Source organism: Meles meles, chromosome 17, assembly GCF_922984935.1.
Source record: "Meles meles chromosome 17, mMelMel3.1 paternal haplotype, whole genome shotgun sequence".
In the NCBI taxonomy this organism is placed as follows: Eukaryota; Metazoa; Chordata; class Mammalia; order Carnivora; family Mustelidae; genus Meles; species Meles meles.
In genome coordinates, this window is record NC_060082.1 from 17,651,190 (window position 1) to 17,723,278 (window position 72,089).

Sequence of the window (72,089 nt, forward strand, 5' to 3'; positions counted from 1 at the left end):
CTTTGGACCCTCCATCTTAGAGTCATTTTTCTACTTTCGTTTTTGTTTTGTTTTTGTTTACTATATATTGATGCAATTAAAAATACAGCAAAATGTTTAGGTTTAAATGTACAGTCTGTTCCCCCCTCCCCACCATGAATCCTGTGGAACTACTACCTAGATCAAAATACAGAACATCTCTTGTCCTCCCAAAGGCTCCCATGTACCATGTCCCAGTCCATAAATTACACCTAGTCAAAGTTAAACACAGGTTCCCCGTGGTAAGTGCCTTTCTGCTTAAACCATATTTTTTCCTCTTTTTAGATTAATTGTCTATTAATAGAGCATATGCTTCCATAACCTCCTCAGAATGGATTATGGCAAGTAAAACAAAATCTTGAGTACACTAATGCCATTTATTTGTAATATATTTGGTTTATAATTTGTTTGTGTATAGAAATTAAAACTGTAATACTTTTTTTCCCTTTGGAAAACTGATAGGTTTACTACGGTTCCTAGGTGGCTCACTCAGTTGGGCATCTGATTCTTGATTTTGGCTCAGGTCTTGATCTCAGATCAAGCCTGCCAAACCAGCCACCAGCTCTGCACTCAGCAGGGAATCTGCTCCAGTTTCTCTCTCTCCCTTTCCCTCTGACCCTCCCTCCCACTCACACTCCCCCCCCCATATTTATTTATTTTAAATATTTATAATATTTATTTATTTTAAATAAAATAAATTTTATTTAAATATTTTTAAATAAAATCTTTATAAAGGAAAGAAATAAAGAAAGAAGCAAAGAATGAGAGAAAGAATGAAAGAAAGAGAAAAAAATAAAGTTGATATCACTACTTTACTGACTTATAGGTTTGTTTCTTTTAAGAGTCAAATGGTATTTGGATTTCTGAACCTTTGTTTATGAGACCGTTTCTTCCTTTCCAGATGCTGTCGTAACATATCTCTGTCCCAGTGTTCTGAATTTTAATGTAATATGCCCTGGTGAGAATTTCTTTTCATTCATTGTTTTAAGCATCAGGTATATCTCTCAATTTTATGTTTCAAAGTTATTAGTCCCATGAAATATTCTGGGTGAGATATTTGATAATACACTTCTCCATTTCATCTTTTCTCTATGCCTGAATAAATGTCCAGATATTGAAATTTCCTGAAATTATTTCTTTTTTTTTCATATCTAATCTCTTCTTTACTCAGTCTTCTTGCTTATTATAGCATCTGGAAATTATCTCTACTTTATTTTTACCATCATCACAATGGAGTTTTCATCTCTGAGATTTTTATGCATCTTTAACTATATCAGTGTCTATAGCTATATTTCCAAAGTACCTTTACTTGTCGTTCCTTATCACAGATTCTTTTTCTTTTTCTGTGGACGAAAGATCCTTTCTGAGGCTATTACTCACAGATATGTGGGTGCATTGTATTTACTCCTTCCTACCTTCCCATGTTTCTTCTGGTTTCCATGAATTTTTTCTCCTCAAATATCAGATCTATCTTAGCTATTCAATCATACTTAGCTGTGAGGAACAAAACTTTGAATGAACATTCCTTGGTTCTATTCAAAACATATCCACTAATGAGCTTCTAGAGCAATGTGTCTGATCTATGCTCTTGAGGGACCATTACCTAAGAAGATCTGTCAGTTTTTCATTTCCGGTACTCAGTTGTCCCGGGGAAGAGTTATCCAGTGTCCCACTTTGAGAGGTTCAAGTCTAGTTGTCATTTTTCTCAGACCCACTGGAGATGGGAAGAGTTGTTCTCAGTTCAGGATAGAATGTTTCATTTAACTTACATTCCTTTTTCAGTGTGATCTCCCTGCTGTGCTATTGTCAGAGTTCCCTGTCTCCCCGGTGCAAATGGAGACTTAGTGCCTTTCATTTGTGCTGTAAGGGAAGAAATATGAAAATCTAAGAGCACTGAAACATACTTTCAAATATGATTTTGGTCTGTAGACCTCTCTCCAGCTTCTACGTCCAGAGGTAGTTTGTGCCTTCAGAACCGAGCTGTGCAGGAAAGAACTCTGCACAGCCAGACCTGCTACCAGAGAAAACTGCATTCCTCAATGACACCTTGCCCATTTTCTTTCTGTCTTTCAGATTTTGTTGCTGCCCTTACTCTTCCATTTCCATTGTCTTTATGCATGTATTCGTTATATATTCCTTTATAACCTTAGTGGGGCTTGGTGAGGTGCAGACTGCACAAATATTTGTTTAATCTTCTGTGTTTACTAGAAGTACACGAACTCCTTTTAAGAAATTGGTAGGAAAGCAAAGCAAAAGAGACCAGGTTGCTGGAAATGCACTCAAGACACCAGTAAACAACCTTTTGATGTTTTCATGTTTGTTTTTTCTTTTATTCCCTGGAATTATATATTTTCTTGAAGAAATGTTGTATTTAAGATATCAGATGTATTCCAAGTTCTTGAGTTGTCTAATTTGCATTTGGTATGTGTGTTCACTAAAAATAAGGCCATTGATATCTGTGAGAGATACGAACCTTTAGAATAAACATGAACTAATTCAGCATAACCTCTTGATAAGAAAAATTAGTTATTTTATCTTTGTACAGTTGGTGGTATGAGCCAAGTTTAATATTTTATTTAATCACACTATAATGCATTACAACGTATTACAAATCAGAAAATATAAATGTATTGCAAATGTATTTAATGTATTACAAATCAGGAAATATAAAATTATTAATCAAATGTGAGAATTTTAGCGAGTTATTGCTGTCTCTTTCTGCACCTGTGAAGTTGAAGCTGTCATTTTCAAAGGGAATTCTGAAGATGATGGTGTTGTGAGGTCAAAAGGAGACCAATTTAAAATTGAGAAATAGGTATTGTGTAAATACAACTGTTTTATTCATAAAGCACCCCCATTTTGTTAATTATTTATTTTATTTTTTAAAAGATTTTATTTATTTATTTGACAGACAGCGATCACAAGAAGGCAGAGAAGCTGGCAGAGAGAGAAGGAAGCATGCTCCCCGTGGAGCCAAGAGCCTGATGCGGGGCTCAATCCCAGGACCCTGGGATCATGACCTGAGCCGAAGGCAGAGGCTTTAACCCACTGAGCCACCCAGGTGCCCCCAATTATTTATTTTTAAATGTAAATGCTTCCTCTATGCATGTATCGTGATTTCATTTTATTGTTAAAAGAAAAATCATGTATCTTAGACAACTCTTTATGTAATTTTTTCTATTTATGTGCTATTGGTTAAAAGATCTTTGATAATTCTTTTAGAAATTAAATTCAGTTAAATCTGTAAGTAGGACAAGAGATATATGATGTGGTTAGGACACACAAGCTAACGCTGTAATTTTTGTACGACTTGGAAATGATAATAGTACCTACAGAGCAAAAATGAAAAAGTGAAGTAATATTGTTATTACTACTCGACAATGATAAAAAAATTAAACACCCTCTGTGTATCTGAAAGGGTCAATATGATTCATCCATTACAAGTTCACTATGACAGTGATTTTTAGATGAGCATTTAAAATTTGATTTTTCTGGCTTTTTTTTTTCATTCAGAAAGGAAAGTATATTGTTTACTTTTAGGCTTTAGCTAAAAATATGTACATATGTGGACAAATTTTCCAATTATGTTATTAGATTCCTCTTTGTTTGGTCGACTTGATTTTTCCGGAGTGAGATTGGTATCATAATATCTGTTATTACTCTTGGGTTTCTACCAGCATTTTCCTGAATTCCTCTCCCCAAAACCAAATTTGCTTTAAGTATTTCTAAGTAAAATTAGAATATATATGTTCATAAGAGTTTTTTTAATTATACCTTTCATCAACTAAAATGATTTTTAAACATTTATTCTATTGCATATTTTCCCTTTTTTAATTTTATTTTTTCAGTGTTTGAAGATTTATTGTTTATGCACCACACCCAGTGCTCTGTGTGTACTGCCCTCCTTAACACCTACCACCAGGCTCGCCCACCCCCCCCCCCCAATACCCTCAGTTTGTTTTTCTCTCTTCCTAGAGGGTCTAAAAAGTGTATTTACCAATAATGCAGAACTAAATGAAATTGTTTTGTTCAAACTTAGAGGACATAAAGCTGTTACGATACAAACACAAAACACACTGTTTATTTCTTATTGAGCTAACCTAGGTTCAGAAGCTGGAAAAGGCATTTTCCAGTTAATTAACTTGTGTGGTTTTTTTTTTTTTAAGATTTTATTCATTTATTTGACAGACAGAGATTACAAGTAGACAGAGAGGCAGGCAGAGAGAGAGGAGGAAGCAGGCTCCCTGCTGAGCAGAGAGCCCAATGGGGGGCTCAATCCCAGGAGCCTGGGATCATGACCTGAGCTGAAGGCAGAGGCTTTAACCTACTGAACCACCCAGGTGCCCTGAACATAATGTATTTTAAGAGTGTGTCTCTCAAATTATGGTGTATTTCAAGCTACTCCAGTAATGATTATTTAAATATTTTCAGAAATTGAGGTACCTGAGTGCCTTATTTTAAGTATCTGACTTTGGCTTAGGTCATATCCTAGGGTCCTAGGATCAAGCTCCCTGCCCTTGCCTGGTTCCTTGCTCAGGGCAGAGTCTGCTTCTCCATCTTGGTCTGTCCTTCTGCCTGCTAGTTCTCTCTCTCTCTCTCTCTCTGAAATAAATACATAAATTCTTTAAAAAAGTAATAATTTCACAGATCCTCATCATGCATGAACAACCAGAAGACAGTGTTTTAGTTTATAGGTGATTCAAAGAAAATTGAATATTTTGCCTGAAAGTATTACAGAGAGACCATAGAACTCATGTGTTAATTTCCAACACAAGACCCAGCTCCCGCAATTAATTACACTTGTCTGAGAAGCAGTTTATTCTTTCACCTTCCGAGTCCAAATCAAAAGTGTAGCCAACATCCAATTAATTAAGAAACTTTAATACACTTGCTAAACTTAACAAATAATTGTTTCATTAAACTGACAGCAGGAATATGCCATTGTGCTTACTTGTTAAAAATATTTTATCCCAGGAGCGAAGTAAATGGATTTATAAAATTTTCAAAGGGAATAATTGTAAAGGGAAAGTTTATTTTAATACTGAAGAAGAGTATTATTAAAAGGCATAAAAAGTGGGGTGCCTAGGTGGCTCAGTGGGTTAAGCCTCTGCCTTCGGCTCAGGTCATGATCTCGGAGTCCTGGGATCAAGCCCCATATCGGGCTCTTTGCTCAGCAGGGAGTCTGCTTTCCCCCCTCTCTCTGCATACTTGTGATCTCTCTCTCTCTCTATCAAATAAATAAAATAAAATCTTTTAAAAAAAGGCATAGAAAGTGAAATTTAAGAAAAATACCATTTCAAAATAACTGTTAAAAATCTATTTTAAGGCTGGCTAGTTTAAATTAAGAGTTGATTTTCTTGCAGCTACCTTATCTTAAATTATAGATAGTTGTCCACTCTTGGGTCAGAGATGGAAAGGGTTAAAGTTAGTGTTAGTCATTTTTTGGCCCTTATGTTTACCCTATAAGATATTTCGTTTAATTACCGCAACACTTCTATCAAAACTCCCTTTTCACACAAGGGAAATTGAGTCACAAAATATTTATTTAATCACTTCATGTTTTACAACCAATATTTGGTCCTAAATACATAAATTTCTAAAGCCTGGCTTCTTTATATTTTCCCAGGGTACATAGTACATGTTAGTATGTTAAAATAGCAAATAACACAATGCCCAAAATGCACTGAGTTCTTGGTATCAATGAACAAATTTTAAAAAAGAATATCATTTTCTTTTTCAGTTACTCAACAGAGTTGTTAAGATTTTCTGTGTGTGAGCCCAGCACCTTTGTAGGTGCTGTTGTTACAATAGCATAAGATGGGAGCAGTGGCTGTGGGTTTGGTTTGAGTAATCAGAAAAATTGAGTTGAGACCTGAATAAAACAAATATATAATATAGCCCCATCTTTATCTAGCTAACGTGAAAATCTGATAATGAAATATGTTAGGCAGAAAGCATTACAATATAAGGATCTTAACGTGAAAACAAGCATGGATCATGTGAGAGGAAACTTCAGAAAGTCCTTAAGTCTGGGCTGTACCATCATATCCTTCATTCCTTCATATCTTTCTATTTTACAACTTACTTTCTTACCATTATACGTCATTTCAATTCCAATTTTCACAGAAAATTTCATTGCCTAAATGACCTGAATAAAGCTATTTGAATAAACCAAGTCAGATTAATATGTAACTAAATGATAACTACTTAATCTTTACAGGAATATTTTTATAGCACTTGAAGATTCTTATAAATTCAAATACAGCTGTTTTATGAAAAAATTCAGAGTTTACAATTTTTAAATAATATGAGCTGAGATGTTTTGAGAAAAGTATCCCTCTAAAATGTAGCTTTTTCTTCTTTTTATAGCTCTTCTATTCTGACACATTGAGATAAACAGAGAACTTGTAGTTAGGCTCAATGACATTTTTATTATACCTTACTAAATGTTGTATTACACAGATAATTTAAACTTTTAAACTTTAGTTGGTTAAATAATTAAAAATGTATTATAACACTTTCAAATCTACTCTCTATTCAGTAAATTTTTTATTATTCAAACTGAGCATGTGGGGTTTGTCTTCAATTTCTTCCTCACCTACCATATCCTTCAACGTCAATCCCCAATGCCAGTAACTGTCTAAACTTTCCATACAGACGGTTACTATCTTAATTATATGATTTCTATCTCTGTTTTGGCTTTGAAATATTACAATAGTTTGATACCAATGCCCTTCCTGTCACTCTTTCTTCGCTTTCTAATTCAACATCAATCTTATAACCATTTATTTTAAAGGACAAATACTTTGGGTAATATTTTATCACTACCTTACTAAAAGTACTTTAATATCTCCACTCTATACTTCGACTAAATTCTAAACTTATTGGCATAACATAAAAAGTTATTTTGTGGTATTACATGCATTTATATTTACTTTTACAATCTCAGTTTATTTCATCCTTTTCCTATCACTCATGCTGTTTCCTAAAACCATGGAATGCTTAAAATATCCAAAACCTAAGACATCAAAAGCCATTTTGGTTCTTAGATTTATTTATTTATTTATTTGAGGGAGAGAGAGGGAGAGAAAGTTCAGCGTTAGGGGCAGAGGGAAAGGGAGAGAATCCTCAGGCAGACTCCCACCTGAGCTTGGAGTCCAATGCGGGGCTTGATCCCAGGATCCTGAGATCATGACTTGAGCTAAAATCAAGAGTCAGACACTAAACATCCTGAGTCACCCAGACACCCCATAGAGTATTTTATTTTTCTAATTTTTTTGAATTATTTATTTTTTAAAAGATTTTATTTATTTATTTATTTGCTAGAGAGAGAGAGAGAGAGGGAGGGAGAGAACACAATCAGGGGAGTGGCAGGCAGAGGAAGAAGCAGGCTTCCTGTTGAACAAGGAGCCTGATGCCAGCCTCGATCCCAGGACCGTGGGAGCAAAAGGCAGTCACCAAACTGTCTGAGCCAACCAGGCATCCTTATGTTTTTGTTTTAAGTAGGATCTGTACCCAGCATAGAGCCCAAAGCAAGCTTTGAACTCACTACCCTGAGATTAAGACCTGAGCTGAAATCAAGAATCAGAGGCTTAACTGACTAAGCCACCAGGCACCCCACTTTGGTTTTTATTTTACTATTATTATTTTTAAAGATTTTATTTATTTATTTATTTATTTATTTATTTATTTATTTGACAGACAGAGATCACAAGCAGGCAGAGAGGCAGGCAGAGAGAGAGGGAGAAGCAGGCTCCCTGCTGAACAGAGAGCCTGGTGTGGGGCTCAATCCCAGAACTCTGGGATCATGACCTGAGCTGAAGGCAGAGGTTTTAACCCATTGAGCCACCCAGGCGCCCCCTCCCCCACTTTGGTTTTTAGATGCATTCTAGTGATATTTATCTCTCTTGTTCTAGCTACTCTTTCTCTCTCTTATTCCTGACCTAATATGTGCTTCAACAAAACAAATGCACACACACACACACACCCCAACACACACACACCCTGGAAGATACATTAAGTTTGGTAGCCATGGATGCACTTGGATAAGTAACCTTGCCAAGGTGCATTTTATATTTTCCTGCTTTATCCAACTCAATGGATTGGCAGTTTGTCCACTTATTCCCATTTGCGTTGCTAATTGAGGATGCTGAGTGAGTCAAATAGCCCTTCTTATTTTGTGGTATTGAATGAAAGGGAAATAGCATTCTTCTCACCAAGGTGAAAATCTATTTCAATAGAGTCTCATCAAGAAGTAGTTCATATCATTTACAAATTGACTTAAAGTAGCTTTGGTTGACTGCATCCTTATTTGGACTGTGTCTTAATGACCTGTCCCTGCCATTCCTATAATCTTTATTGACAAGGCTGTTGGTGTAATTTGGTAGATACAAGAACCTTTGGCTCTAACTTACTTTCATTTTTTCCAGAAGTGACAAAAGCAGCTAGGATACCACATTCTTGACTCGTTTTTGCTGTTTGAATTTCTTTAGTAATCTGCCTACTCTCAGGTAGGTGCTATTTACTAACCTGAGTTACAGGGGAGGAAACTGAGGCATAAAGAGTTTATAAACACATAAGTTTATAGTTATTGAGCCATACAACGGAGATACAAACTGATTCTACAGTCTGCACACTTAATCAGAGGACAACAGACACTTTCCTCCAGAGGTCAGGGCTCATGGCCCAGGGAACTGTGAGCAAAGTGAAGATACAGTTTCCCAGAGTTAGTATTCCAGTGCCTTTTTTTTTCTTTTAATAACTAAAGAGAGTACACCCTACTGTTTAGAAACTCAGTAATCAATAGCTTAATGAGTGGTATGTTGCCAGTTGTGTACTTCTGAATTCTCTTTTGAATTTTAAAAAATATATAGAGATACAGATGTTTACACATTGAAAAATACATTAGGTCGATATGATTAATGCTTATGATAAGACTGACTAATTTAAAGACTTTTATCTGGGGCACCTGTGTGACTCAGTGGGTTAAGCCTCTGCCTTTGGCTCAGGTCATGATCTCAGGGTCCTGGGATCGAGCCTGCATCGGGCTCTCTGCTCAGCGGGGAGCCTGCTTCTTCCTCTTTCTCTGCCTGCCTCTCTGTCAAATAAATAGATAAAATCTTAAAAAAAAAAAAAAAGACTTTTATCCTACCCTTCCAATATAACACAGAAGTGGAACAAAGTTGCAAATTATTCATTATTTTCATTTTAGAAAAACAAGTTTTGAAATCTATGAATATTGTGAAAAGTAAGATCACGTTTACTTTGAAGTACTTTTCTATTAAATAACGTATTTGTACCTTATTATATGGACTCAGTGGAATTTAACATGGTTGTCAGATCCTTATAATGTGTTGTTTTCAAATGTATTTAGTATGGTTTTTCAGAGGCCTTAATTTGTCTTATTTCCCAACTTGAAATTTTTGAGATCTTCGGGTAGTCAAAGTTTAGAGATGCACGCTGTCCTCCGTCTTTGCAGGCACAATATCTTTGTATTTTCAGTGCTTTTAATATAGTCAAAAGTCATGTCACTTAAAGTATCTAGGGATTACTCTTCCATTATTTATGGCCTCTTCGAATTATTTTCTAATCACTACAAAGAACCTCATTATGGAGACTGTTGCATTTGCAAATAATTAATATAAATGTGTAAGTAGTTGTAAATAAAATAGTGTTAAAGGGAATTACATGTCTTCAGAAAGATATGTCAAACTAATTACAATATTAGCACATCCATAACATATGGTTACTGACAGCCAATGTGAATACATATTAATCTCAGAACAAGCATATTGCTCCTACAAAATATATGATGGAATGATAAATTGCATTATGTTATATAAGCTTACAAGGAAACAGTCCCTGACTTTTATATTTACCTGGAGGGATTATCACAGGAGAAACAAATTATGAAGTGGATCACCTTCTCTTATTTATCTTAACTGCATATTATTTTTAAATTCTGCCAAAAAATTTATTTTAACATTTATGGAATCCTAATTTAATCACTATTAGCAAAAACAGTTAATCTAGAAAATCCAATCTGAAGATAATGTTTACTTGCAAGGTAGAACATTTTAAAAAGAGAACCCAATAATAGTGCCTTAAATAAAAAGTTGCCTAATAAATGCATTGATTAATTAAGTCTTTTTCCGTTAAAAGTGATAGAACATCTAAGTCAAACTCTGAGGGGGAAAAAGTATATTGAGTCTGCTAAGAATAAAATTCTAAGGATCTGGGGTTCAAATGGTTTTATCAAGATCTTGTTACTTTCTCTCCCTTTCTTGTCTCATTGCTATGTTGAGTTCACTTTCCACCACCATGTGGTAAAATGATACTGCTGCTTCAGAAATCTTATCCCCTCAAACTTAAATCCAGTGGTTAAGTTTGAATCTCTTCCCTAAAACTCTATTAAAAATCTTGTATCTTCAGATTCACTGTCTAGTTTAGGTCTAAGTAGTCTGTTTTTCTCCTGGAGTGAAAGTAACTATTCTATTAAACTTTATCGAAATCCTAGGTGAATAGAAATTTCCTCAAAAGAAAGTCATTATAGGATTACCAGAAGGAGGTGACTAGGGAGTAGTAGCAGAAATATTTTATGTTCATTCTAGTTTATCTTTATTGGAAGATAGCACATATATGCACAAACACAGATTCCTGATACATTAGTACATGTAAAACCTGCATACTCATAGAAGGGAACAGCTTACAACAGGCAAATTTCACCAGTGAGAACAACTAAGAAAGCATATATTACAAAATTCCAATTATAAATGTAGGAGTGCTATAGAATCAAGAAACACTAGAGGGACTAGAAATAGTGAAGTGATATAAGTATTTGCAGCTGCCTTTCTCTCCTTCAGGTATTTATAAATTATACTTTTAGGCTTAATAAATTGTATGCTAAGAAGCTGAGATTCAGAACTCCGTCTAGAAAAAGGCACAATGCTTCCAAAGGAAGAAAATTATAATGAATGGTTAACTTAGGAACCGAAATGATGGCAAAGAGAAATCAATGTAATGATACCTTTCTTGAATTTTTATTTAAATTCCAATTAGCATACTGTGTAATATTAGTTTCAGGTGTACAATATAGTGATTCAACACTTCCATACACCATCCAGTTCTTACCACAAGCCCCCCATCACCCATTTAACACATCCCATTCACCTTGGAATGACACCTTTAAAATGATGAAATAAAATCCTCACTAGTTGAAATCATATGCTCAACAAAGTATACTCTCTCTACAAAAGTAGAGTGAAGACATATTTTATTCATTTATTTATTAATTTTAAGTGGAGATATAATTGAAATAGATTTTAGGCCAAAATGAGTGGGTTTGTTGTCTGTAAAAGAAACATTTAAGCAGCTCTTCAGAAACAATAAAAGATACATTTAAGTAAAAGAAACATTTAAGTAGCTCTTCAGAAACAATTAAAGGATACCAGAAAGAAATGTGGAAATACCTGTAGGAGAAAGAGACATCAGAAGATTGACACATAATAACTTGAAATAGCTATTGTTTTTAAAAATGTTATGCTTGCAAGATTAAGTTACATGTAGAATTAAAATAGATGCGTACTAAATTATTTAAAATAACACTCTTTATCATATTCCCAGAGAGGGAACAAACCAAATATGAATCCGTATTCACACAATAGAACATTTCTTAGTAATGGAAATGAATAACGCAGAAATACATGTAAATGAAAAAATATGATATTAAGGAAAAGAAGCAAACCATCTGCAGCCCTGTTTATAGAAAGTATAAGAAGAAGCTGAACGAGGCTGTAAGAAGTTGAGATCGTGGGATGTATTGGAGGTTAGTGTTTAAGAAGGAGCAAAAGAGAATTTCTGGCATTTTGTGATTTGAATTTTGATTGTATGGGTATATCTAACTTGTGGAAATTCATAAGCTATTAATCTATTACATGAACGTTTTTCTGTATGTACATTTTACTTTAGTGAGAACTTAATGAGAAAGAGAGAGAAACAGTGCTGTTTACTTAAATGTGAGATGATAATGTGGGATTGAATAACTTTTAAGACTTATTCTACTACCAATTTCAAAAGTTCCATTATTTATCATAGTAATTAAAAGATTAAGCATTAGCAAAATCTACCTGAAAAACTAAATGAAGCATAATGATAATGTATTGTATTAGAAACTAATCATTAAACTATTCATAGAAAATTGCTAAAGGATTTTCTTCACTTAATGGTAAATGAATAATATATTTAAAGATGATCATAGCAAAGGATAAATGTTTTCAAAGATTTGTATGCATTGCACTTATTGCAATGAGTTGAGAATATTCTCATGGTAAAATGCAAGTATGAAATGATTTAATGGTATGTCAGATAACCAGAATGCCAGAGTTAAATCTAACCATCTTTTCATTTATTGAAAATGTACTTATTAGGACAAGATGACTGAAATCAGTGAAAGTTGTACAAAGCCAATAAGCCAAAATAAATATTAAAAAATCTAACTGTGCCATGTGTCATGAATTTCTTCAAATTAAAATATTGCAAACAGGTTATAGTTTCAAAGCTTTTTGGAAAGGAAACATTAAATATAATGAACTTATGAGAAATACTCATAATTACATAATATAATGACAATATTTATTACACTCCTACTACGTGCTGCAATTGTTATGCCCTAGTGACGCCTTCCCTATAAATGACGCTACATAGGTCCAACTATATTATTCCATTTTGTAGAAAAGGAAATTGAGAAATATATTCAGAGACTCACTATTCTTCTGGCCCTAATATCTATGCCTTCAAATGAATGATTCTCAAAATGAATTGTACCTGAATTTCATATGGAACTTTAAAAGTCACTCAGGTCATTATCAAGACTCACTGAAATTAACATTTAAACAGTGAGTTCTAGGCACCTGTATTTTCATAAAATCCCACAAATTCTGAATTTTACATGTGCTCACTGACATTCCTTGGCACAAATCCATGCAGGAGTTTCCTGAAATATTTTTTTCCCCTCTTATTTGATGATGTTGTTTTGCTTTTGTTTATTTTCATAATTTTTGCAGAACTCTGTTGAAAACCCAGATTGCTGATTCTCAACTTGTGTCCCTGTGATTCTTTCCTTATTTTTGGTTTACCTATTTGTCTTATTTACCTGTTCTCTTACTTTGTACTTGAAGGTCGTGATGCCATCCTTTGGTTACCTCTAGCTTTCTGTTGCTGTTCTGAGTGATAGCCAAGATGGACCTACTTACCAAATGACTGAATTGATTTACTGTTTCTGCAGTGGCTAACTATAATCAATTTTAATTTAAACTGTGATTTTGACTTGGTTGTCCCCCGGACCCACTGGCTATTATCACATCGATACTCGTGAATTGTTATCCCATCCTTAAAGAATATCACCCTGTTGTTACATGGCCATCTCACTGAGTTAGAAAGAGATTAAAAATTGAGGCATCTTGGGGTGGCTGACAAAAGTTTATATCTTTATTAGGGTGTGGATTGCAAGAGTGTTCAACTTTGCAAGAGTGTTCAACTTTACAATAATTTTCTAAGATATTTGGGCCAAAGTGTTTATTCTTTTTTAATTATTAAATTAAAAGTTTTAACAATGAAAATGAAAATAATAGGGGAAGGTGGGACGGTGATACAACCAAGGAGAGCTTTGGGAAGGCTGTAGTAAAAGTTCTTGTGAAAGAAATCAGTGTGGAAGATGGTAACAAGGGTAAAGGTAATTAGAATGACCTGAATCCTGGATTCATGGGTAGTGCAAGCAGGAAGGAGCAATCTGTGTCACATGGGTTGTTAGAAAGTTGTCACTGGTATGACTTCAGGATTTGGGGCCTGCACAATTATTTTTTTCGGTCATTGGAGGAAAAAAAAAAAGCAGGAGATAAAAGTGTTTTGTTATCATTTTGCTTTAGGGGAGAAAGATCAGGTGGTCAATTTGAGCTATTTGATTTTTGAGATGCTTAGGAAGCCATGAGACCAAATGTAATTACTGAAGGAGTGCAAGGACAAACAGAAATAGAAGAGATAAAGAATTAAAGGATAGAGCAATCCTGTATGTAGAGGTCAGAAAGAGAAATACCATCTCAGAAGACTGAGTGAGATTAGAAATTACGGTGAGCGACAAGAGCAGAGTAGTATGGCTGAAAGCAGGTGAATCGTTTCAAGAGAAACATAGCTCAATGGTGCCCAATGCCGCTGAAAAGTTGAGTGAGGTGAGGATTAAGAAATTAATATTATATTTACCAGGACCATGATCAATAACAACAGTTTTGGTGGACTTTCAAGTGATAATACCATGTTTTTAAGCTGATAAAATCCAGGAAAATGAACAAGTAATGATACAGAAGAGAGGGAAATTGCCAAAACCATTCTAGTAGGATAAAGGGACTGATCTGTTATCCTGAAGAGAAAAGAGACCATTTCAATATTCCCTGACTGTTTTCCATAGTGGTAATGAGAAGGAAAATATGTGAACACAGATCCAGGTAGCATAATCAATCCATGCGATGGGTAGATTTCTTTCCTCAGTAAAATAGGAAACAAGGTCATTAGTTTAGGGGAAGGTCAGGGAATACATGTGAGGTACTGGGGATTTGAGAAGAAACAGAATGAAGTCCTTACCTTGGAGCGAATGTTGGTGAATGGATTAGAGAAATACTGTAAGATTTCTATTTACCTCAAGGGTTTTTCAAGCTAATGATCATATTTGTCTATTTTTTTTTCCAGTCATTTTCCACTGTGGTAGGCAGTTAGAGTGCAGTTAGAGCACTGGGCTCTGCTAAGGTTGCCATTTAGCTAAGGGAATAGAGAGAAAAGAGAAATAAGCAGTATGGGTGCTTATAGGCAACAGCATGATTATAATGGCTGCGCATGGAATTTAATCAGAGAAAGGAGGACACTTAGAAAGGAGATCAAGAAAATAGTAAGGAATAGTGAAAAATAGTAGAATCCACATGTTTATGCATATTGTTTCTGAGCTTTATTTTAGATTTTGGCATTTATTGACTTAATTGTGATGTAAATAATAGACTTGATAAAATCTTTCTGAATAAATAATATGGCTATATATGGAATACTGTAATACTTTACATTTAATTTCACATAACACTTATTTAGGATGATTAATTATGAACTCATAAAAAGTAACATAAAATACTAATAAACTCATAAAACAGAATATTTAAGAACTTCCAAAGAATCATATTCCAAGGCTAAATTTAGGGATCGCGACATCTTTGCAGAAATCTATAAATAGCAGTATCAGACATATTGTGGGGTAGACAGACAGCTTTGATTCTTTTGACAAATTGTTGTGGTTGGAACTCTTCCCAGACCATTCAGCTTTGTGCATGCGGATTCAATTTAAATTAGTGGAGGTCTGACCTTTAGTTACATAATTGCAACTGGGTATGAATTAATGCTCTCTGTTTCAGGGAAAGACTTAAAACTATGTAGATTAAAGGGTAGCGTATTGCTAATGATCATTATTTATTCAACACTATTCATTACATTCTGGAAGAAATGAATAATATTACTGAAATGCATAGATTATTTTAGGTCTGTTCATAACCATATTGTCAGAAGTTTTAGGACTTTATTCTGAAAATCACGAGTTAAAAGAACTGTCTGATAATTTTTTTTTTGGCTGGTGGGAGGGATAAGGGATAATTATTGTCTTACAGTGAAGACCCACAGAGGATTCCTTTATGCTTCATCCTTTACTTTGTCTTTTTCCATCTTCTCTACGCACATTCCAAATATTTAAAGGGTAAATGAAAGCATCCTAATTCTTAAGGAGAAAAAAATGTTAATAAAAAATAAAATTGTAATATAACCCCATCTTAAACCATTAGATAAAAAAGTATTAAGAATAAAGGAAGTTTCATTAAAGGGCAAAGCTACCTACCAATTCATTCTCAATTTCTAGAAGAAGAAAGATGTTTTGACACAAAATATGTAAAAAGAAACCCTATTCAAACATTTTGATTTAGTTCAGTTACCAGTGTTGGTTTCCCAACGTCAATGCCTATTTATTATAAGCACTTATTAATAATATATTTACTATGTACAATTAATATAATATCACATTTAGATATATTACAATATATTCCAGATCAATTTTCTAACTTCGAATGCATACTCATTGAAACTATATAAGTTAACTGACTTAAAAATGACCAAACCTGAGAATGTAGATAGAAAAGTGTGTTGAGTCATTTATGCCTAATGTGAATATTAATTTTCTTCTACTATAGTACTATACTATACTGTAAAGAAAAAGAATGAGGTCAGTTCAGTTTCTGGTTTTGAAATATCTTACATACTTTCTGCTCTAAAATTCTGTTTGTTAAATTTAGGACCTGTGCCTTTTTTTCCTTTTAATATATGTTGATGTAATATTTTGATATTTTACAGTGCAATGATAGAAGTTTCTGGATACATGGTTTGTAGACTTGTAAAACATATACAAGTTTGAGTTCTCTAAATTTTATAGACCTAGCAAAAAACACATTACTGAGCATGTATGAATTTCAATATGAAAAGAATAAAATTAACTAAAATCTCAATTGAAATATGTATGATTACTATATTATCAATTGACTTAATCATTAATATGGCAAATTTTAGACTGGGAGTGATAAACTTTTTTTGAAATTTAGCATGTTATTCAAAGCTACATACATTTAAGGGCCTCTGGGTGGCTCAGTTGGTTAAATATTGACCTCTTGAGTTCAACTTAAGTCATGATCTCAGGGTTGTCAGATGGAGCCCAGCATTGGGACTTCATGCTTGATATAGAGCCTACTTTAAACTCTCTCTCTTCCTCTGCCCCTTCCCCAGCTCTCTCCTGGTCTCTCCCCCCCCACCACTTCTCTCTCAAAAATAAAAATAAAAAAGCTACATACATGCTATAAAATACAACTACTGGAAAATATATCAAATAAATCTTTTTCCAGATTAAAATGAGTGCTTTATTTGATTTTGAATTTTGAATAGGACTATAATTATTGTATTAATTATCTTAAACACTTTCATAGTGAATACTGGAAAGATAAAAATATCTTAGAAATGATCATTTCCAGACAAATAATTGTTCCAGATAATTTTAAACAAAAATTATTTCAACAAATTAAAATTATAATATGTAATTGTATATAATGAGCAATATGTAATTGTCATTTTCAACATGGTTAGTGACAGAAATAAAGTGAATAGAGCCAAAGCCTCTACCCAGCCCAGATTTATGTTGTTTTCTTGAAGCTTCTGTTAGAACATAGACCGTCATTCAATTACCTTATACCATGATTGTTGTATTTTTTCCATCATCACATAATATGAACATAAATTACTATATTGCCCAAACTCTTTTTTTAAACCTGTAAACTTTTCTATCTACTTATAGTTTCTTGCAATTTTCTATATTTTGTTTCTGTTTTCTTTTTCTTCTTTTGTTAGAAATATGAAGGAACTTGATCTACTCTGTTAGGTACAGATTCTTCCAACCTAACTAGTCTGATTGAACTTGACCAGTAGGAATATATTAATATGTGATTTGGTTTTATTATTTTGAGAGAACTTGAGAATATATTAGCACGTCATCCACATATACATTTTTTTCTTTTTTTTATTTGTTTATTTTCAGCGTAACAGTATTCATTGTTTTTGCACCACACCCAGTGCTCCATGCAATACGTGCCCTCCCTATTGCCCACCACCTGGTTCCCCCAATCTCCCACCCCCGCCCCTTCAAAACCCTCAGGTTGTTTTTCAGAGTCCATAGTCTCTCATGGTTCATCTCCCCTTCCAGTTTCCCTCAACTCCCTCTCCTCTCCATCTCCCCATGTCCTCCATGTTTTTTGATATGCTCCACAAATAAGTGAGACCATATGATACTTGACTCTCTCTGCTTGACTTATTTCACTCAGCATAATCTCTTCCACTCCCGTCCATGTTGCTACAAAAGTTGGGTATTCATCCTTTCTGATGGAGGCACATATACATTTTAATTAATGGTCATATGATTGATAACCTTAAAGGTGTGATATATAAATGTATAATGAACCACATCACATATATTCAAAATATGGAAGCTTAATCAGTAATTCAAAATTAAACTCAAAACTCTTTAAAAATATTAGCACAAAAAATCATCAAAAATGTTGGTATTAAAGATTCTACAAAGTCATATAATGCCTCCTTATAATATAATTTTAAGAAAAAGTAAACATGGAAAAAACATTAATTGTGTACTTTATAAATACACACAAGCACACCTGAAGTGTTACTTATTAATACACTTGGTCATCTGGTTCACAACTGCTTGGTATTAGTAGTATTAAACCCAACTGAAATACGGCCAATTTCATTTATTCGTGTGCCCAAACAAGTGAATAAAATAAAACCAACTTTGTTGAGGTATCTCAGTCATTTATCAGAAAGGCACTATCATTTTAAACAGAGCGAAATTACTAGAGTAATCTTACCTAAAAATCAAAAGTAAGCAAGCAACCTAGATGAGCATGAGGTAAATAGGAAAGTCAATAATGGAAGATTATGAAATGTCATTCTTGGTGCGGAGGGCATTTTTCTTTTATTTATTCAAACAGTGTTTCTTGAGTGACTACTGGGCAGCACACTGAAGTTTCAGCGGTGAACTGTATGAGGTATATAAATAAATGAACAATGTAACGAGATAATTAATGAAAAACAAAGTGTGCCATGCAGACATAGAGGAAGCGCAGTTAGAATCAGTAGCTTTTATTTAAAAAGCACAGAGGAGGGTGGGGATCCGGGAATGCACTTGACATGAGGAGTCCCGGGGAAGGTGCAAAATCCTTGAATCACGACAGAATACACCTGAAGTCACATAACACTGTGTGTGAACTCTCCTGGCATTCAAATTAAAACTTAATCAAAAAAATAAAGTGGAAAAAAAAAAGGCACCGAGGAGACCATTTGTAACAAGTGCAGTAGGAACTCCTCTTGTATCACTTGAAGATGACCACGAACCTACCGGCTGTCTGACTTGCAAGAGCATCTGAATTATTTTTGGCTCTGCCTTTGCCTATCATTTTAAAGGAACCTTGTAATTCCATTGACCCCATGGATAATCCAGGACAATTTCCTTATCACAATGTTTGCTAATTACTGAGCTTATTTCCGTCTTCAACCTAAATTTTCCTTTTCTATGTAAGGTGAAATATTCATAGTTTCCAGGGATGAGGACACGAATTTTTGTGAGGAGGACAGTAGCACTATTCTGCCTGTAACACTAAGTGAACTCCGAAGTCACTTACATCGGAAGTTTGTCTGAAAATACAGCTTAATGTGTGGTTATTTACATGCTAGTGCTCTGAAGATATTCATTATCATTCTTTTTTTTTTAAGATTTTATTTTATTTGACAGACAGAGATCACAAGTAGTCAGAGAGGCAGGCAGAGAGAAAGGAGGAAGCAGACTCCCCATGGAGCCGAGAGCCCAATGAGGGGCTCCATCCCAGGACCTGGGGATCATGACTCTAGCTGAAGGCAGAAGCTTTAACCCACTGAGCCACCCAGGGACCCCTTCATTATCATTCGTAATTTGACAGGGAAATCTCAGATTGAAAAACCTTTGACTTTAGATGAAGGCTTCTGCTCAGTTTTAAGTGAGTGTAAACATTAAATTACAGTGTAAATATAATAAATACTCTCAAAATTATAAAAGTCAGGATTTGAAATTTGTATAAATCATAAAACAGATCTCTGTCCTTTTGATGTAATTATCTATCAATCTCAGTAACGGCTTTTACTTGATTTACGAATTTTCCCCTTCCAACTTCCCTGAACACATCACTGGACAAATTCTGGAGTGAGGGTCAGTGCCAAACAGGCTCTGTTCCTCTATGCAAATGCAGGTGCATTTTTAGTTTAACCTTATTGTTATGTATTTGGGTAAGAGCATCTCCATATTATAATTTCATCTTTATCTTTAAAAAGGCAAATTATATAAGACTTTATTCAACTTGTGCATAATACTTCTTGGAGATTTATATTTTCCTCAATACAAATGAAATGTGATTAATAAAAATTCTGTGAATGTACTGTAGAATAGACCTTGGACAGTTTTTTCTTTCCTTTCCCTAATTTATAATGTAACAGTTATAAAAAGCTTACCCCTACCTTGGGGAGAAATCGGTGGAAATTTCATAACCTCAGTTCTTATGAAGCTCTTTGCCACAGGAACAACTTCTAAGGCTTCAGGCAAGAGAAATGTGCATCACAAAGTAAAACATCTCCTGAGTCAGCCTGTTCAGGGAGATTTGCTGCCACTTTTATTGAATTCCTGAGGATTTTATTCCTCGAGCTATTACTCTCAAATGTATGAGCAAGAAAAGGCCAAAGACCTGTAACACTTTCATACGTCTCTCCATGTAAATGTTTACTAAAACTAAGAACAAAGCTGTAAGTCAAAGTACCACTGTCTAGCGGTTTTTTATCTTTTCTTTCCCCTCAGTATTGCCTGGGGACTAAGGAAGACATGAATTCAAATTCTGTTTTTGAACCTCCCCCCCCTTATTTTTTTTGCTTCATGTAAGTAAGTTTTTTTTTTTTTTTAATATTTTATTTATTTGACAGAGAGAAATCACAACTAGGCAGAGAGGCAGGCAGAGAGAGGAAGAAGCAGGCTCCCCGCGGAGCAGAGAGCCCGATGCGGGGCTCGATCCCAGGACTCTGGGATCATGACCTGAGCCGAAGGCAGAGGCTTTAACCCACTGAGCCACCCAGGCGCCCCTCATGTAAGTAAGTTAATCTTCCCAAACACATTTCCTGTTGTGACGGGGGTGATGGCGCCGCTATGACAGTGTGACACTGGGTTCCATGGGACGACTTATCCAAATAACTTCTTAGAGTGCCTGACTCCATGTTACAAGTTTTCAATTAGTTACAAATTGATCAACATCCTTCCAAATGGTTCCTTTCTGCTCCATTTTTTTTTTTTTTCTATTAGATCTTTCTGTTTTGACTACAGACTTCTCTGAACTTTATTAAGGTCACTCAGAAACAGGACACTTTATAAAAAGGTATTTATCATGTTTGCCAGCCTGATTTTAAAATTAAACAAATATTATTTGGGGAAGTACTTAGGCAGAGAAAATCATCCCATTTACACATGGGTTTTTCTCCTTTTATGGTCTATTAGATAAAAAAGCTTTGTCTTAGCACTTTGGAAATTCTTTGCATTGAAGTACTACATATAATTAATATAACTCTAGCCTATCTAAGTAGGTGAGCAAACTTGATTTAGGTGAATTGCATAATACTACTGGTATACCAAATAATTTATTAAAAAAGCAAGCAAATAGGTAGACTAAGTCAAATCTACCTCATTTCCTGAGTAATGCAAACTTTTCCTGAAAACCATTCTTCAGCTAAAAAAGCCAGAGATCTTTAAATAAATATCTGCATCATATACCATTCATACCCACAGAGAGGCGGGAGGGATATTCCAGGGAGCAGATTTTCAAGTATCAAATCAACTTCAGGCCCGGACCAAAAGAGCAACACTCTCATGTGGCATATTGTAACTTGAGGTCTCTAATAATGAGGCGGTCAGGACCTTGTTTTTATATCCAATGAAATAGCTCACAGAGTAACATGCTACTCCCATAATTATGATAAACAATAATTACAGGATCAGGTTATTAAAGCATGCATAGTAAGAAAAAAAAAAGTTGAACAGAGCTAGAAGGGAATAGGTGAGGAGGTCTCTGAGAAGAGCTTCATTTTATTTTCAATTTCATTATACATTTGCCACCAGTGGAAAGTCGAAGGTTTTTTCTTTTGTTTTGTTTTGTTTCTTAGCTCACAATACACCATACAGGTGAACCAAAGAGATGATACAGGCACACTTGTGTATCTCACCATCGGTCCTAACGCTATGACCCTGAAACAGGTGCGTGAGAATGTGGGAGGTTCATTTTTATTAAAATTGTCCTATATTATTGTTTCTAACATAGTGATGACCGAAAAAGCCATGTGATATAATTCAGCATTATTCCAAAACTTGTACGACTGTCTCAAAAAAAGAGAAGGGCTACAAGTAGAACTTATTAATAGCATATGAAAAACAATCATTTCTTTCCTTTTATTAAAATGTGTTTGTTGTCACCGTATATTAATAAAACTTAAAGATTTGGGGAAAAAACCAATAGTACGTTTTTAATTCAACAAAAATTTTTTGAGAAATTACTTTGTTCCCGTTGTACTCAGGGACTAAGTTGACAAACTGACAGCTGTTCTCCAATCCAAACTACCATAAAATCAAATATTAAAGGCTAGTTAAGCCAACCTACGTTTTCATTTTCCTGCGTGTTGAATATTCAATTACTATACACATTCTAAGTAATATGATAAGGGAAATGGAGTGCCATGTTTGAAAACACTATTTTTCTTCTGTCCTTTCATTATCGTCAACTCTTTTCTTACTTTTTTTTTTTTTAAAGATTTTATTTATTTGTCAGAGAGAGAGAGGAGCGAGTGTGAGCACAAGCAGACAGAGTGGCAGGCAGAGGCACAGGGAGAAGCAGGCTCCTCGCCGAGCAAGGAGCCCGATGTGGGACTCAATCCCAGGACGCTGGGATCATGACCTGAGCCGAAGGCGGCTGCTTAACCAACTGAGTCACCCAGGTGTCCCTCTTTTCTTACTTTTTGCCACAGCATTGGTTTGGCACATGAGATGCTCAAAATGGCCAATTCATTGGGCCCCTGGTTAAAATGTTGTACCCCTGGCATGCCAAATCCACTGAGGCCAAAAGCACACAGACAATAATCAAAACTCTTCAAGTAGATATTGGGTATATTGATGAGATGGACCACAAGAACGACATTACTTGATTCTTGGACATGCACACACACTATTATTTTAAGACATGCTAGATAGCTGCAGCCATCAGATACCCCAGCTCTCAGAATGTTGTCTCCAGTGTAGGGAAGTAAGTCAGTCTTCATCAGGCCATTCAACTTTTCTGTTAGGCCAGTCTCTTCTGGGCGATGGTGTTCCTTATAAAAACAGATTCCACTCGTATGAGTCTCTTGTCACATGTCTGCATAATAAAATACAACACTGTATGCATTATGACCATTGCAACAGATAAGGCACTAAGTTCGCAGAGAGGTTGCTGGTAGGCCTATGAGCAAGGAAGACAAGTTCATGACCCAGAACGTGACTTTCTAAATGAGCACAAAGTACTACTCTTTCTATGACAGAAGGAATCCAACCCATATAATGAATCTGCCCATGAGTAACTTGCTGTGACAGATTGTGTATGTTGGTAAATCAGCTTTCTTAGATGCTGAAAGATCTGAGATTTGTAGGTTTGGTTGATTTCCACTGTGTACATATTCTCACCATTGATGATTTTGTGTTACCAACATGATGTGTGGAAAAATAAAACTAAGAAAAAATGTTTACAATTAACTTTTGAGATCTAGTAGGAGCTCCAGAAAACCACTACTATTTCCAGTTTGTCTTCTCAAATTGTGATAGTAGCCATATCAGCCATATTTAGGACAAGAATTTTTTCTTTTAATTTTCCTTTTTGAGCCCATCCCTCTGCTCCTCATATATATAAGCACCAATCCCAGAACCCACTTGGAGGCTCACTTTCCTGGAAGCAGTATGGAATATCCGGAAATGTAAATAAAAATTGAGCAGGAAAATAGGAGGTTTCAGGTACATATAAATACATATAGAAACCCTGATTAGGTACATCTATTAGTGGGTGATTGATTTAGGATCAGAATCTAAATGATATGACTCTAAAACCCTTCATCTAAACCATGCTTCATTTATTTTATCAAGACTCTTTAAAAAATTAGTAAATTCATAATTCTTGGGGTATAGATGGAAATATATGTGTGTATGTGTATGTAGACGTATATGTATAAGTTATATAACATATTTGGAGGAGTGTAAAATTGCACATTTTAATATATTCCACTCCACAGACACATTTGTGTTTCCATATTCTCCAAATATTTGTTTGCTGTGTTGGGTACCCAGAATGCTAAATGGATAGGGACAAATTTGTGACATTAGTGATTGTTCTGATGTTGCTTATTTGGAAACAGGAAAAACACTTGTAGTATGGGTTGGCAGAAAGGTTGAAGTTGGATGAGATAAATTGGGAAATTGACATAGTATTGATATTTCTGGACCCACAAGAAAAATGATATACCTAGCAGTTTGACCTGGTAAGCCTGGAACTCTAAACTGCTTAAAAATACTTACAACTGGTAAAAATGACTTACTATAACTTATTATCATATCTCTACTAGTAAAGTTTTAGTCTTGACTGATAAATTTACCTAAATAAATATAACACCCTTAGTTTACTTTAAGCTGTACACAAAATTATGGAATGCCTTTCATTCGCCCAAACTATATTATTATTCATCATTCCCTATGGTTAAAAAGAAAAATTAGGACACTCAAAGCCCAGAATGATTTAATAGGTTAAGAGACTTTTATTCCGTATTAAAAGCAAATCTCAAAAAACAGGTAAAAAATATAATCATTTTCCATTCTGCTCTATCTCTGCATTGAGGAATTTTTTAATTGTGTGATCTGTCTAAATTGTAGGCTATGAATTGTTTGTTAACTTTAGGGAAAACTGACAGAGCAGGGGTGCCTTCAGCCAAAAGTTGAAACTCTGTAGGGAACTGAAAAGATGGAGTGACTCGAGCTGCTAATTACTTTCCTGAGGGCAGAGGGCAAAGCCTGTGGTTGGTAACAAAAGCTTTTCCTAGACTTTCCAGATCTTAATGCCATCAGATGAGATCTTGCCAAGGCAAATATTATTGGACCTAAAATGAAAGTACAGACATTTCATGCAATATTAGAGGTACAGTTATGCACTAGGAAAAGATGAAAAAATTAAACAACAGTATTTACATGTATTATTAATTTTTCCTCAGTTTAAGCATGATGAATTTGGAAGTAATCTTGAAGTTCCTCATTTAATGTAAGTAACCTAATTAACATTTATTGTCATCTGAGTGTCAAAGAAAAAACTGGCAACAGTTTGGGAAACTACTTGTGTAGGTAGACTTCTTTTTTTTTTTTTAATATTTTATTTATTTGACAGAGAGAAATCACAACTAGGAGAGAGGCAGGTAGAGAGAGAGGGGGAAGCAGGCTCTCTGCAGAGCAGAGAGCCCGATGCGGGGCTGGATCCCAGGACCCTGGGATCATGACCTGAGCCGAAGGCAGAGGCTTTAACCCACTGAGCCACCCAGGCGCCCCTGTAGGTAGACTTCTTACTTATAAGTTTAGACTTTTACTTGACATATGGTGAAAACATTATCATTTTAAAATAAGAAATTGCAATTATTTCAAGTTAAAAGGGAAGGATAAAAAACACCCTGAAAAATATTATAGATTGCTTTTTTACAATGTGATTTCTTGATTAGTCTGTATGTAATATTATGTCATTGTATGACATGTGGTAATTTCAAATGTGAGTCAGTTTTACAGCAGGAATAACATTAACTTGACTAACATTAATTTCACTGGAAAAATGAGATATAGGAGCAAGCATTCTGATGATTGAAATGTCATTTCAAAAACATTAGAAATTTTTTTTTAAAGAAGACCACAAGTTTATACTTAAATTTAAAAAAGCAGTGAAGATTAATTGTATATTTCACATATATAATGGGAAGAGTGAGAAAGACTTCTTACAATGCTCATGTTTTGCTTTGCAGTTGAAGCCTGGGGTATAAGTGGCATGATCATATGAGCCATGAAATGGCTAGAAATGACTAGCTATCTGTGCATGTGTGTTTATGCCTATATGTTTACTTTTGTTATTATTTCAATATAAATGCAGAGCAAAAATATTTGCCTAAGGCAGAGTACACATATTCCAATTTGATTTTCAACAGTAAATAATTTGTTTAAAAATAGATGATATTGTTTCTAAAAGTATAAGGTGTTTAGGAAATGAGAATTAAATGAAACAAACAAACCATTATAAGAATGAGTTTTCATGATAGCTGTGCCAATAAATTATTCTCTTTTATTTGTATTATGTGTTCCAATTTCTTTTTATTTCCATGCCCTCTTCATTCATCGACATTCTTCTGCATTAAGGAAGAAATTGAACTAAAATGCTCAACAAATATTTATTGCACTTGCTTCCAGTCATCTACCTAACGTCTTTCCTCTTTTCTCATATAATTGCTATGCCCCCAAATTTGCTGTAAACATTCTAAGTATTCCAATAGGTTAATATTTTCTTCCTGATATTATAACTCTGTATTTGTATCACATTTATCTAGTCACTGCAGTTACTAGGCTGAATGTTGAGCAATTTCAATGAGTATCACACTTTACCTAGAGATAGAATAAACCAGTCCTCTGGTCCAGTTACGTCAATGTCCTCACTGTTCCCAAGTGAGTACATTATATTATGTATTTGTTTTTTAAAATTTTTGTTAACAAATGCTTTGACAGTTTTCTTACCCCCTTATGACTACATAGTTCTCCAGTCCTTTGTCACTCTGAGGTTTGCATGAACTTAGGCTCAAGCTCTTTCCTCCTGTTAGCATCATGAATATACCTCATGGAATTTGACATTTATTCATATACTTTCATATAGTTCTTTATCTCCTGTGCATGTTTTGTTTATAGTTTAATGCATCAACCAGTCCCCGTTTCTTACGGAATAACTTCAATGTATATTTATGACTTACACCATAAGTGTAAGAATCTCATAGCTAACTAAACATTTAGATTAGTTATAATGTCTGAGCTCAAGAAATTTATAATTTAATAAAGGATCACTTAAAACATTTCTCCATATTACCAGAAATGAGGTAAATGAGCACATAGAAGGAATGAAATAAATCAGCGATGATGTTTTAATAATTTAGGAAAAGAGTATCAAATTCTAATATAAAAGAACATTATAAAAACGGAACGACATATGGGCACAATATTTTAGTTCTTGCATTAGAGATGGACTTAGTCCTAAAAATTACATATATGTATTTCTCTTTATTTCTGAAATAAATGTATAGACATTAACCTTTCTGAAACCTTTGGATGGAAATTTGACTTGGTTTATAATGTCATCTGTGTAAGAGTGTGTTACGAAGGATTTAAGGTAGGATTTGGATTTGGGTTGGGTGATTTTGGAGACTGTCCAAGAAAGCGTGGGTTTACATCAGATAGGGGGCTGGTAAGATACAGACACAATTCTAACTGAGTATCTCAACGAATCTTACCTCTGGGAGGGCGCACTTAAGTGAACTTAAACTATAATTTGTAAAGATGCATCATTTAATCACTCCTACTATTCCTGAGAGGGGAGGTTTGATATTTTGTGTCTTGGAAAATATTTATTATTTATTTTTATTCACATAAGATTATAGAATGCTGTAGTTTGTCTCTTGGTCTATCGTGGTCACAGAATGATCTTTTCTGATGTTGGTGTTTTGTGAATTATTTTCAACAGGAGAATAATAAAGCCTAGCTAAAGTAGCAGGCCAGCTCCTGGATGTCAGCTACTGCTTTTCTCCTCAAAAATATCCTTTAAAGAAGTAAATTTATGTTTATTTTTATTGCAAGAAATAGTGTGATTAATGCTACAGATGAAACACTAGCATGCTCAGAAATAAATCAAGCTTTATCTGAGAGACATAGATAGAAGGGGATTTGGGATATATCAAAGAGAGGCAGTTATTTTGAAAAAAACTACAATTCACAAATAATTGTTATTTTAATCCTGTTACTGTAACTTTCTTTTGCTTTTGTTTAGTACTGAATAAATATCAAAGATTAATTATGATTCTCAAGTTCTTATAACATAATTCTATATTCATGAAACATTTCCTTTATAGCCTCTTAGATGATCTCTTTGAAGATGAAGAAACAACCAGTAATTGATCTAACAGCTTGAATTGAACACTTTTGCTTTAGTGGTATCTTACAGACTTAGTCATAGAAAAAAGTTCCTTCCTGAAGACATGTTGTTGTTATGGTGCTTGAAATTAAATCTGGTATTGTATTTGTGTAGTATGGGTTATTATTCCAATATTTGGAATGAAAAGTTAAGGCAGAAAACTGTTAGATATTTTGCCTTAAGACCCAATGATTCAACAACATCCTATTATTGGTTTGTTTCATACATGCAGGGCTGTTTAAGAGTTTAAAAGGAAAATATTTTAAAAACATTGTTAGTTTTTTTAATTAATTAATTTATTTTTTCAGCGTAACAGTATTCATTGTTTTTGCACAACGCCCAGTGCTCCATGCAACACGTGCCCTCCCTATTACCCACCACCTGTTCCCCCAACCTCCCACCCCCCCCCTTCAAAACCCCCAGGTTGTTTCTCAGAGTCATTGTTAATTTTTTAATGACTAATTAAATTAGTGCAACAGACATTCTGTGAACCAGAAATAAATATTTTCCTGTCCTTAATTTTTATATATGTACAGAAGCAGCAAAATGAGTAGGCATATTTAAATTTTAATTATCAAAATTCCTTTGAAAGGATATGTATAATTTTGCAACATGATTTTGTTCACTACTCATTAAGTTTCTTGTATTTGAAAATTTGGAACCAATGATCATGTTTTCCCAGACACCATGATTTGAGGATGAGTATTTTCACACAGTTTTCAGCATATTCACACATGTATTTTGCCGGTGACCCTAATGAAATATGCTATACACTGTTTCTTCAGAGGGTTGATTTTTTAATAAACACCACATTGGTGGGGCGCCTGGGTGGCTCAGTGGGTTAAAGCCTCTGCCTTCAGCTCGGGTCATGATCTCAGGGTCCTGGGATCGAGCCCCGCATCTGGGTCTCTGCTCAACAGGGAGCCTGCTTCCCTTCCTCTCTCTCTGCCTGCCTCTCTGTCTACTTGTGATCTCTGTCTGTCAAATAAATAAATAAAATCTTTAAACAAACAAACAAACAAACAAAAAACCACCACATTGTTTTAAAATTAATAAATCTTAGGTGAAAAATAAAATCATTTTAGCTTAAAAATTCCAGAATTATAATCATATGTATATTTTCTAATTTCCAAACGTTATCAATAAAAAATTCATGCTTTAAAACTTGCCAATAATTTTTAACATTTCAGAGTTGTGGTCTGGCCCACAAAATTCTAATATAACACAGTTTTAATTTCTTTAAGTACTACTCTACATTTTGTTTACTTGTTTTTTTACTGTTGTGTTCTGAAGTTATAATATGCCATTGCTCTGTATTAATGTTTTGGTATTCCTTTTTTGTGATGAGTTTTCAGTTTCTGAGCCCTCAACATTTTTGCTAAAGGTATTGGAGAAGAGGCAAAAGTGTATCTCCGGTTTTGGCTTTATCTATATAAATTTGGAATTGGCTCTTGCAAACATTCTATACTCAACGTAGGCTTGAGCTCATGACACCAAGATTAAGAGTCAAATGCTCTACCAAATGAGCCAGCCAGTCACAACTCCAGCAAATATCCTTTCACTGGGTCCAGGAGAAGCTGTGGGCTATTTGAGAGAAATATTATCTTTAAATTTCCAACATTTACTGTAAGGAATGTCTTAAAGCTGTTGTTCTCTTCCTAATTTACTTAAAATCCCTGAATGAAGCAAATAATTGATAATTTTCAGAATTGCTTCTGTTAATAATGATTTAATCACTATATGTGATATACATATAATTTAAAGATTTTTTTAAAAACTTATTTATTTGACAGACAGAGCTCACGAGTAGGCAGAGAGGCAGGCAGAGAGAGAGGAGGAAACAGGCCCTCCGCTGAGCAGAGAGCCCTATCTGGGGTTCCATCCCAGGACCCTGAGATCATGACCTGAACCGAAGGCAGAGACTTTAACCCACTCAGCCACTGAGGCACCCCTACATATAATTTAATCATGTAATTAGATTTCAAGATAATGGAGAATTTTATATTTGATTTAAAAACAATCATATTGGCAGAAGGTAAAGGAATAGAGAGATGGACAAAATGGGTAAAGGGCAGTGGGAGAAAAGGTTTCCTGTTGTGGAATGAATATGTCATGGGAATAAAAGATAAAGCACAGAATATATAGTCAATGGTATTTAATAGCTCTGTGTAGTGACATATGGTAGCTACACTTGTGGTGAGCATAACATAGCATATAAACTTGTCAAATCACTGTGTTTTACATCTGAAACTAATGTAATATGGTGTGAACTATACTTCAATAAAAAATAAATTTAAAAACCTCTCAATGGATTTAGTTACACTTAATTAACATGAATTTACATTTGAGAAAATGATGCAATATTTAGTATAAATTAATGTCACCCATGCTAATTAAATCTCCAATAAAAATTAAGATATAAGAATATCGAGCACTTGTAAGCAAGGAGTATATACAGATAGATGTATCACCTGCATGAAAATGAATTATTTTGTTTATTCTCTTACTCCATTCCCAATCTAATCTTCTTTAATTCAGTAAATACCACCATTATCCATGTAGCTGTTGATCAGTAATCCAAGAAACATTTCTGATTAATTTTTTTCCCTACCCACATCTGAATAAATTAAGCCCTAGCATTATACATCTGAACTGTATTTCACATGCATCTCCTCTACACACCACAGTCATTTAGTCCAAGCCCCTATTGACATCCACTTGGTCTATTGCAATTTTATCCTAACTTTCCCACTATCTTCTTATTCACCTGTTCTCTCTCAGAAACATGAATGGTCTATTAATGCGTGATTAGGTGATACAAATTTTCATCTTAAACTCCTACAATATACTTTCATTGAACTTAAAGTAAAATTTAAATCCCTTATCACAATCAACAGAAGCCATCATGTTAGGCCCTTTGCCAATTTCTTTTTATTTATTTATTTATTTATTTATTTATTTGACAGAGAGAGGCCACAAGTAGGCAGAGAGAGAGAAGGAAGCCGGCTCCCTGCCAAGCAGAGAACCCGATGCAGGACTCGATCCCAGGACCCTGAGATCATGACCTGAGCTGAAGGCAGCAGCTTTACCCACGGAGCCACCCAGGTGCCCCCCTTTGCCAATTTCTAAAGCCTCATTTTAGGGGTGCCTGGGTAGCTCAGCTGGTGGTGTCCCACTCTTGATCTCCGCTCAAGTCTTGATCTCAGGTTAAGTTCAAGCCTCTGTTGGGTTCCATACTGAATGGAACTTACTTAAAAAGATAAAAAATAAAATAAAAAGTTTAAAAAAGTAAATAAGGAAGACCTCATTTCACTTAAGTTATAAATTTTACTACTATCTAGGCACTTATTGTTCCATTCGTTTCTTGAATAAACCAATTTTAAACTGAAGTTTTTATTGACTGGAAAGTAGGTTCAAATTCAGTCTAACGAATAATTCTTGGAGACCCATGGACTCTTTACAAAGACTACCAATATACCAATGATAACATCCTGCAAAATTATAGTATAATGTTACAAGGACAACACTGACGTTGATAAAATCTACCATTATGTGTTGAATTTAGTTCTATCATATATATATTATCATATGTGTACGTAAGTCTGTGAAAATTTATAACTTTATGAAACCGTCGCAGAAAAGATACAGAATAGTTTCATCCCCACAAGCATATCATACGTTACCCCTTTATAATCAAGCCCACAGCCCTCCCACTTCACCATCTGCCTCATATTTAACCACTGGATTTGTTCTCCATTTCCGAAATGTTTTCCTTTCCAAAATACATGTAAATAGAACCATATAGTAAGTAACATTTTGGGATTACCTTAAAAAAGAAAAGATTTATTTATTTGACAGAGAGAGAGACAGTGAAAGAGAGAACACAAGCAGGGGGAGTGGGAGAGGGAGAAGCAGGCTTCCCACTGAGCAGGGAGCCCGATACAAAGCTCCATCCAGGACCCTGGGATCATGACCTGAGTGAAGGCAGACGCTTATCAACTGAGCCACCGAGGTACCCCTACCTTTTTTCATTAAATATTCTTAATGGAGATTCATCAAGTTGCTGAGTGGATCAAAAGTTTGCTCCTTTTTTATTGCTGAATTCAGGTTGGATTAAAGAAAAATGCTATGAACATTAGTGTACAGGTTTTAGTATGAATATCAGTTTTCATTTCACTTAGATAAATATCCAAGAGGACACCATTGGACCCTGGGATCATGACCTGAGCCAAAGGCAGAGGCTTTACCCCACTGAGCCACCCAGACACCCCATCTACAGCATTTTTAGAATGCTGGGAAAAGATCTTTTTTCAAAACTTTCACTGCAACATTCATTTTGGAAATGGCTTAGGTGGACTAATTGTGAATTTAGTGTTTTTTTTTTTTTATTTTTAAAACTTTTGTTTATTTATTTGACAGAAAGAGACACAGTGAGAGGGGGGAACACCAGCAAGGGAGTGGGAGAAGGAGAAGCAGGCTTCCTGCAGAGCAGGGAGCCCATTGCAGGGATTGTGAGCTGAGCCAAAGGCAGCCACTTAACGACTGAGCCACTCAGGTGCCTCTGAGCTTTTTAAGTTTTGATGCGTGCAGCCAACATCTGGAATGCCCAAAATCTCAATGTGCTGGACACCTGGTGCCAGCACAGTATCACCCACATGGGGACCGATATATCACATGGATGACACTTGAAGCATTCTTTATTTCTTCTGAAGAGTTGAATGTTTGATTCTCATTCCTTAAATACTGAAGCGAAGAAACTGAAGTCATTTTTACCTACCAATGAGACTGAACACTGTCTGCTGCATGTGTTGGTCTTTGTCTTTTAGAAGTGTGTTGTGTCCTCTTGGGAGTTTAAGCCTTGAGAAAGAGTTACCCACCTCTCTCCTACAATAGTCAGTCTGTTTGTGGTCTCTCCTCTCCATATCTCTTCTTTAGCTACACTTTCATGTAGTCTCATACAAATCTCATGCTTTATAATCCTATCTACCAATATACCAACTATTAGGACATTTACATTTCAAATCCTGAATTCACTCCTAAAGTACATTCTTATATTACTTGCTATCATTTCTATTTGTATTTGTATAAAGCAATCCAAACTTTACACACCAAAAATGTAAATCTCTAAACTTTTTCTTCCTCAGAATGACTTATATCAGTAAATGATGCCATTTTCCTCAGTTGGTCAAGTCTCAGACCTATGATTAATCTTTGACTCACTCATTCTTTTATTCAACGAATAAATATTATTGGGTATTTAATTTGTGCTGCATTTTTTTCTCCATTTGTTTCCAGGTACCATATCCAATTCAGTCTTCAAAATATATTCCAAATATATACACAAAATATATTCCAAATCTATATCCAAATATATTCCATTGTCCTTACCACCACAGTGGACCAGGCTGCAGTAACTTCTCATCAGGACTGATGTAATAGCATTCTGACCAGCATTCTTACTCTTTTAGAGTCTATATATCTCAATATATCTTATATATATATATATCTCAATATATCATATATATATATATATATATATATATAGCATGAGCTTCTACATACATATATTAGCTTCAATTATTTTCTTGTCTCTGACCAGGTAATTTTAGCAAGAAAATGTTCTTATTTTATTGGTGTTTAGAATTTACCAATTAAATAGAGTAGAATTAACATGTTATTCTTTTACTCTAAGCTACAAAGATCCATATAATCTGTCCCTGTGTCTTTTTTGTTTGTTTGTTTTTTGATTGTACCCAATGTTTTCGTTTTTCAAACTCCTTAATTTTTTTATGTTCAGTTAGCCAACATACAGTAGTACATCATAAGTTTTTGTTGCAGTGTTCCACGATTCATTCGTTGTGTAGACCAGGTGTAGGTATTAAGGAAACCACGTTTTGGGATGAGCACTAGCTATTATATGCAACTAATGTCCCTGGGTCTTCTCTCTCAACTTTGTCTTGGATTTCTATCTCAGTTGTTCACTGTGCTTCCACCACATCAAGCTTGAACTTTCACAAACAATCCCATATTGCTTCAGGCCTGAGACTAAAATGCTTCTTCCAGGTTTTACAAAGCCATATACTTCTGGTTATTCAGGTCATGGCCTCCCTGGAGAAGCATGAATCAAAAAAAAAAAAAAATAGATATCTGACCTGTGTATACTAAGTTAAAGTGAGACTCACTTTTGATTTATTTCTTAAATCACCATAGAATCAGATACACTGAGTTGAAAGCTGCCTAATATTCTTTTAATGTGTATCTATAATTAAGTTAATGGAATTAGTGTAGGACTTTATAATAGCAGTATTTTTAAAAAGCTAACAATTACTCAATACTTACCTATGTACTGGTACTGTACTAATTATTTTACAGTGATTATGTCAGTCAATTTCTATGAGGTAGAAACTGAGTTAAGAAGGATTTTGTTTGTTTTAACCTATTTTACAAAGGAAAACTGATGTTCAGATTGATTAATTAGCTTGAATAAAGTTCTTCAGGAAATAAAATGTGAAGCTGCATTTGGCCACAAACAGCCATTGTTCATAATCATTAATCTTTCTTGAATATGGCTGGATGAATTTGCAAGATTCAACCAAAATTCAGTATGATTTTCTTGAAGCCATTGATTTTATGATACTCTTACTTCTTAGATATTAATGCCAACTGTATATCATACATTATATTTCCAAAATGGAACATTAGGAGGACTTACAATAAGAATATTCTTTTCTTTTCTTTCTTTCTTGTAAATGCAGATAAGCTCTAAGAATAAATCACAGGTCTTTATTCTTCAGTTGTCCTCACAACTTTAATCTTGACACTAAATAATTTCAAACTTCTCTATCCATTTCTTTCCAACTGAACTTTTTGTAACTAATGCAAATTCAACAAGGCCAAAAAAAAGTTACCACTTTTATCCCAAACTACAGTTTCTAATATTCCTTTTGTTAGGTAATAGTACCTATTATCCGTTTAGTTATGTCAATAGAGACTTAAGTCTTCAAATAGATTTGTCAATATCATGTGCGTATATTATTTAAACTTTGAACTTATATTTTAATTATTTTATTTTATTTCTTTTCAGTGTTCCAAAATTCATTGTTTATGCACCACACCCAGTGCTCCACGCAATACGTGCTCTCCTTACCACCCACCACCAGGTTCACCCAACCCCTACCCCTCTCCCCTCCAAAACCCTCAGTTTATTTTTCAGAATTTCTTTCTATCATTTCTTTTTAGATAATTGATCATTCTTTTAAAATACAATTCTATATCTGAAATGCATCTTAAGTTTATCTTTCTTTCCTGTCCCTGAATTGTTTGTTGCCTAAATTTCAACCATTCAAACTTTCATAGTTTGTATATCAGCATTCTTCCTGTATAATCGTGTATTCATCAAAGTTTTATTAAAATATTTAGAATGCAAATGTTTTGTTATTATAATTAATGGAAATCTGTTTCAATTGCCATAAAAGAGATGGTGAAATCTTTACTACTTTTAAGAGTGAGTCTTTCCCATTTATATCTCTCATTTCTCCCCAACCTCTCCCTATCTTTCTTCTCTCCAGGGGTGGTGGCTTTATGGGTCTAGATGGAGGAACACAGTCGAAGAAGTTTGGTCCCTTTCTCCCTCTCTTCTGAACAGAGAAAACATATTGTCACTTTGCTGTCTCAATGTCATAAGATTTATGGGGGCATAACCTTATCTGGAGGAAGATGCTATAGTTTTGAGTGATAATTTCAAGTAAAATTGATATTAAAATCTGGTTCATGGGCCAGAAATCTTTTTGAGAAAGAGATTAAAAGTGAATAAACCAAAATAAGAATTCCAAGGTTAAAAAGTTTGAAACAGATGATAAATTTAGTAATGGTCATGTTGAATTTAGGTTACCTGTAAAAGATTCAGGTGCGCTTATTCAGGATTATGTTTGACATCGAGATAAATGTTGAATCTTTTGAATCAGGTAAGTACACAATTAGAAGAGTCAGAATATCACAGAAAAAAATGTCGGTAGATACTATCCCAGGCCTTACTACAGGGTGAATAAATGGTTTTAGATAGACAAGGAACTGATTCATATAAACAAGGCTACATGCACTGGATATTAGTCACATGTGAATTATGCAAGGATTTCATAAAACTCTGGCCACATGGACCTGGCATGTGACCCAAAGGGTCTTTAAAATGTAAATTGATGTACTTCGACTTTAAACTTCAGAGGCACAGTGTAATATGTATGTAAGTACTTATTTTTTATGTGTATATATTTTTTTCTGAGCCAGGTCTGTGTGCAGATTCTTTAGAGTGCAGCTGTGATACAGAATACTAATGTATGATGTTCTCACTCTCAGCAGTTAGTGACAGTTGACAGGCACCAGAAGAGCTGTCTCCAAGTCTGTTCTTGTTTTATGTAATTTGGAGCTGCATTCAGAGCCAAGTAAGGGAATCTCATGATTCAAGTGTTTATATACTGGCTCTTTAAGTGTTTCTCCACCTCATGTATCTCAGGATGGCTCTGGCCAGGACTTTAGACTCCTAGGATGCAAATGAGAGCTTCTTCAATGGGAAAGTAGAAATTTAAAAAAAAATCAAAATTATTAGAAATTCTTATCTTAAAAAGAATTCATAATATAAAAGCAGGTATATTGGCCAGAAAGTGTAAGAAATTACAGTGACTTTTTACACTTGATTTTAAAATATGTTATCTTCAAGTACGTTGGGGAAAAAAATTGATAGACAGAAGTCAACTTTCCTGAAAGAATTTTCTGGACATCATAGAAAAACTATACACCAAGATACATGTTGTTACCAAAAAAAAAAAAAAAAAGTAGAAGGACTCAAATACAGTTGATGTATCAAATACAGTCTGCTACTGCTGGCTTCCACAAGCTGAAAAAAATGAGTTAATAAAAGTACATGGCAAAAGAAGTAGTCCCCACTAGACTCTAAGAACACAAAGTTTAATTCCATCATTACCCTCAATTTAGAAATCAGCTGAAATGTTTTTCCATCTTAAAGTTGAAGTTTGCTTGGAATCAAATTTCACAGGTCTGATGAATTTTATAGCCATATGTATGTCTCTACATACCCAGTGTTCAATATTGCTCTGAGTGCAGCAGAAAGAACCAACAGTGTAGATGGTCACTGACAGTTTTTGAATATTTGGGATACAAAAGAATAACTCCTTAAATAAGGAATCATTTGGAGCTACCACTATTTTAGATTTCTTTCCTTTGGAAGAATTTGGAATGCCTTAGCTACATTTAGCTGTAGGACTCATAGCATCAGTTCTTCAAAGGCAGAAACAGACTGACAAGACTGGCGCTCTATGCTTATGCAATCTCATAGGCATATCTCATAAATCCTATTATACTTGCATAGTTCCATTGATGAAAGGAAAGTCACAGGTCCTGTGAGAGGCGATTGCACAGCAGTTCAGCTGCAGACTATGGAGACACATGTGCCACATAAACATCTGTCCACTCCACCCTCTACACTTTCCTATACCGCAATTGCCTCATTTCTCTATCTTATTTGGATATCATTATTTGACCTGGCATCAAAAACCTGCCAAATTCTGTACCCCATCTTCATATAGAAATTTATAACACTAGTTTTATGCAAAAAGTATTAATTGCTTACATAGAAACCATGTAGAGCTTCAAAGGGGGTAGTATTTAATTTTGTGACCATGACAAAAAATGGGAAATATCCCACTTTAATGGCAAATCTTGAAAGATGCCAATAATTATCAATGTTTCTCGAAAATTATGCCTTCTGCTCCCCCTCTTTGTGTGTTCTCTTTGTCTCAAATAAACAAATAAAACCTTTTAAAAAGAGGGGACACCCGGTTGGCTCATTTGGTTAAGCCTCTGCCTTCACCTCAGGTCATGATCCCAGAGTCCTGGGTTAGGGTTAGGGTAGCCTGTTTATCCTTCTCCCTCTGCTTGCCACTCCCCCTGCTTGTGCTCTCATTCTCTCTCTGTCAAAGAAATAAATAAAATTTAAAAAAAATTCTTGAATGTTATTCATTTTTAAGTATCAAATTTTTAAAAGACCTAAGTAACACAATTCTCATTAAAATACTGAATGAAATATCTTTAAAGTGATTTTAAGGATTTTTTAACACCCTCTTTTTAATTAGCACTTTGAATAGAGTTGGTGGAATTGTTAAGATAAACAACATTTTGTCTTTCTCAGATTACTAAGAAAGTGGAACCATACTTGCACACTTTAATTTATAGATAATTCAGCCCACATTTATAGAGTATATTGGGCTATATTTTATAACATTTATATGATCAGTACTATTAGAACTTCAGGAAATTTTATGAAAGAAATGTTGGATAAGAGGTAAACATAAGAAATTACATTATACCTAATTATATAAAGAAGAAATTAAGTGTCCAAAATGTGTTCCTTATATGTATGCTTAATTTTCAAATTAAATACAGCTGTAAAAAGGCTGAAACATTTATTGCTTCATGAGTAAGGATATTCTTTGTATTAAAAACAAATAATTGCTAAATTTATATGTTTAATTAAAGCTCAATTAACATTATAAGAAAAATATAAAACCATTTGTAATAGTATAGAATATAATTCTTATGATAAAGAAAAGAAAATCTCTCCTACAATAGTGTACCTATTTATAATAGTGACCCTTATTTTCTATCCTTAGTTTCTATTTAAAATTCCAAATACTGCATAGATAATAAATTATATAGAATTCTAGCACACCACCATTCTACCATAGTCACTGTAATGTGGGTGGTTGCTACTGAGATACTAGTATGTCATCTGGGTTAAGTACCCTTGACTTTAATAATATAAAGAGAACAAATGAGAATAGCCTTATAATCACAATCATTAATGAATGATATATTTTTTAACCACTAGTAAAATTAGTGATGAAACATCTTAAGTATAAAAATATAAGCAGAAAATCAGTGTGACTGAAGAGAATGAAAAGAGAAACTGCAGATTGAGAGAAATTACTTGCAAAAAATATATCCGAGGGGCGCCTGGGTGGCTCAGTGGGTTAAGCCTCTACCTTTGGCTCAGGTCATGACGTCAGGGTCCTGGGATGGAGCCCTACATCGGGCTCTCTGCTCAGCAGGGAACCTGCTTCCCCCTCTCTCTCTCTGCCTGCTTGTGATATCTCCCTCTCTCTGTCAAATAAATAAATAAAATCTTTTATATATATATATATATATATATATATATATATATATATGATAAAGGACTGGTTTCCCAAACTTGCAAATAAATTTTAATACTCGATAAACTTTTTTTTTTAAGTTTAAAATAGGCAAAAGATCTGAAAATACACCTCAGTAGAGCAGGTATTCAGATAGCAAATAAGCATATGAAAAGATGTTCAGTATCACATGTCATCAAAGAATTGCAAATTTTGACAAAAAAGATACCACTGCACATCAATTAAATAGCAAAAAAAAAAACCCAAAAACCTGATAACATCTAATCTTGGAGCAACAGGAACTCTCATCTGCTGCTGGTAAAATGCAAAATGTCACATGCACTTTAGAAGACATTTTGGCAGTTTCTTACAAAACTTAATATAGACTTAACCATACCATCCAACAATCACACTCCCTGGTGTTTACCCAAATGAGCTGAATACTTAGGTCCACACAAAAAACTTGTACATGAATGTTTATAGTCACTCTGTTCATAATTGACAAAACTTGGAATTAGCCAAGATGTAGGCTATGCCTAGAGTAGGATATAGCCTTAAGTAGGATATAGTTTAATTAAGATGTAGCCTTAAGTAGGATAAACAAATTGTGGTGCTTCCAAACAATGGCATATTATTCAGCAACAGAAAGAATGAGCTATTAAACCACAAAAAGGCATAGAGGAAATTTAAATGCATATTGCTAAGTGAAAGAAGCCAGTCTTTGTACTATGTATAAAGATTGTACTTAACCCAGGCTATGTACTGCATCTACTGATCCCAACTAATGAAATTCTGGAAAAAGCAAAACTATGGAGACAATAAAAAGTCAACAGTTACTAGTCTGGGGAAAGAGGGAGAGCCCAGTAGGTGGAGCACAGGTGATTTTTAGAACAGTGGATACACCAACAGTACATACAAAACCAACAGTGAACACTAATGCAATTATGGACTTAGTTAATAATAGTTTATCCGTATTAACTCATCAATTTTATCAAGTGTACCACAAAAATTCAACTTGCCTTATATTTCCTCATTTTTATATCCTTTTTGAAGGCTGCTTTTTTTTTTAGAATTTTTTTATTTTTTTTTATTTTTTTTTAATTTTTTTTTAAAGATTTTATTTATTTATTTGACAGAGAGAGAGAGGTCACAAGTAGGCAGAGAGGCAGGCAGAGAGAGAGGAGGAAGCAGGCTCCCTGCAGAGCAGAGAGCCCGATGCGGGGCTCGATCCCAGGACCCTGAGATCATGACCTGAGCCGAAGGCAGCGGCTTAATCCACTGAGCCACCCAGGCGCCCCTTTAGAATTTTTTTAAATTGAATTTCAGTTGATACACAGTGCTACATTACTTTCAGTTGCATAACATTAATGACTCCACCCACATGTCATACAGAGAGGGAGAGAGGCAAACCCACAAACATAGTCGGAAATTTCAATGCGTGTGTCTCAAAATTGATAGAACAAATAGATATACAGTCAATAAGGACATAGAATACTCAACTAACACTATCAACCAACCCAAACTAACAGATAATTATATAAAAATTACCTGGACAGTAGCAGAGTATACATTATTTATAAATGCATCTGGAACATCAACCCAGAGTTTCTTCTGGGCCATAAACCAAGTTTCAAAAAATTAAAATTTTAAAGTTTTGAATTATACATATCATGCCCTTTGACCATATGAAAGTACATTAGAAGTCAGTACCAAAAAGATATCTGAAAAATTTCCAAGTAATTAAAAAATAAAGAACACATTTCCAAATAGCCAGTGTACCAAAGAACATACTAAAGAGACAATTACAAAGAATTTCACATTGAATGAAAATGAAAACATAACATTTCAAAACTTGTCCAAAGTAACTAACACAATTATCTGAAGGAAATGCATAGCACTTAATGCCTATGTTAGAAAAGAATAAACATTGTATACATTTTATTTGTGTGTGTGTGAAATGGTATAGATACAGACATGAAAAAAACAAGGTAGATATCTCTAAAGAAACAAAACAGAAAATCAGAGTAATAAATAGGACCACAGTTATATGCCCATGTGCATTGAGAAAGAGCCTATGTGAGGATAGGTCAGATATCAACTCCTGCAGAGTAACAGAAGCTGAAGTGCTGATTGCCACCCATGGAATGGAGCTTGTCTCACTTTGTAAAAACTGGAGCTTGCCCAAGCCTTCTTCATCTTTTAATGAAAACTGTGATATGCCTCTTTTTGAAAGTTATTATTGAATTCTATAACTGAAATGTCTGGTTAGTTGGGAAAAAGCACCCTCAGATATGAGACCTGTGTGAAATTGCTTTCTGACTCAAGGACTACATCTGAGATATACTTTGCAATTTCAACAAACTAGAGCACCAAGGCATAAAGAAATTTTGTGTTATCTTCAAGGATCTCTGGGCCTGAGTGAAAGCATCTCACAAACAATGAAATAAATTGATATGAGTTGAGGGATACAGAACCCTCCAAAGAAACCCAAAAAACAAGTAAAATTTTAAAATGAACAAATACCACCAAATGAATTTGTAAATGCAAAACTCATTTCTAATGAAATAATTCAATGTCTTGGAAAAAAGTAATCTTTTAGAAACAAAGTGTATCTTTACTCTCAAGATATTAGATATAATTTTACTGTGAAAGGGAAAGTAAAAGAAGAGATTGAACAGTTTATACATGTAAGCATCTGCATGGTTAAAGGTAGGAGTACCAAAATTTATCAATTACTAGGTAATCCTGTCCCCGAAGTGCCCTGAATTTAACTTTAACCTTTTACTTCAGCATGTGAGCCAAGAGCAACACACGTAATGGAGAAACAGGGATCACCATTTACCATCTACGTTTACCATATTCCCAGGAATTTTTGTGTGCTGTTTTTCCGTTCATAGGTAATTTCCACTCTTCGTTGATAAGCGTGAATACAAACTCCAATTATCATATTTCATAATAAAATGTATCACTTTATTACAATGTTAAGTAATAAGTTGACATTGCCATTTTTCTCCAATGCTAAAATATTGACACTTTAAAAGAAATGGGTTTTCACTGACCAAAAAAGTTCTATTTTTTAAAATTAAAAAATAGTTTTTACAAACTGAGGGTTTTGGAGGAGAGGGGAGTGACAGTTTGGGTGAGCCTGGTGGTGGGTATTCTGGAAGCACATAATGCATGGAGCACTGGGAGTGGTGCATAAGCAATGAATTTTGGAACATTGAAAAAAAAATTAAATTTAAAAAATAGTTTTTAGTAACAAAGTACATTTAATTTACTCCATAGTGAACCAGTATATATAGACAATATGATATGCTGATATTACTATAATTTCTTGCAGTTTGAAATCATTAAACTTGATTGAGTAAATCCAATATGAAGCTGATGATTATAAACACTTATGTTGATTAGTATGAGATTAAAAAGACTTGAAAACAAGATTTATTTTTCTCTTTTAGCATTATAAAGTAAACACATGTAATTTGCTTATTCTAAAAATATGAGTAAGAGTAGACAATTAAATTGGATAATTGAAAAACAAAATAAAACAAATATTTTCTTTGGTGACTAAATGCATATTGCATATCTATTGACAGACTACATACATATCAAGACTATGTGAAGTTTTTCTTGTAGCAAAAAGCTATCAAATAGATTTAAAACAACTTGAAATAATACAAACAACAAAAAATACTTCCAAAATTTCTATTCCCTACATATTTTATACACACTTTTGCAAAAAAAATCTTCTCCACTGGAGATGTATAGCTTACTGTGATAAAAAAAAAAAATTACTCTCACTAAACTCCAATGAGAAAACATTTTAAATTAATTGTTCAAAAAGAAGTTATCTAATTGACCTTCAAAAATATTTGTTGTCACAATGGAAAACTTCTGTTTACTTACAGTTAGCAATTTTTTGTTCAATCCCTAATTTCACAGAGGGTTTCACTTGAATTATTTATATGTATTAGCCATACTACCAAAAATTATCTACCAGGTGACAAAAAGTCTGCCTATATATCCTTACTGGGCTATACCATAATCTAAAGTGGCAGTAAAACAACATAACATAACTACTACAAAAGTTTGGAGACTACTTTATAGGTTTCTCTGGTAAATGTTTTGAGCTCTTCAGAAAGGAAACAAATTTAATGGTATTGTAAATACTATATCTTTTAGAAATCATTAAATTTTATCTCATAAAATTCAATATTGTGTTGACATATTAGCTTCAAATCTTTTCAGTTTCTACATTCCTTTAAGATGTAATTCCATATCATTCAAAATGTTAATGGGTAACTTAATAAATAAAAGAATTCAAAGTGTTAGTCATTTGTAATTGACTCTAAATTATTTGGGGTACACATATCATTTAAATATTTGTGTTCAGATTACCCTTACAATATTTTTTTAAGGTTTTATTTATTTTTTTGAGAGAGAATGAGTGAGAGAGAGCATGAGAGAGGAGAAGGTCAGAGGGAGAAGCGGACTCCCCAAGGAGCTGGGAGCCGGAGGCGGAACTCGATCCTGCAAGTCCGGGATCATGACCTAAGCGGAAGGCAGTCGCTCAACCAACTGAGCCACGTAGGCGCCCCACCCTGACTATATTTGTAAAAGTGTCTTAGCAATATAAAGCCAAAAACTCATCTTTTAACTGAAAAATTCTGACAGATCACCTGAAATAACATTGTTAACACTGTTTCTGCTCCTATTCAAATCAAATGATTATTTATTAAACAGATATTTTCAATCTGACTTAGGCAGTTGTTTCTCTACAAAATGTTATTAAATCAAGAAGTTTTATATGGAAAATGGGAAAATAGCCTTTCCAAACTCAAAGGAAATGAATAGTTATGGTGACAAAAAATATTTTTCAAATACTGACACAATTTGTCAAACAAGACTACTACTTCAATTGCCAGATGAATGGTTACATTGTCTCTACCTACATATGTGGTCTGTGGTCAAGATCTAGTTGCATGTTAGAATAAAATCTGTTACACATATTCAATTGAATTTTCAATGCTCTGAATCAAAGAATAAATAAAAGCTTTATATTGTAAAAAAAGGGTTGCAGAGACTCATTAGTCAAGTACCGATAGTCTTTGATTCGAATAACAAAGGCCTGGAATCCTTTAGGATTGTTTCCACAGAAAGTGTACCTAAAAGAAAATTAATATTAGCTAGCGCAATTTTATGTACATGTCATGGCTTATAATCACCTTGATTTTATATTTTTCCACTTTTTAAAAATCGTATAAATATTATTTATTATGTTAAATCTTCTGCTGACCATTTAAATTTTGTTTAAATTAGAATAAAAAATTCCCTGATCTAATGGTGCTTGAGGATCATTAAAGGATTACTATATTTATATTTTAATTTAAATACTGTGAATGAATACTCACCATTTTTGAACATTTATTTTGTGTACATATCTTTATTATTGATTTTTTGTTTTGAATTTTCTCAAAATATTTTCATATTTTTATAATAATTAAAACTAAATAGTAATCTGTATCTAAAAGTAAATTATGTCTAGACAAGTTTTTTTAAGAGTAGCTACTGAACCCATGACACCTAGAGATGCTTGTGATTGTTAGTGAAAATTATCAGTGATGTTTTCAATGGACGGTGAGTCTTTTTTGATTACTGTATACGGAACTCCAATATGTCTTTAGAAGTTGTTCCTAATTCGATACATGTCTAGATAATGATTCAAGTGATTTTGCAAATTTATTAATGACAATGAGTAACAAATTCTATTTTAACATTATAAAATTATGAATAACTTTTTGTAAATTTCTTACCACTCAAAATGCTTCTGCTCAACAGACTATTGTGACAATACATGGTATTTTTTCCTAGATAGCATGGCCTGTGGTTTTTCCCAAGGAAAATTAGAATATTTTTACAATCCACATTCAAAGATTGTCTCAAATATAGCTTAAATTTCCGAGTTATTCACCAATACAAAGATTTTCCTATCAGATCTGGAATGCCTGGGTGGCTCAGTCCTTAAGCATCTGCCTTCAGGTCAGGTCATGATCCCAGGGTCCTGGGATGGAGTCCTGCATTGGGCTCCTTGCTCAGTGGGGAGCCTGCTTCTCTCTCTCCCTCTGCCTGCCACTCTTCCTGCTTGTGCTCTCTTCTCTGTCAAATAAATAAATAAAATCTTAAAAAAAAAAAGTAGCACTCAGATATAGACTCAATTGACATGCATGCAGATATCTCTCTTTAGAGGAAAAAAAAGGATTGTTTATTATAGAAAAAGGTTAAGAAATACATTTTTAGCAACTGTAGTGAGACTGCTGAAGACAAAAGTTATAACATCTTTCCTGGCAAGGGATAAGTCATGGAAGATAGGTGAAACCAAATAGAATACTAAAATGCAGGTATAATTATAGACTGGACTTGAGTAAAATAATACAGTGGTATGTGGAGTGAAACTGATGTATAAAAGCCTGTGGCTATACATTTACTAAACATAATAACTTATAAATCTAGTGTAATTAATTGAATGGATATAAAAAATAAGTAGCATGTATTTCACATAAGCTTCCCTCTTTCTTGTGTGAGGAAAACACTTGTTCAACTATTCCTCAAGGCTGTACACAGAATAAAATACAGATTCAGGTATATATTAATTTGTAGCTGCCTGACAGTGTTTAAGCCAAGGAACTCTATCTCACATGGATAGATACCAAAGAATTGTATAATGTTTTTGTTTTTTGGGTGTGTTTTTGTTGTTGTTGTTGTTGTTGTTTGTTTTGTTTTGTTTTTGCGAAGAAAGTGCTGTTTTCCCAACGCATTGGAATTCACGACCACAGGTGTTTATTTCCAAAGAGATGTTATTATGCCATGGTAAGTGTGATGCTTTTACTTATACTGATCAGTAGTACAAAGGGAGGAAAATAGGCCTCAATTTGCAATATAGGGTTTTCAGAATGCTGTTTAGATTCAGTGTGGGTATGTATTTGTATGATTTTCTCCTATCTGAGATGAGCAATGTATTCCACAAAAATATATCAGTTCTGTAACTGTCACAAAAAATTGGGATTTTTACTCTTCCAGATACAGTAGCCTATGAAGGAATTTTTTAAAAGGGAAACAGAATGGTAACAAATTATTTCTCAGTGAATAATTATTGGCATTTTGGACAGGACAGTTATTGGCTTTATGACACTGTCTTTTGCACTTCAAGATCTTCAAAATATTCTTCTCATGGTGTCTAGCAATATTGCTCCTGGGTATTTACCCAATTTGAAATTATATGTGCATACAAAAGCTTGCACTCACATATTTAAACAGCTCTATTTAAATTTACTCCAAACTGATAGGAACCAAGATGCAGTTGGATAGGTGAATGGATAAACAGATTGTAACACATTTGTGCATTTGAATACTATTCAGTGATTTAAAAAAAGTATAGTGAGCTATCAACTTACACGAAGATATGGATGTAAGGGTTGAAGAAAAAGTTCTGACAGCTCAGGAGATGAATAGGTCTAAGATGAATGGCAAAAGGAACCATATGTAAACACACTGTAGTATTCTACTTGATAAAGTAGTTTCCCATGGGGGTATGGATTACAACTCTGAAACTAAATGTACTGGAATTAATTAAAGATGATGAGTGGTAGGAGTCATGTTTCTCATTGTTGGAGTCAAAAATTACTGATAAGCAAGGGAGAGGGCTAGGACGGTCCATGTAGTACTGGGTTTGATGAAAAATATCAGTATGAAGTTAAGCTTAGCTTAATATGGATATGGATATATACACATAGAAATATTTATAGTTATCTGACTTACTATGTTATCTGAGAAGGCTGAAAGTAGTGGTACTATAGCCGCAATGAATATAACTAGTGTCCAGATCATCTTTTCTAATACCATTTGCCAATGAAAAGGAACCAGGACTCCTTGAAGAAATAGCGGATTCTCAGGCTGGGGCGAGGAATATATAAAATGAGCATGGGGAATATTGCAGTGCCAGAAAGTTAAGAATTGTTCAAAAATCCACAATGATGGGGCACCTGGGTGGCTCAGTTGGTTGGGCGACTGCCTTCGGCTCAGGTCATGATCCTGGAGTCCTGGGATCCAGTCCCATATCGGGCTCTGTGCTCAGCGGGGAGTCTGCTTCTCCCTCCGATCTTGACCCCTCTCATGCTCTCACTCTCTCTCATTCTCTCTCTCCCAAATAAATAAATAAAATCTTTTTTAAAAAAAATCCACAATGATGGTATATGTCAAAGGGTCACAGTCTGCAACTGAGCTCCCAATGGCCAAAGCAGAAACAATTTGAGCAAAATAAAGAACATAATTCAAAATACCAAATAACACATAACACAACTATATGCTTAGGCAGATGATAGATGATAAATGGCAGAAGACAGGTAGATGATAGATAGATGGGTGATAGAAGAGAACATCTCCCATGCAGAATTTCAAGTAATTTTTTAGATACTCTGCCTCAAAGAGGAGCAGCATAACTTCCTACCCCTTAAGTTTTGGTTACACATAGTGACTTATTTCCAAAGAATCCAGTAAGGAAAGGGAGGAAAAATAATTACAGTGGAGCAACGTGACAAACACTAGCTCAATAAGGTGATCAAGGTTAACATGCAACATGATATCCTGTTGATACCATGTGCCCTTGATACGATGTGACAAGAATGGTTTTCAATGTCTGTGAGCTTCCTCCATAAAACCCATAGGTCCTGGTTTAATTGTAAGAAACTTATCAAACAAATTCCAAACACAGGACATTATACAAAATACTGGATTCCTGGTCTTCAAAACTGCTACAGTCATCAAAAACTAGGAAAGGCTGAGAAAATGTCTAGAGGAGCCTAGAGGAGCCTAAGTAGCCATGGCATTTTGTGGAAATGACACGCTGGTGTAGCAGAGAAGCCCTAGTTCAGAAAGCTGGAAGTACACAGTGCAGCTGATTCCAAGAGCTTAGGTAATGTCCGCACACAGCTGGCAGCCACAGCAAAAAGACCAGGAGGGTTTTCAATAGGCGTTTAGTTATCCGACACAAATTTGGGCTTATGTTTTTACCTCCATTAACTTGATAAAGGCTTTCTTTTTCTGTCTCTCTTAAGCTGTGCTGAAAATAACAGTCTTGCCCCTCTATAAAGTTATTACGTAAACCAGTGGAAATAATGTATAATGTTTTGCATAAACTGCTATATAGATATGCCTTTTGATATATCATTATTTTATTGTTATTTTGCTTTGTTTATTAGAAACACCGATGGCTATCATCCTGGTATCTTCCATAGTTCTCCAAGACAATATGAATATGACTTCCATTTTGCTGTTCTTGGGATAAGATGTTTCTGCAAATATATATAAGGGTATTGTAGATGTATCCCTTGTTCAACGTCCCTTCTTTCACTACTTTAATTGCATCTTTATGACTATAATGGAGTATCAGAATAGGCTGCTTTTGCTTATTAACAATTCCACCTTGAAAACTTCTTGGAATTCTACCAAATCCTTAATGTGGAAATATTTTTTTCCTACCACAAAATATGCATGGGCTTGCCCTTCACATAATGATGATTATAAATACATTCCAATCTCCTGACAGTTACAAAATTATTTGTGATATGCTATATGCCAGGATAATATTGATGTGAATGTAAAATATGTACTATAACTAGGAAATCACATTTAAGATTTTTAAGAATCTGTAAAACTCTCACAGATATATGCATTTTATAGATCATCAAACTTGCATGGGTGGAGTGGATAGTCCCTTCTTGGTTATTGTGTAATAGGTTGATGTACATTAATGGACTGTATTGGCTGAGAGCCTGGGGCTTTCCAGCATTTGCCAGGTGATAACATTTTGAATATATGAATAAGGAATATGAAAACCCTTAAATACAGGGACAGGTATGCCCGTGGGTAAATCTATTTAGACATTTAAATACGGGAAGTTGAGAACTGTGAGCAAAATTTTAACTGTGAACAAAAAATGTGGATATGTTATATGGTATAAAGGCAGCATGTTGTAAAGTTTTATTCTCATTTCCATTACCTGTTTCACTTAGAAATTATTGAAAAGTCAGTGCCCTCCAAATTTTAACTATCTTATTCTATTATGGGATCTTTTCACAGTGTAGTTATCAAGTGCTTACTATGTGTGGACATGGAGTAACCTTATGTTGAAGAGAAAGTGCGTTCCTTTATTCCAGTATGGAAACTGGTAGAGTTTGGCAACCAGGCACAAGACAAAGTATTTATATTCTCTCTTCTTAAGAGGGACTGAATTTTTCTGCAGATATGTACAAATCCAAATATAGCAAAGATGTCTTCATGCAAAACAACAACAACAACAAAATCAACAAAGTCATTAAACAAATTTGAATATAAACACTCAGTAAAAATTGACATAAATTATACCCTCAGTGTGTCTTTGTGGAAACTTCCAGACAGACCTGCTTTATGCCATTTTTAATGGAGAAATATGGTAACAGAAATAAACACTCAAATATGTATACAATCATAAATTGTGACAACTTTTCAAAGAAAAAATCCCAAATTTCTAGTTAACAAACTTTTAGGTAATAAATGAGTATCATTTAAAGTCACCAAATTGTGATAATATATATTAAGTATAAATATAAATATTTATATACCATATATATTCCCCAAATATATATATTTTTTAAAACAAAAGGCCTGAACTTTATTAATTCTCCCACCATTACCTCCCCCCCACCCCCACCCCACCCCAGCCAAGGCCCTCACGGAATAACTGCCGGGTCAGTACACCTCCAGGCTGGGCAGCCTGAAATGTTTCAGAAGCTGCTTCTGTTTCTCCATGTCCTAGCACCTGGAGCATGGAGAAGGTGGGACATGGGGCCGATGCCGATGAAGTCTTCGTGCAGGCTGCCCTCACAGCGCTGGTACGGGGTCCAGAGGCACAAGAAGCATTTCTCCAGGGCGATCAGGCCAGACACCTCTTTCTGATACAGCTCTGATTCCTGCGCTGGCAGAATTCACACAGAGCTCCCTGGTTGCTGAGGGCATTGCAACATCAGATGCAGCAATTGTGGCGGCGGCCAGGAGGCTGCCCGCCCTGCGGAGGAACTCGGTCCTTGCAGAGCCTATGGTCCCCGTGAGGCCCTTTCGAAGAACAGGCTCAAAAAAGTCAGGAGCTGCCTGGTGTGTCCTGCACATCCGTGGGTAGGCTGTGCTCCATCACAAGGAAGGATGGTCCATATCCCTGGCAGACCAGTGATCACGTAAAGAACACGGTGTCCAAGCTGGTGTGCTCCCCGGTTCCCCTTTCCTCATCCTCCAAGGCCAGCTCCACGTGGGCTTGCTTGCCCTGGTGATGAGCAGCTGGGAGACGGCCATGCAATTGCACAGCAGGTCGGGGTTGGGGACGTCCTACATGTGGGCCACGGTACCTGCCAGGCCTCCTAGATGAGCACGTGATGCAGCAAAGCCGCTGTGTGCATGTGCATATCTATATCTACATCTCTCTGTCTTCTATCTCATAATAAAGTGTCGTTCTCATTTTAAGCCAATATTATTTCTTGAATTTTTTGTTTTATCTAATATCAAAAATGCTCTCCAATTCTATAAAGCCACTGTTTACATTGCAAGATTTTTCATTTCACTTTTAAGCTATTTGTGTTTTGGGATCACATGGTTGGATCTTGTTTGTAATCTAGTCTGACAATTTCAGATATTTGGACTTTTTATCCGTAAATATTAATTCACTTAATAATGTGATAGGATTCATGATGCCACTTTGTTATTTGGTTTGTCTTTCTTTCCCCTTAGATTACTTCATTTTTGTTAAGAAAAAATTTTGTAAGTCTCATTTTATTTCCATTGTTGATTTTGTTGTTTTATGTTTTGAGTTTTTTCCTTAGTTGTTATTCTATAACTAAAAATACATCTGAGTTTATTACAAACTGCTCTAAAAGAAAAAAAAGGGATTAACTCTAGAAAGATACAGCAAATTTAATAGAGTTCTATTTCTTCATTGCTCTTTTTTGTTACTATTACATATTTTGTATCTTTGTCTTATTCTATTTTATTTTTTGGGAGAGAGATTGTGGACAAGTGGGAGGGGCAGAGAGAGAGAGACTCAAGCAGGCTCCATGCCCAGCACAGAGCCCAACTTGGAGCTCCATCCCTCAAATCCAAGATCACCCCCTCAGCTAAAACAGAGAGTTTTATGCTCAACTGACTGAGCTACCCAGGTGCCCCCATCTGTATTTTATTTTATATTCTTACAAACTCTGGTTACTATGTAATAATTATTAAACAATCCTAGTTTTAAAATACATTAGGTGGTCCTTCTTCTTTCCTATAAATTTGACTTAGTGCTATTTTTTTCCAGCCTGAAGACTTCATTTTTTTTTTTTTTAGGGCAGATTTGATACCAAAGATTTCTCTCTCTCTCTCTTTCTTAATGAGAAAATCTTCATTTCTCTCCCTCTCACTCTTTTTTTTCCCCTTTATTTTTCACTGGATATAGAATTCATGTTTTTTGTATTTAGCCAATGTTTAAAATGGATTCTCTCATGCATTTCCTTAAGAGTGAATGTTTATTTTTTTCTGAAAATTTAATTATTGCTTACTCAGAACCTTAGAATTGCAATGTGGTTTTTTTGAGTTTGTTTGTTTGCCTTTTACTTTGATCAGAGTTCCATTCCCTTTCTGATCTGCTATTTTGGATATCTCTAGCTTTATCTAAGTTTGGCCCACTTCTGCTCCATAGGAAATTCTCATACATTCTTTGTCCACAGTCATTTATTTCCCAGATCATATTTTTCTGTTTTATTGTGTCTTAATGCCCCTTGTTGATTCCTCCAATTTCTCCTTCTTTTGATGACTCAGACATCAGTTCATGGAATCCCTCAAGCTATGGAATCATATTATGCTATCTAAGGGACTTCACTAAAGCCCCATTTATTTTGACTGAAAGTTGTATCCGTAAATACAAAATTGATTCACATTCTCTGACATTTCTCAGGTTTTATTCATTAAGAACATATGCTCTGTAGAAGGTAACAATATTTAAACCTAATAATACCCTGACATTATCCTTGGCTTTGCCCATGTAAGTTTATGCTTGTCAAGGATGTTGAGTCTATAATAATTAATGTAACATAAAAGTATAGCATTAAAAAATTCCTATTTGTAATTTTGTAGAGATATATGAATGAGTGTGGTTGTTTTTGGCTTCAAAATACGTTATCATTGCAAAAATAATATAATTTATGCAGATATTAGCTAGCAAATTTAAGAGGTTAGAGGATTCATGGTTCCTGACACAACTATCACTAATTCCTCAGATACTGTAGTAGCAGAAAGACATTTAATCATTGTTGGAAAGTAACTATGGATGGCATATTTTGTTTGGCAGCTTCTTTGAAAAACTCATTTTGATTGTGTAATTTTCTTTTTGTTCTTATATCAGATATATAACTAGGACTTAATTTTTTTATTTTCTAATTTTTAGATGACATTACTTCATCCATAGACAAAAAAAAAGTAAGTAATAATTATGGAGCAAAAATTGCATTTGGCATCATTGCTGACTAATTATGATGCAAACTGATTTGGAAATGGGATTGAAGCTAAAAGTAGCATTTGTAATGGCAGCCTTCATTTCCCCCAGAGCTTTTAGCCAGAGTTCATTTATTAAACAAAAACATATATTGCCAGGTATTGAATAATGGAAGAAAGAAGAGGGCATGAGAGGCACAGACTGAAGAGGAGAAAAAGGATGAATAGGAGGAGGAGGAAAAGAAATGAAAGAGATCTTCTACCCAAGAGCTTAAAAGCTGACACATAAAGGGAAGAAAGGACATAGTAAACAGGAATGAATTAAAAGTCTTCATTATTATGCAAAATTTCTCTTTTCATTGACCACTAAATAAATAAATTTAATTCAATAACTTGTAATTGTTGGTAGTGAGTCATTTGTGATTTGTGACAAGATAGCTTGTCAACTGTTTTAAATAATGAATAATTTTACATTTGCAAATAGTTTTAAATTAATTAATAATATGCAAATAATTTACAACACCAACTTTAGCCATAATAATTCAACAAAATATTATGTTTGGGGACAGTGATAGAAATAATAAAATGCTACATTTGTCCTAATTCATATTTACAAACTTAAAGGACATTGTGTTTATGATTTAGACATATACATACATATGTAGAATGATTACATATGGGCCAATAATAACAACAGAGATTCAAGGAAAATATTTTGCCATATCCTCTATTTAAACTACTGGGTGCAATCTACTTTTTATTATGCTTATTTAAACAAATAGGTCAATAAAGAACATATATGTGATGGTCTTTAAATTATATATGGGCCTCTATATAATGAATGATAAGAGGACATTTCTAGTCTGTTAATAGAAATTGTCACATTACTGAATACTAGTACAACCATTGTAAGCGAGTTTTTAACTTCTCAATTTGTTTAAATCTTTATAATGCGTACTTACTATTTCTTTTCTTTTTTTTTTTAAGCTTTTATTTCTTTAACAGAGAGGCAGCTAGAGGGGGAATACAAGTCAGGGGAGTGGGAGAGGGAGAAACAATCTCCCCACTGAGCAGGGAGCCAAATGTGGGGCTCAATCCCAGGACCTTAGGATGATGACCTGAGCTGAAGGCAGATGCTTAATAATTGAACCACACCAAAACCCCTGTACTTACTATTTCTTAAAATACTTTTGAATGTTCATAGCCCGCTCCCCCTCTCCCAATCCCACCTCCCCCCAGCAACCCCCAGTTTGTTTTGTGAGATTAAGAGTCATTTATGGTTTGTCTCCCTCCCAATCCCATCTTGTTTCATTTATTGGGGAGGGGAGGCGAACCATAAGAGACTATGGACTCTGAAAAACAACCTGAGGGTTTTGAAGGGTCAGGGGTGGGAGGTTGGGGGAACAGGTGGTGGGTAATGGGGAGGGCACGTTTTGCATGGAGCACTGGGTGTTGTGCAAAAAGAATGAATACTGTTACGCTGAAAAAATAAATAAAATGGAAAAAAAAATAATAAAAAAATTAAAAAAAATACTTTTGAATGTTATTCCTTCTCTATAAATTACATATTTATTTACATGGGCATAAGCATAAACATTTTATTTTTTTTTAAGATTTTATGTATTATCTATTTGACAGAGAGAAACACAGCAAGAGAGAGAACACAAGCAAGGGGAGAAGGAAAGGGAGAAGCAGGCTTTCCACTGAGCAGGGAGCCTGATGCGGGCTCGATCCCAGGACCCTGGGACCACGACCCAAGCCAAAGGCAGATGCTCAAGGACTGAACCACCCAGGCGCCTCAAGCATCTACATTTTAGAGTCGTTCACAATAATATTCTATCATATGGTCTGGCGATTCTGATACATTGCAGCCAAATTTGCTGCTTGTTTTACCCTTTCTCCTCTGAACTGACTGTATAGTAGTATCCGACATGTTAGTTCCCTGTTTTTTTGTTTTGTTTTGTTTTGTTTTCCCATATAAAATCAAAGAATGGTTACAGGAGAATCAAGATATCAAATATTTAACTTTTAAATTGAAGAAGGGGACCAAAAAATGGGGAATTTCCATCACATGGGGAAAGCTTTCTTGAAAATTAAGCTAACAGAAGAAGACAGGGCCAAGTAATCAAGAAGGAGACAGACACGGCAAGACAAGTAAAGAGTTTTAGAACCGTCCCCTAAATTTAAACCCCTCGATCAAGCCACATATCAAACAGATTCCATTCGTTTACTGGATGGTAATGTAAGTCAATACTGTCTTTCATTCTGAAGTAATTTGTGGGACATTCCATTCATCACTATTTTAAAGTGTATAAATAAAATGCTTCAATACATTTATTCTAATATTCCTCATAATACACGTCATATCTTCACTTATTCAAACTACTGTGCCTATCTTGAACGTCTCTAATAATTTGTCTTTTAATGAGTAATTATAGACTGAATTCAATTTCAACGTTTAAATAAATTTTCAAAAAATTATGTCAGTACTCATTACCACATGTGCCCGCCTTAATATCCATCACCCAGTTACCCCAGCACAGGGTGTTATATTAACAAATGAATCACTGAACACTATGAAAAACTAATGATATATTGTATGTTGGCTAACTGAACGTAATAAAAAAAATTTTTAAAGTATAAAAATTATAAAGTCATGACTTAAATTTTTAAATTAATTTTTACTTAAGGGGTTATTGGGTATATAAGTTTAATTTAGAAGGGAAAATCAGAAATGAATCATTATGCTATTTAAGAAAGGGAAATCATTGAATCTGTTTTCTTTTTTTTTTTTTTTTTTACTTTCTGTTTTTTATTTCTATTATTGAACAACAAAGTAACACTAACTTAGCCTATTCTGTAGGTTCAGAGATCTGGTCATCACATAGCTGGGTTTTCCGCTCAGCGTCTACAAGGGCTGAAATCAAGGCGGGATCCAGACTGGGTCTCACCTGGATGAATCTGTTTTCTTAGCAAAGTGAACTTGTTGTAGTTTTTAAGCAACAGGGCCCACATTTTAAGGATAGTGAGAGCACTCTCTGTTGACACTGTCTGTTGTGATTATGAATTATAACAGGACACCCAAATCATTAGGATTCTCCATGAAAAATCACCAGTGTGACATGGCAGACAGGAAATTGATAAACAGTATTAACATTCTTTGTGTGGTGTTATTAACGGAAAATATAAAGTCATTTGAACTTGGAAAATTTTATAAAAAATAACGTTCAGCAATAATATACTCAATATGAGTATATTGATAGGTTACACAAAGTAAAGAGAAATAAATATAAAACTTCAAACTCTGGATCTTTAATCAGTTTCCTAAAATGTAAAGATAAGCAAAAATAGTGTGCTTAGCACTGAGCGAAATTCTGTGTACAAAATTAAGAAGAATGCACTAAGTACCCTTGTATGTCTTTTTCTGATAGTATTTCAGAGTTAAATTTTGTTCCTTTCAGTAAAAAAATATGATTTATTTTAAAAATATTATTTATTACCTACTCCATGTGAGTCCATATGTTAGATATAAGGTATAAAGATATTAATGGAAATTCTCTGAACTTGAAAGGATTTATAGAAAATCATCAGGTACAGTAACAGTGGTATGAACAAAGAGGCACAAGTGCACTTAGGAGGAACACTTTGTTAGTGGAGAGACCACAGAACACGCATTTTTGAAAAGCAATCTGTAAGCACATCGATCATGAGGGTAAGTGCAGTCAATTTTGTAAACATCAGTAAATGCAATGTGTGTATAAAGTAATTTAAATACATTATTTCACATATTTCTATGTGAATAAGTTCTTCCTTACTTTGGTCCCTTTTGGGGTGTATAATGTCATTTGTGTTAATTTTGCTGTTCAAAATTTTCATGCCTTACATCTCTTGATTTGTGTTTTAAAGTCATTAATTCATATTGATTTAAACATAAATCAAACATATTTGTTTTGTTTATATTCTGGTAACAGGACTAAAAGCATTTAAATGAGATTGGTTAATATTGTATGGAAGTAGAAATATTTCAGTTGGATCTGAAGAATTAGTGGAAAATAAGTAGGAAAATACATTAGACAGGCAGGCATTCTAGGAAGAACAAATGAGAACTAGAGAGGCAAGGAGAAAATTGCCAACTGAATGGTGATATTTATTTATCTATTACCTATTACCTATGATCTATCTCTATCTATCTATCTAATCTATCATTTATGTATTTATTGGTGTTAGTAACAGAAACTCAAACTAAACCATTTGAACAATAAAGAAAACCACTGATTCTCATACATGAAAACTCACGGCTAGGCAGAGTTTCAGTGTAAATAAGTTTAGTGTCTCAATTCTGTTTTTATTGTCTTAATTCTGTTTTTACAAACTCATATTCTTTCTGTATCTAGGTCAGTTCCTCTCACAGACAGTAGAAGGATGTGGGGTTATGTGGGGCACAAAGTCATTTTCACTTTTTCAGTTTTTTCTCATATAATGAAGGGAAAACTTTCTGAGGCATCCCCAGGAATTTGTCCTTGAAGTCATCAACCTATGTTAAATCACACATTTTTAAACAAATCATGGCATTGTTTATTTAACTCTCCGTAGATCAAGACATCCTTGCCTTTGAGACAAGGTCATTTCTTTAAATCACATCTTGCTGTTACAACTCCTTGGAAGAGAGTGAACAAATTTGGAAGGCTAACTACAGTGCCTAACATAGTGTCTGTCTTCCAGGAATTTTAAGTAGACGATTTTGATTAGAAAAGATTCAATATAAACTTAATATCTCACTAAATTGCCATTTTAGATGAATTCAGTGAATTGATGTTATTACATATCTTGATCTTAATGATCTAACACATAGAATTAAAAATATGAAGGTTCATTTAATTGGTAAAAATCATGTTTTAAAGAACAGTAAGGTACTGTTACACTGAAAAAATAAATAAAATGAAAAAAAAAATAAATAAAACTGAAAAAAAAATAAAGAACAGTAAGGGAACATTAAATTATTTTAAAATACTATGAGAATATGAGAGTTGGAATTTTCATTGTTATATTACTTGAGAGTTCAATGACTGGTACCTGTGATTATGGCTCAGACAAAACTAGTTGTTCTTACAGTAATAGGTATATCAACTGGTTGTGGAAATTGTTGTGCGGGGATGCCTGGGTGGCTCAGTTGGTGGGGCGTCAACCTTTGGCTCAGGTCAAGGTCCCAGACCTGACCTGGGATCAAGCCCCATGTCTGGCTCCCTGCTCAGCATGGAGTCTGCTTATCCCTCTCCCTCAGCCCCTCCTCCTCCTCCTCATGCCCATGCTCACTCTCTCTCAAATAAATAAATGAAATCTGTAAAAAAGATAAATAACTAAAAAGTTTAAGCTCCACCCATGTTTAAGCTCCACCCATATTTTCATTTTGATTAAGTTTTGCATTATACTTATGAAAAAGAAAGTGTTAGTCTATATTTTCCATGTCTATAGTCACTATCAAATTGACTTGGTATTCATATTCTTTAAATTAATACTGTCCCATGGCACTATCATCAAGAAGAAAATGTTGACTAATCTGTGCTGCCCAATATAGTAACCACAAGCCATTTGTCTACTGAGCACTAGCAAAGTGGCCAAGTTGTCAGTGCAACTGGGAAGCATAATGCATCATTTTATATAAATTAATATTTTTTAAAAATAGAGTCTCAAGTGGCTAGAGGCTACCCTGCTGAACTAGCACAGGTTTGGATTCAAGAGATGTTTGGAATACCAAGTAAAGTACCTTCAAGAATGCCTAACTAACAATATATTGGAAATGGCATGTATAACAATATTAATGATCTACACGTCATTGGAAGAACTATAGGAATAACATGAATGAGAACAAGATTATATTATGCTTTTCATTATGAGCTGTATTTTCTGACTATAACGAAGCATGATGTCATTATGCTTACATTATAATAGTAACATATAACTAGCATCAATAATTAAATCCACAGTGCTTGCTACAAGTACAATAAAATGCCATCTGCATCATTTTAAGATGTACACTTATGTTTTATTTATTTATTTTTGGTTTTTTTTTAATGATTTTATTTATTCATTTGACAGAGATCACAAGTAGGCAGAAAGACAGGCAGAGAGAGAGGAAGGGAAGCTGGTTCCCTGCTGAGTAGAGAGCCCGATGTGGGACTCAATCCCAGGATACTTGGATCATGACCTGAGCCAAAGGCAGAGGCTTTAACCCATTGAGCCACCCAGGTGCCCCTCACACTTACTGTTTTAAAAATGCATTCTCTTTACAAACTCTTTTCGTGCATTGTGCATTTCATAACATTGGATTAATAGTCATTCCACATATAATGTACAATTAACAGTCATTCCACATATAATGTACATTAATGTGAGAAATATAAAAACAAACTAACTCCTCTATGTAGGTAGATACTCAACTGTTTGCTGGTGGTATTTATACTAATGTTGACTTAGTCCTATGTTGTTAATGTGCTCACAAACATCCACACATATATCTTAGAGTACTACATTCTATTTTCTAAGAACAAATCCTATTTGAATTCCAAATATTGATCTCTGGACAGATTTATAGCATATGTTCATTTAATCATGTTCAATAATATCTAACTTTGTTTACAGTACTTTCACTATAAAACTTTATGAGTGATTTTTACCTCTAGTATGACTATTAAACACAACTGAGTTAAGTGATTAAAAATTCAAAGCACCCACCAAACCGAATGGTTAACTGAGACTGGAACCTTGCTTTGATAGTTTTTTATATCTTAGTTTCTTCATTCCTCTTTTTATTCTTCTCCATTTTTAAAATGTGTAAAGTGTTTTGTTTTCCATAGAAGAATACAGCATACCCAGCTATTTTTTTTCTTATATAATGTAAACTACTTGACAATTAAAGCCAGTGTACGTAAGTATCTTTCTGCATTCATTTAATACTGTACATACCTTTGTTTCTGGATTGTAATGCTGATTCAACAAATCAACACAAATTTAGCAGCTTAGAAGGGTCAGGGGTGGGAGGTTGGGGCAACCTGAGGGTTTTGAAGGGTCAGGGGTGGGAGGTTTGGGGAACAGGTGGTGGGTAATGGGGAGGGCACGTTTTGCATGGAGCACTGGGTGTTGTGCAAAAAGAATGAATACTGTTACGCTGAAAAAATAAATAAAATGGGGGGAAAAAAAAAGAACACATATTTGTGATCTCAGTGTTGGAAGTCATGAATCCAAGCAGGCATAGCTGAGTCCTCAGGGTGTCACAGGTGTCAGCAAGATCATAGTCATCGCTGTAAACTTCAGGGAAGAAACTGATCCCAACCTCCCCAGGCTCTAGAACAGAAGTTCCATTCTCTTGCAATCTGAGAGCCTCACAGCCAAGAGTCACCCTCCTCCTCCAGAGCCTGTCCACATTCCTTGGTCTGTAGTTTGTCTTTTTTTTCCATTTCAAAGCCAGTAATAATGAGTCAAGTCTCATACTTCAAATCTCTCTGACAGCCTCATGTGCCTCATCTTTCCTTTGCTTTCCACTCCCTCTGGGCTTTGACTGACTCTTCCTTTTTCAAAGTCTCAGTTGGTTATACAGGGTTGACCTAGATCACCCTGGCTAATCTTCTGTTTTAAATTCACCTGATTAGGAACCTTAATTCCACCTGCTAAATCCTTCTCCATCGGTGACTGGATTAGTTTTTAACCGAATAAGGAAGGATAGGAATATTAAAAGAACACTTTTAGTCACCTACAGATATTTCTAATATCCATTCACAAGGGAAGGGGAGGGTTTTATGTAATAAATGCTGATCATTGACTAAAGTTCATTGCTTTGCACTTTAAGAGAAAAACATGGCTAATGATGGTTACTCCATCAAAAATGGAGGTAATACCTTATAAAGTCAGCAGATACAACTAATTATTATGTCATATCACAGCACCCTTGATATAAGTAGAAAAAGCACAATTTTACTCTGATTTGGAATAAGGATAGAATTCAAAAAACTTGATTACCATAAAACTAAAGTTGATGATGTAATTTGTTATTTTTGAGGGCCATTCTATATATGTCAATATGCTAATTTCTAGGGATAAATAATATACATCTCTACCCTCTAGGCACAGGCAAGTGATTTTATGTATAAATTTAAATGGTCATGTCTTACTGAATCAGGACACACTGATTTATCGTTCATGACTTTAAACCTGCCCTCTGTATTAGCGGTTTCAACTATGCTGTCTTCTTTCCTTAGAGCGTATTAATTGTCTTCATGTGGCAGAACTGGTTTTCACCACTTGCTCAAATATGCATTCTCCATGAGGACATGGAGAAGCAACATGGGGGGGCAGGGGGATAGGAGAAGAATAAATGAAACAAGATGGGATTGGGAGGGAGACAAACCATAAATGACTCTTAATCTCACAAAACAAACTGGGGGTTCCATAATTTAAATAAATAAATTCTTGCAAACCATTAGTTTTTTTTTTTCTCTTCATGTTTACAAAATTTGGAAATGTGCTTTTTAAAAATGGCATAGTACAAGAGTTTTTAGTCTTCTGAATCAAAAGAGTGAGGAACCAGCTCCTATGTACATAAAGGAATTATCTTATACACATACATAAACTTACATTTTCTTGATATTTTCAGGGTTTTTTTTTTTGAGGTGTTTGACTCAAACCAAGGAAAAGATAAAAATTACTCTTAAAATGTGCTCTGAGATGAAGGAAATGTTATTGTAATAAACTCTAAGAAACACTGAGTTCTAGGTAATATGTATATTACTTATTTTGATAAAATTGTAGAGATTGATATTACATAGTTAATATAGATTACACTGTTAATTTTATATTTTCATTTTTATGAATAAAATTGAGATGATGAGAATTTAATGTCAAGAGAATCATACATTTGAATTAAAAACATTTTAAATTCTTTATCCTTACTGAATTATTTTTTAATATATGATTTTAAACAGGCTTAAAATTAATCACTTGACACTATATGATGAAAAATTATTATTTATTTTTTTTGTGAAGATTTTATTTATTTATTTGACAGAGAGAGATCATAAGTAGGCAGAGAGGCAGGCAGAGAGAGTGAGAGGGAAGCAGGCTCCCTGCAGAGCAGAGAGCTGGATGTGGGACTCGATCCAGGACCCTGAGATCATGACCTGAGCCGAAGGCAGAGACTTTAACCCACTGAGCCACTGAGGTGCCCCTATTATTTATTTTCTTATTGATGTGTTTTAGAAACCAAAATAAAATCCACATATGATGGGATTACAGTACTACTTTTAAAATTATCATGAACTTAGTGGCAACTAAATTCTATAAGAATCTTTGGAGAAATAGCCAGAAAGCAGAATAAAATATAAAACTTTTTTCTTTTGTTTTCTTAACATATCATTCTCAATCATTTTCAATGCCTTACCAATATAGACTATGCCATATTGTTTATAGTTGGCCAAGATTGTACACTCTGAATGCTAACTTATTCTAAATTCTCCAGGCATGTTTCAAAGATATTAAGAGAATAATTATAACTCTTTCTTACTCTTGATTATATCAAGGATTTTGATTTTACAAGAGTAGCTTCACAGGCCTTCTAGTTTTGATGATCTGATAGAAATGGAAGGAGGAAAATTAATGGGACATACTAAATGCAATAACTGGGTGTTGGACCTCAAGTCCTAAACCTAAATGGACAATATCCTTAACCTCCTAGATAATGTGTCATATAAGAAAGGAGCCTTTTCTTGAGGCAAGAAAAAGTTAGAAGAGGGAGCTCAATATTGAAATAGTATTTAAATTTCACCAACCAGGGATGTATGTCATCTGTAAGGTATCAAAGTTTGAGAGACGTGAGCAGGACTACAATGATAATGAACAATGTGTGGGAACTCAACATAAGGAAAATTTCAAAATTCTTCTTTAGTTGGGGCACCTGGGTGGTTAAGTCAGTTAAACATCTGTCTTCCGCTCAGGTCATGATCCCAGGGTCCAATATCAAGCCCCACATCAGGCTTCTTGCTTCGTGGGGAGTCCGCTTCTACCTCTCCCCCTCCTCCTCCTGCCTGCTCATGTTCACTCTCTCAAATTAATAAATAAAATCTTTTTAAGAATTCATTTTTATTACTACCCTTGTATCTTGAATTATATCTGTCATGGTTAATAGGTTTCAGAAAATTAGAATTATGTCAAAATACTTGCAATCTATTGGTTACTGTAAAGTGTTAAATTACAGTCCCCATTCATAAAATAGTCATTGCCTGCTGATTGATGTTTACCTTTCTTTGTCTGACCAAATGGTTCTGATGCTAGTTATTCCTTGATGCGGCTTCAAAGATCACGCTAGATTATTATTTGATTTCATTTCAAGTATAATAATATTATTTATTTTTTTTTAAATAAGAAGGGTTTTTAAGATAAAAATTTTGGAATTTAAGTCAGGGAAGCTAAACAAAAATATCTAATGATCAAAATTTGCAGCTGAGTGTGCCAAAACCAGAAATACTTTCATTTGAAATAAGCACCGAACTTTGGATGCCACCTGTAGATCCTTCTCCAAATTGCCATGTTGAGCGGCAATTAGATAAGCAAGTGACAGAATTTCTAGAGACATATCCCAAGATAAATGAGATACATGTAGAAGGTTATGAGGAAGTAAAGAATACTGGCAGGTGTGCCCCCGTGAAAGACCCCTGGTAGTACCACACCTCGGGAATAGAAATAAGGGTGTCATTTCGAACCACTTAAAATCAATGTTTTTTGAACTATCCAGAAGAGAGAAGATCCTCATGAGGATGGCAATGAATGTGCTCTCTGATAGTTAGCAGCTGTAATTCACTGTAATTTACTTTGTAGAAATAAAAATAATATGATCAGTCTTGATCTTGAGTTCTGTGGAGCAAGACATGTGTGATGCCTAACTAAGAAGTGATCGTGGTGTATTAGAGCCTAGAAACTAAAAATTACTCCAGCCATGTTTCATTTGTGTATTTGCTTTGTTTTATCTTGAACAGGGTGTCTATGTCATGTACGGAAGCCACTCTTTATCTGTGCTTCACTTTCCAAAATTTTAGTTACCCACAGTCAACCATGGCCTGGAAGCTGAGGATCCCCCTTCCAAACTATTGTTAGCAGGTCAGTAACAGTCTAAAACCAAGTCACAATACCCACATTATTAACCTTACGTCATTCTGTCATGTAGGCATTTTATCATCTCACATTATCACAGGAAGAAGGGCAAGTACAATACAATAAGATTATTTGAGAAAAACTAGTTCATATAACTTTTATTACAGTATATTGTTATAATTGGTCTATTTTTAATTATTGTTTTTGATCTACTGTGCTTAATTTGTAAATGAAGCTACATCATAGGTATGTATATATAGGGAAAAAAAAACGTAGTATCATAGAAGGTTTGGTATCATCTTTGAATTCAGACATCTGCTGGGGGTCTTGGAACATATCTCCCAAGGATCTGCTGGGACTACTGTAATCAGTGCAATGCTGTGTTGCAATGTTATCTTTGCAATTTTTGACTATTTATTTCAATTTTCTGAACCTCATTTTTCTGAAAGAAAATAGGCTTTGGAGCTGAATATACCAGAACTTAAAACGAGGCTGTTTACCTTACTTGTTCAATAGTTTTAGAGAAGTTTTATAAAATCTCTGGGCATCACTTCCTTTATCTGAGGAAAGCTAGCACCCAGCTCTCAAATATCTCAAATATGTAGATCACAGATATGTAAGTTTCTTTGTAATGCTGTGGGTTCTTTGTCCTATACCCTAAATTTGGGTTAGTTTTTGATTGCTTTAAACAATAGGTCATAAAGGTGGGATGTTCTATGACTTCTTTTTGTTTGTTTGTTCCTTTTGTTCTGTGTGTATGCGTGTGTAAGTTTTGTTTTCCCTTTTTCATTTTTCTTTCTTTTTTCTTTTTTTTTTTGTTGTTGTCTTGTTTTGTTTTGTATGTTTGTTTTTGTTCTATGAGTTCTGAGACTACATCACAAATGACATGGAGCTTTCAAATGGTTGTCTTGGTATTGTCAAGTAAGTCCTCTCTCTGAATATGCCAGCTCAGAACTCAGCAGCCATCCTGAGAGACATCAAAACCACATGAATCAGCAACGTGTGTACTCCATGTTAGGGTCCGTAATCAAAGCAACGAGACTAATACAAAGCGAGGGTCAAGCAAAGCTTTATTTTGCGCCAAGCATTGAGAATCAAACTGACCGGTCAGGGCCATCTCTTACAAAGAGGTGACCCTTCCCAGCCTCACAGACTAACTTTTATAGAGAAAAGGCCATGTGGTTGAGCCTGGCCACACACAGGTGGCCAATGAGATTATAATTTACCCTAGTAGATATTTGAACTAGCCTACCACCTTGGTTAGAATTGGCGCCCAAAAGACCGGGCCCACTCTCCCTGGTAGCTAGGGAGAGAGTATGTGCTCTCTACTGAGTGGATGTCCCTACCTGGCCTGACCTGACCTTGTATCTGGGCTTTGCAAGTAAGTTCCTCTGGGAGGGGTAGGGTCAATCAAAGTTTACTGCATAGGGTCAATCTAAGTTTATTGCATAAACAACAAAATGGCTCCCTCTGGCTAAGTAGGCCCTTACACTCCAGACCAGAATCTAGCTGAGCTGATTCTTCAGCCTTCTCAGCCTAGCTGGCAGATACTTGATTGAAGGACCTGCCATCAAAGTGTATCAGCTAGTCTTGAGGATTTCAGCCATCAGCCTTTCAGTTCTTCCCAGGTGACCCAGGGATTTTCTGAGCATAATACAGTGTTTTTTTTTGTTTTTTGTTTTTTTTTTTGCCACTAAGATGTGACTAACTCATACCATTATTGTGAAAAGTACTAAATTTAAGGGAACATATTTAACAAATTAAAAACACATTACAAATGTATTGTGAAAATAAAATACATAAAATTTTATGAATAAACATAATAGAGTGGACAAATAAATATAATTTTTAAAATCTGGATTGTGTTCATTAATGAGTGGTTGGACCATAAGAGGCTATTTAAAAATTATGGCAGTTTAGAATGTGTCCGGTTATTCTGACCTGGATGCTATATTAGGCAGATAACATTATCTTGTGCCAATTGCTTATTAGTACCATTTTCAGAAACAAACCCTAGACTAACTGGAGAATTAAACAATATAGAATGTGTAGTAACTGTGAACTGAGTTTCTCTCTTTATTCTGAATGTCATTTGTTTACCTCCTGGGGTGGGGTGGGGATAAAACTTAGCTCTTGTACTGAAAGTAGGCCAATATATTGAAAATAAAATTCAAGAACTAATGCCCAGGAACAAATTACATTCCACACTGAAAGTAAGGTATGCCAACAGAGAGCTGGGATGCATATTATTCAAGTGCGCAAAATGACTTCTTCATGAGGATTTTATAAGAGATGAATATGAAATTGGCCAGACTACAACAGGCAAATCGTATGTTAGATCAGAAATAGACACTTTAGTTTCATGAGTCATTGGCTTGGAAAACTGTCTTAAAGGTATTAAGGAAGGAAAAGAAAAAGAAGAAAAAGCACAATAAAAAATAGAATATCTATCACAAACTATGTCAGCAGGGGTGAAAAAAGAGCATGATGCATGGAATTGTAGAAACAGGGAATCCAATTTATCAGGAAAAACTTCTCATACCTGGCACTTTTTGGACACAAAAAATTGCAATAACAACATTTTCTCCCTGAATTAAGATCCCACCATCTATGAAAGATAACACAGTGATCAAACATTATACATGACATAGTTTTATATGATTAAACTGATATTTTAAAGTTAAAACTTTCCCACAAAAAATTATTTATCAATTATGTGATTAATTTCTCAAGCATAATATATCAAAACAAAACATTTAAATATATATCATTTTATCAATAGTGTTAAAGTTGAGTAATAAACTAACTTTACAGTTTAAAATATGCTTCTGTTAATTCAATACAGTGACCTGAAACTTTAAAAAAAACTTAAAAAGTATATTAAAATCACTATAAATATATATTTTTACTTCTACCACATTATGAACACAAACTATATAGAATGTCTATATCAACAAAGTTATAATGTTTTCAAATTTATTTTATCTTTTCCAGTTTTATAGAGTTATAATTGAGAAATAAGGACAACATTGTGTTTTGATATAATGTTTTATATGATTTTAAGTGATTACCATCATCAAGCTCATTTATATACCATCATCTCACATATAGTTACCATTTCGTGTGTGTGTGTGTGTGTGTGTGTGTGTGTGTGTTAATTTACTCTCTTAATATCCACTCTTGTAGCAAATTTTAAGTATAAAATGTATTTTAGGACCTCTTATAGCTCAATAGGAAAAACCAGACATTTCTCCAAAGAAAACAGATAAATAGCCAGCAGTATATTGTGGGTGTTCAATATCACTAATCATCAGGGAAATGCAAATGAAAACCACAATGGGATATTATTTAGCAAAGATGTAGAGAAAAGGGTACTCTTGCTTGTGCATTGTTTTGGAAATGTAAATCGGTAAAGTCATTAGCGAAAAGGGAATGGAATTCCTCAAAAAATTAAAATAGAACCTTCCATATGATCCACAATCCCACTTCTGGGTATACATCTAAAGGAAATGAAATCAATATCTTGAAAATATATCTGCACCCTGTGTTTATTGAGGCATTATTCACAATAACCAAGATATGGAAAACAACCTAAGTTGTCCTAATGACTTAGTCCTAACTGCATGGATAAAGAAATTGTAGTATTTAGATATAAAGTTAGATTGTGAACAGTGAACTCATATGCAGGGAGCAAGGGGTTTTCTTAGAAGAATGTAGATGACTGAACAATTCCTTCCAGTGTGAAAAGAAGTGAGATGAAGACATTCTTAGGGCAGGAAGAGTTGTTGGCAGAACAAAAGGCATATGAAGAGAGAGAGGACTATAAGAGTTTTTGAGGAAACTAAATAATGGTATATAGAAATGTGAGGGACAAATTTCAGATAGGTCCGTGGAAAGAAACCACTTGAAAAAAATTTTAGAGGCACACCCTTATTTGCTAAGCTAAAGAGATTAAGTGTAATACTCAAAAGATTTGGAAACTCTGAAGCCGTGTAAGGAAATAAAAATTACAAGGTTACACATTGTTAGAGTACTTGGACAGAATGTAGAAGAATACTTCCCAGGTGGCTGGTGCTCCCCACAGTGAACTATGGAAGAAAATCTACTGAATGGGGAAAGAAAATAACATGACTACTGTTCACTTATATAAAAATAAGAGTGAAATATTTGCTATTTTTTAATTTGTTCATTTTAATTCTCTGATATGTCTTATGGGGTTGATTTTTCTTTAAACAAAACATTTACAATATTGTTTTTAACTAAAAAGAGGAGGAACATTTTTGGTACTTTTTGGTATTTGCCCACAGAGTTGAAAACCTATGTTCCTGCAAAAACCTGCGTACAGATGTTGATAGTAGCTTTATTTATAACAGACAAAATCTGGAAGAAACCAAGATATCCTTCATTCATTGAATGAATAAATAAACCATGATACATTCAGACAATGGACTATTATTCAGTGCTAATACAGAAATGAGCCACCAAGCCATGAATACACAAAGAAGAAATAAATTTACATTACTTAAGTGGAAGAAGCCAGTCCAGAAAGACTACATGCCATGTAATTCCAATTATATGTGTTTCTGGAAAAGTTAAAACTGTGGAGACAGTAAAAAGATCAGCAATCCTAGGAATTGGAGGCAGGGTACTGGGGAGAGAAGAATAGGCAGAGCACAGAGCACTTTTATGGCAGTGAAAATACTCCGTAGTACACTATAGGATGATACATGCTATTTTACATTTGTTCAGACCCATGGGATGAACAACAAGAATGTATCCTTTTTTTTTTTTTTCCATTTTATTTATTTTTTCAGCGTAACAGTATTCATTCTTTTTGCACAACACCCAGTGCTCCATGCAAAACGTGCCCTCCCCATCACCCACCACCTGTTCCCCCAACCTCCCACCCCTGACCCTTCAAAACCCTCAGGTTGTTTTTCAGAGTCCATAGTCTCTTATGGTTCGCCTCCCCTCCCCAATGTCCATAGCCTGCTCCCCCTCTCCCAATCCCACCTCCCCCCAGCAACCCCCAGTTTGTTTTGTGAGATTAAGAGTCATTTATGGTTTGTCTCCCTCCCAATCCCATCTTGTTTCATTTATTCTTCTCCTATCATGGGGGGTTAGGGGGATAGTAGAACAAGAATGTATCCTAATGTAAATGTCCAAAATCTTTGGTTGGTAATGCTGCCTACATGTAGGTTCATCAGTTGTAACAACTGCCCCATTCTGGCGGGCAATGTTGATAATGGGGATGGCTATTTATGTATCTGTGTGGGTTTAAGGGGTATATAGGAAATCTCTGTGCTTTCCTCTTAATTTTGCTCTGAGCTTAAAAATATTCTATCTTTATTTTAGACAGAAAGTAGATTAATTTGGTCTAGGGCAGACACAGGAATTGGGATTTACTGCAAATGGGCACACAAAACATTTTGGGGGTGATAGAAATGTTCTAACTGGATTGTGATGATTAGCTGCACAACTCGAAATTTACTAAAAATGATTTAATTTTTACACATAGAATAGATGAATTCATAGTGTGAAAATTATACCTTAAGAAAGATTTTTTTAAAAAATATTTTTTAAAATCGTATTTGAGAGAGAGAGAGAGAGAGAGAGAGAGAGAGATCATGAGCAGGGGGGAGGAGCAGAGGGAAAAGGAGAAGCAGACTCCCAACTGAGTGGGGAGCTCAGAACAGGGCTTGATCCTAAGATGCTGAGATCTTGACCTGAGCCAAAGGCAGGTGTCTAACCTACCAACCCACTACTGCCCTGAAGCTTTTTAAAAAATAAAGTCTGAAAAGAAGAGGTGGGAAAACCATGAAAGTACTTTCATTGATCAGAAGCTTACTAATTTTCTTTTCTCTTTTTAAAATACTTTTCTTGTTAAATGTTTCAAAGTATTTTGAAACTTAAAAATGTCATGTGTTTTTTTCACAGATACATAAATGATTTCAATTTTTTTGGTAAGCACGTTGTTGTGGCAAATAGCTCTCAATGTTGCAGTAACTTGCAATGATTTCTGGAATGAGAACCATGCCTCACCTGTCTCTTCAAGATAAAGATGTTATTATATTTTTAAAAATAATGGATGATAAAGCATTTACCCAAAAATTCTTGTGCTCTCAAGATAACATTTTTAAAATGAGTGGAAATGTTTCAACATTATGTGATTTTTTTCCTAAAAAATATTAGCTGACATTTCACTAAACTTACAGAACTTGTTGACAAACTCAGTAGATTGAAATATTCCCAAATTAGGGACATTGGTAGTTGTGTAACAAACTTACTATAAATATTGTAACAACATTTTTTTTAAAAATTCAAGAACTAAAGGATATTAGGAGAGAAGAGAATTGATTGCCTTGAAATAAATATAATCAGTCTAATAAGGGCAGTCAATGATGCATTTTTCGACTGTTTAACATTCGAATCTAGTTTTTTGGCCTTTTTTAGAGTCAGATAGGTATTCCATATGAGACTATAATAATGGATACATGACATTGTGCATTTATCCAAAACCATAGAATTTTAGAGCAACAAAGAATGACCCTTAAGGATGCAAATAAAAAAATACTTTAGGAGAACGTGGATCTCAGGAAGAAAATAAAAATGTTACAAAGCAATCCAACTGCATTATATGCATTAACTTGTTTCATGGAAGGGGGTGCGGGGAAATGTGCTAGCTTAAGTAACTTTGGAAATAAATGAAACCTGAAAGAGTTGAGGGAAAAGGAAATGATGCAAGGGCTGTACTCTGGTTTATGAAGTTATCTTGAGGGAGTCATCAGTTAACAAGTAGAATGAAGATACTTCTATACATTTATAATGTTAAACGATTAAGTAAGTGGATGGCAGATGATAAGAGTCACTCCTCTCCCTGTTCCAGTGAAAATTTACATATAAGCAAAGAGAGGGAGAAACATTCCAAATACTTTATGTAGAAACCCTACTCTCTAGAAAGAGGAGTGTGGCTCCTTTCTTTAAACATAAGGTAAAGCTGCACTTAGTGACTTTCTTTCCAAAGAGAAATGCAATAAGAAAACACACACACACACACACACGCACACACACACACAACAAAACAGTACATTTCTAGGGGACAATTTGACAAACATTCTCTCAGCCAGGTGATCACTACAACATCAACATTATTAAGTAAAGCTGATACTGTGTACTATTATTATAATGAAAATGACACTATCTCTGTGGTCCTTCTCCCAAAAACACATAACCCCAGTCTAATCAGGAAAGGAGAAAAAAAAAAAAAGGCACAGCAAATACCAATTGAGGAAAGTTCTACAGAACAGTGACTAATGTTCCTCTGAACTGTCATCAAGACAAAGGATGTCTGAGAAATGTTTCCCAGCCAGGAGGAGTGTATGGAGACATAATGCTAAATACATGACATGGAATAGAAAGGTTACAGTAGGTAAAAATAGACATTCTGGATACAGGATGAACTTTAGTTAGTGATACTATATCAATATCGGTCCATTAATTATAACAAATGTATCAACCTAATTTAAAATATTAAAAGAGGAAACTGGGTCTACGTATATGGGAACATTCTTTACTACCTTTGGAATTTTTCTAAATCTAAAATTTTGTTGAAAGTAAAATTTCATTTAAATACACCCCATGCAGTGCCTGGATGGCTCCGTCAGTTAAGCATCTGCCTTCAGCTCTGGTCATGATCCCAGGGTCTTAGGATGGAACCCCACCTCCATGCTCAGCAGGGAGCTTGCTTCTCCCTCTCCCTCTGCCCACCTTCTACTGGTGCTCTCTCTCACTCTCTCTTTCTCCTCTCAAATAAATAAATAAGACCTTTAAAAAATGTTTAAAAAATTGAAAAAAAACCACATCCATACACAACTAGACAAAAATAAAAATAGAAATGAAGTTCCACTTATCATGAGTTTATATCCTATTATATACACATACATACATATTCATACAGTGATAAATATTATGAGAAAATTAATGGATGTAAAAGAGAATAGCCAGGGTGTTATTTCAGGTAGTTTGATTAAAACAGACCGCTTCAAAGAGGTAAAATCTAAATTAACTGAGTTGAAAATACTATCTTAGATATAAAGTAAGAAAGGAGCATGTCACAGCGAGAATGATCAATCCTGTCAAATGCCACTGAGAAATTTAGAAAGGTGAAAATTTAGTACCGACTTCAGATTTTTGACACTGCTGGAAAAGACAGTCGTGCCCAGCCTGC